The sequence below is a fragment of the Nuphar pumila genome, chromosome 3, assembly GCF_984573655.1.
Source record: "Nuphar pumila chromosome 3, dmNupPumi1.hap1.1, whole genome shotgun sequence".
NCBI classification, from domain to species: Eukaryota; Viridiplantae; Streptophyta; class Magnoliopsida; order Nymphaeales; family Nymphaeaceae; genus Nuphar; species Nuphar pumila.
In genome coordinates this window covers 131,909,011-131,981,099 of record NC_143251.1, presented here as the reverse complement: position 1 = coordinate 131,981,099, position 72,089 = coordinate 131,909,011, and the positions used below count along the sequence as shown (strand labels likewise).

Genomic DNA, 72,089 nt, shown 5'->3' with positions numbered 1-72,089 from the left:
TAGTTTGTGAAATTTTATACCAGACTCGGGTCTGACCCGAGTTCCGATTAAGACCCATCATTTTTCAATATAAAAATGATAAACAATATTATTTTATGTGTCTGAGTATAGTTTCTCTTATAGTAGACCTGATTAGACCTGGGTCTGAATCCGATAACATACCTAAAAATCTGATCCAAGTCTGGTTCCACCTGGGTCTGAACCAAACCCGAGCCGTTGACATCCCTAATCTATCCCCCCATGATCACTGAAATGCATCCCCTCTTGCATTTTCGCATACGCCTTGAGCACAAACAGTGCCACCACTGCCCTTTGGATCTCCCGATGTTTGCAGCCGATCAGCTTTGTGATGGTAACTCCTCACATTTTGCTTTGGAACCATGAGATGTGTGAGAGTTGCTCCACTCACACCTCCCTCCCCTCAAATGTTCAGTTGTGATGCAATATAACGTCATATATATACAATATGATTCTCTCTCTCTTCCTTAATCAGCACCGATTTGATCCCCCAATGGGACCTCGGCTTATTTGGTAGGAGCGGCTAGTGTTGGTCAACTTGTGTTGGGACGTTGCAAGTTCAAAACCCAATGGTATAGTTGTATAATTAGCATGGGTTTGCTTAACCCTAGCTTGCTTTTAAAAAAAATAAAATTAAAATAAGACCGTTTTGAGATGAATGTAGCGTTACTATACTTTTCTATGGGGTGGTCCTCACTATTACTGGGTCCTTCTGAATGAAAGACCCCTTTTTTTTTATGGCTACTGACCATTTACCATTTACCATATAAACCAAGCCCACATGCCACTAATTAATCTAATTCAAAATTCACCCTAGATTTACCAATGGAGGCTCTGCTTGTCTGGCAGGAGACCTTGTATTGGCAGGAGCCTAATCCTAGTATTCAAAAAAAGACTCGATCCAACCCGGCTTATACCCAACCTGACAAAATTTTGGGTCCTGTGAACTCTCTCTCTCCCCTTTTATATATATATATATATATATATATATATATATATAAAGAGAGAGAGAGAGAGAGAGAGAGAGAGGGTCAAGTATGTGATTAAAAATGAATCTATCATAGATCCCTTATGTTCTTTTGCATTTTTAAAATTTTAGTTAAAAGAACTTATGAATTCAAGAGAACGAATGAAAAATATTGTTAATTTACCATTACTTGTAAGCTGGCGCGATCCGGTCCAAATCCCAATGAGCCTAACGACCAGGCTGTGAGATTTGTAGTAGGCCCAGGTCCGATGCAGTTGATCGACTGGTCAAGCTTGACCAGGCCCGGCCGTCAATGGTGGCCCATCCACTAAATGGGCCGGGCCAGCTTGGCTCGCCCATTGTCCAGCCCTAATTGGTCCCATACACTGCTAATACCAAGAAAGATCCATGCGTTCATTTGAAAAGAAAAAAAAAATCATTTTTTTCCTTTTTTTTAATATTTTGGGAAGAGAAAGAGCCCACATCACCTACCATACGTTGGAAGACTTTCAGATGGTAAAAACCCTTAAGGTCCCTCTTGCCTAGGGCTGGCAATACCTGACCCGACCGGCCTACCCGACCCGCCAACCCGACCGGCCAACCCGCCTCTTAGGCGGGTTCGGGTTGGGCTTAAGCCAACCCATTTAATAAACAGGTCAACCCGCCTAACCCGTTTATTAAACGGGTCGGGTTCGGGTTGGGGGTATGCCAACCCGCCAACCCGTTTAATAAACGGGTTAGGCGGGCGGGTCAACCCACCAACTCGTTGACCCGCCAACCCGCCTCTTAGGCGGGTTCGGGTTGGGCTTAAGCCAACCCATTTAATAAACAGGTCAACCCGCCTAACCCGTTTATTAAACGGGTCGGGTTCGGGTTGGGGGTATGACAACCCGCCAACCCATTTAATAAACAGGTCAACCCGCCTATAACCCGTTTATTAAACGGGTCGGGTTCGGGTTGGGGGTATGACAACCCGCCAACCCGTCTGACCCGTTTAATAAACGGGTTAGGCGGGCGGGTCAACCCACCAACTCGTTGACCCGCCAACCCGACCCGCCAACCTGATGAGAACCCGTTTACCCGACCCAACCCATTTATTAAATGGGTTGGCGGGTCGTGTCGGGTTACCCGTTTATTAAACGGGCCGGGTTCGTGTTTGCCACAGCCGACCCGTTTAATAAACTGGTCGGGTTCGGGTTGAGGTATGCTGACCCACCAACCCGACACGATTGCCACCCCTACTCTTGCCCACCGGGGTGATCTAGCTTAGCTACAAGGAACTGTGTTTTTAACTGCGACTCTTTAAAGGCGACCCAAAAGGTCGGCTTTAAAAACAAGGCAATAACGCGTTACAAGTGTCGTGGTTATAGATATGCCCGTTATAGACGCAAGTCTTTAACAGCGATTATAAATATCGCCATTATTGCTAAGTCTATAAGGGCGACGACAAGTCCAGAGTCGTCGTTATAGATTTTATTTATAAATTTTATAATTTCCCAGTCCCGATTTTTAAATTCTATGGGTTTTTCTCCCTTTTCGCACTCTCTCCCTCCCTCTCCTCTCCGTGTCATCTCCAGTGAGTCTCTCGGCGATTCAGCGAGCAAGAAAACCCATCGAGCAGGCAAGTCCTTTGGTGATCCGACAGAGGGAAACGCGGGAATAAAGAAATCGGGGAGAAAAGGGCGAGAGAGAAAGAGAGAGGAAAACACTGAAAAAAAAATTCAGGTGTATACCCTCCGTCTCTATAAATCGGAGGCCAGCGGCTCTCACCAAGCATCGCTCTCCAGGCAGATCGCTCGGCAATGCCGCATGCCTAGCGACCGTTTTCCGTCGACCTTCTTCTTCGAACATTTTCTTCGCTTACGGTGAGGTCCGTGCCTACAGCCTCGCTCTTACGGCCAGTTATCTTCTAGGGTTTAGGGTTTTTCTCTTCTCTGGTTACTGGTTAGTTTTTTTCAATCTGGCCTTATTTTTGGATATCTCTCTGCTTTTGATGTTCGCTCTTGGCTCAGAGGCCAGGGTTTTGTGTTTTTCTCTTCTCTGGTTGGTTTTTATTTGAAAACACTGGCATGTCGTTTCGATGAGAAAGAAAAAGCGGCATTTTTTAGTGTTTCCTTTTGAATCGGGGCTCATTTTAGATTTCTCTCTGCTTTTGAGGTTTCTTCTCGTTTGATATGACAAATGCGGGTAAAAAAAATAAGTTTTCGACAGTTAAAAAAAAAAACTGCTTTCTGTGGACCTTTTTCGGCGACTGGTCTATTCTCAAGAAAATCCGTGTTTCTCTCTACGGGAACAGTTTTTTTGTGTTATTTTAAAGTATCTTTCTTGGATCTAGTCCGTTTGAGGGAATCTTTGTGCATTTGAGCTTCGTGTTCGCTTCCTTTGAGAACGTCAGTGAAAATCAGAGTTCTTTTCTTTTGAATCTCAGTGTTTTTGCCTTCCATGCAGGTGAATATGGATTTTCAGCACTATTTCTAGTGTCTCATTTCTGGATCGACTCTGCTTTTGGAAATCTGTGTCTTTCATGTGGAGAATGTTAAAAGTTTTTTGCGTTTTGCTTGTATTTTAGCACTTTGCCTTCCAATTTGGGGTTGTTGTTTCTTGCTTGCGGATTCCCAAGGGTTTCATTTGCGTTTCATGACGACCTTAACGTGGATGACGTTCTTAGTCATTCTTCCTTTTTATGGAATTTATGATTCCTATTTCTCGGTCGATCCAGAGAATGGTGTTTCACTGTGTGAAATATGAATCTTCATGTTTGGCTTGAAGTCTGGAGTTTTATATTTTCGATCTGTCCATTTTCACTATATTTTGCATGTTTCCTTCTGCGAGTTGACCTTCTTCCTCAGTTGTTTCTCTGTTTTTCTCTTGTTAATGGTTAATTTTCAATTTCTGGGACAATGTAGCTCAAGATATTGTCCTCTGCTCGAGTTTTAGGTTCTATAGTTTTGTGGTTTTTGGTTTCCTGGTTTTTAGGTGACGAGATCTCAGCGGTGGTAAGTCCCATTCCTTGTGCCAATTCTTGATCTTATCTGTTTATGTTGAGTCTTGATTACTGGTTTGAGGAATACTTGATATTGTTCAAATTCAATAATTTTTGTTCTTTTTAACTATTTTTTCAGAGCTTTGGGAGCGAAACCCACAAATTGAATGTAGTTCAACAGGTATTTCTTTTACAGATTCTTTTCACTAAACCCTGTTTAAATTGCAAACCCATTTGTTGAAATCGTACATTTTTGGCTTAATTTCTTTTTTATTGTGACGCAGAAGTCCCAAAAAAAGGTGAAAGATTCAATTGGAATTGTTTATCTGGAGGAGTCTATTGATTCCTTATTGAGTTTTAAGGAGAACTCGGTGGAAAATGGTATATTTTGCAGGCATTTGTTATTGGTTTATGATGATTTAGAACATTTACTTATTGGTTTCTGTAAATTAGTTATCATAATAGAGATTTCCTTCTTACTGCTTTGTGTTAATATGTTCTTAAATTTTCAGATTCTGCTTTAAATTCAAGAGAGCACAAAACTAAGGTTTTGTCTGCTGCTGATGATGGTGTTCAATCAGGCATGCCCACTAATGGTGGTGAAAATCATAGTGAGCAAGTAACACACAAAATTGAGGAGAACACATATCGAAGAAGTAACGGATTGAGTTCATAGTGAACAAGATGAGGGTGTACAAGAATTTGATGCAGATGCAGAAATTGAGGAAGAAAGTAAAGAACCATTTGGTAGTTGAGGTTCTTCCAAGCACACAGAAAGCGAAACTAACAGCTAAAATCACGCCTACAAAAATGGTAAAGTTTATCATTTCTAGCCTCTCCATGTAGTTGAGTTCGTTGGTCATACTGCAGTTTCTGTTGGGGGTGTAAAGTATGTTGAATCCTCAAAACTAGGATATTGACAACATACCATGGGTGTTCTCAACAAAACCATGTGCAATTTGTGATTACAAAAATGTCGAATTAAATCAAATAAATTTTAGCGATGAATTTTTACTTCATCTTATAATCTATTGTCTATCCCAAAATAAACTGTTCTCAACTCAAAAGGGAGTGACACTGCATAACTAGGGATGGCAGTGGACCTGGGCGGGGGACAAGGTCTCCACCCCCACCCCGTCTCAAAATCTGGACCTCCATCCCTGCCTCCATCCCCTGTCCAAAAGGGGTGAGGCAGGGTGTAATGTCTAAAAAAAAAATCGAGTCTGACACGTGTCGGACACGCGCCAGGCACGTGTGAGACACGTGTCTTGGTCGACTGACGATCCCGGATCCGAACCAGACCCGAATCTGAGCCCAGCCCGGATCCGGTTTCTCAAATTTTCGAGAAGCTGGTACACCCCCTTTTTAAAAGGGTTAGGATGCCTCGGGCGAGGGAATTCGCCCTCGCTCGATTCTCTTTTCTCTCTCTCTCTCTCTCTCGTTCCCGGCTCAGCTTCGGCGACGCACCGATCGGCGACCGCTCGATCGGCCATCCGGCAGCCACCTTGGTGGTGGTCGGCTCCCCTCCTTCGCGCTCGCGTCGACCGCCACCTTCTCCTTCTCCAGCGAGTTGCCGCCGGACTGCTGCAGGTAGGCGTCCTCCCCCTTCCCGAAGTTCGGGTTCGTCGGCAGGGGGCTTCGCCCCCTGCTGTTGTCCGTTTGTCGGCAGGGGGTCTGGCCCCTTGCCATCGTCGGTGTGTCGGGGGGAGGCTTGGCCCCTTGACACCGACGATGGGTCGGCAGGGGGTTTAGCCCCCTGCTGCTGGCGGTTCGTCGACAGGGGGCTTCGCCCCCTGCTATTTTCTGTTTATCGGCAGAGGGTCTGCCCCCTGCTATCGTTGGTGTGTCGGGGGGAGGCTTGGCCCCCTGACACCGACGATGGGTCGGCAGGGGGTTTACCCCTTGTCGACGACGATTTTGTCGGTAGGGGGCTTGGCCCCCTGCCATTGTCAGTTTGGCGGCAGGGGGCCTGGCCCCCTGCCTTTGTTTGTGTGCTGGCAGAAGGCGGAGCCCCTTGTCGCCTCTGTGAGCCGGCAGGGGGCGGAGCCCCCTGTCTTTGCTTCTGTTTGGCGGCAGGGGCTTCGCCCCCTGTCGCTGTTCAGTCTGTTGGCAGGGGGCTTGGCCCTCTGTCACCTTTGGGTTGCCGACCGGGGGCTTGGTCCTCTGTCGTCGTTCTGTTTAACCGACAAGGGGCTTGGCCCCCTGTCGTTGTTCGGCCTGTCGGCAGGGGGCTTCGCCCCCTGTCACTGCTCAGTTTGCCGGCACGGGGCAAGCTCCCCTGTGATCTTTTCTATTTTCTGACAGGGGGCGGCCCCCCTGTCTTCGTTTCTGTTTGCCGGCAGGGGGCAAGGCCCCCTGTGATCTTTTCTGACAGGGGGCGGGGCCCCCTGTCATCGTTTCTGTTTGTCGGCAGGGGGTGGGGCCCCCTGTCATCTTTTCTGTTTGTCGGTAGGGCTCAGCCCCTTGTCGTCGTTGGTGGCCGCCTGCCGCTCAGGTTGTTCGTCGAGGGCCTTGCCTGCCTATCTCTGCTTGGCAGCTAGGCCCTTGTTTCGCTTTTGACTTATGCTAACCTCTTTAGCGTGTGCAGGTTGCACGACGGAGCGCCCGTGTGTCTCGTGGCCTGAGACCCTTCGAACTTACGCCCGCAGAAACCGCGACTCCCCAAGGTAGGGGAAAGTTGCGTGAAAGGACTTTGAATGAACTAAACTGAATTAAAGAAAAGATAATTGAACAGTTTGCTTATATACGTATATGTACGTACTTTTAATTCAAGGACGCGATTTCGCGATCCTTGTCCTATTTACTTTCTGATGCTGCTGCGCTATATGTGCCCAGGCTTTCTTTTCTGTCTTTTAATTCAAGGACGCGGTTTCGCGATCCTTGTCCTGTTTACCTTTCAGTACTTTACTTTCTGCTGCCGCCGCGCTATATGTGCCGAGGCTTTCTTTTCTGTCTTTTAACTTAAGGACGCGATTTCGTGATCCTTGTCCTATTTACTTTACAACACTTTACTTTCTGTTGCCCCGCGCTTTATGCGCCCTGGCAATTATGTTTTCGCACCTTACTTATTGGCTCCTTACTTATGCTGACTCATTTCTTGCTTGTGCCATATAGACTTCGATTATGCTATTGTTCTGCCTTGCAGGTGCCTTTAGAAATTGCTGTCAGCGCTTGAGCTCCTTTAAGTATTCTTGGTAACTTGTGGCTATAAACTTAGCTACATCTCTTGGCAGTGCTGTGCGATGCTATGATGCGTAGCACAAAGTGAATGGGCCTCATGTTCCGCTTTGTTTGAACATCTCACTAAATGATAAACATGCGCCTTCACAGGCAAGATGCTCGAGAGGGTCGAATAGACCAGGGCATATAGAGCAAGGCGATGATGATGAATAACCCTTCATCGTGCTTATTCGGGCTGGTTCATCAAGAGAGAGAATGGATGGTACAAACCCTCCGGTGGACAAGCCATTCATGGCCATTTCGGGCAAAGACTCGACTTCCCCAGTCATCGGAGGTAGGGGAGATGGCGTCACCATAAGTTATCCTAGGTGGTAGTCGCCCGGCACTTCTGTAGAAGTTGGATGCATTCGTGGGCCCTTTCTAGCCTTTGGGGACTTGCTCTCTCGACCACAGGTCGTTCCCTTAGGAGCGGACTCAGTCAGTCCTTTAGGGTATAATAAAATACATGGCATAATGAACCCCCGAAAGGATCTCGGTTGTTTCTACGTTTATACATTGTGCGTACCCACAATGTTCAGATAATAATCATATCACAGTATGGCATGCTCACAATTATTTATTCTCGTACGGCTTGTTTCCACCTTACTATCCGTTTGTTGTTCGCGATAGTTGGAGGGTATGCGTGATAAGCCTGATTATGATTGCTTACAGTTACATTGATATCACTGTACCACTACTTTGCTTGAGTTTATGGTATATCGGTTAGCTTTGGTGTTCAGTTGCGTAGATTGTATTTGTTTCTGCTTGCTTCTGTTCAAGCATGCTTTAGATTTGTTCATTTTATTCCTTTTGCGTACCTACCAGTTTTCAGGAACTGACCCCATTCTTTATGGGTGTAGGTGATAGGTAGCTCTTCTTATTGGTGGTGGTGCAGAAGCTACGTGGTCAAAGCTTTGCCTCTCTCGTCGACATGCTGGCTATTTGGGTTTTGTACTTTTTGTTGTTTTGGGGTGGACACCCTTCTGCCTTGTATAAATTAAACCCTTTCTTTTATGAATGTACTTTTTCTATCCTCTATTCACTATTTTGGTTTAGAAAATGAGCTTGTATTTGCGCTGAGTCTTTTTGCTAACGTACCCATAAGAATTGACTTGTGTTTTAAAAATCTTTTGGTATCTTTAAAAATCTTTGCTGCAAACTCTGATTTTCGAAGGTATTTCTATGCAAACCTTTTTCTCTCAAGTTGAACTTCTGGGGCGTTACAACTTTTGGTATCAGAGCCAGGACGAGAATGGTTGAGCCTTGATTATCGAGCTTTCCACCACACTGTAAGTAGACATTTAATTTTCTTGCTTTGATAAAATTAATGCATTGCTTTTACTTTGATCAGTACTTCTGTGTGTGATGGATCCGTCAGCTGGTCCGAGTGGCCACCACGGCAGGGGTGGTCGTAGAATGCATGCTCATTCCGTTAGATGTAGGGGTCTCTTTGTTGAGAGAGGAGGACGTAGGATGTCTTGGGAAGAGTGTTGGGCTAATCGCCCACCCCCGCTGACCTTCACGGATGAGACGGATAGCCCACTACCCCCAGAATTTTAGGTACCGTTGGCAGCAACCTGGTCCTCGGTATATGTTCGAATGGGAGGACATCTACCCTCGCAAATCCAGGCAGATCGGCAAGCTACGCCAGAATTCTCAGATGGTAGTGGTCCCATCCTAGTACCACTTGAGTGCGTCTTTTGCGGTGAGTCCGGACACACCTTAGAGTTTTGTCTCCTTAAAGAGGAGCATGATAGGGCAACTGCCGTCCAGGATGCTGCTGAAGCCGCCATCCCTGGCCTTAATGTGTCAGATCTACCTTTGGAGGCCCTCGAACAACCTTTGCCCCCAGTGATCTCAGAGGACCCTGCTCTCCCAATTCCTAGTGTTGATTTTCCAATCAACATTTCAGATTCGTCCACAAGCAGTTCGGTTTCACTGGATTACACACCTTTGACTCTGATGTATGATGTGGAGGTTCCCCCAGATGAGCCACTCCCTTTTGTCCCTCGACGCAGGTTTAGGCGTACGGGGAATAAGAGAGAGTACTTGCGACAGTTTGAACGTCCCTAGAAGGGAGTGTTTGTAAATTTTTGTTCAATTTTTGTAAGAGAAGCTGCGAACTCTCATGCGGATAAGTTCTTTCTTTTGGCTTATATACCAGCATTGCTGGGATTTTGTATGTGCGGTGACTTGAAGATATATATAAAATATCATTTGTTTCTTAATTGTCTTGGTGTATTCTGACGTACTTTATGGTTATTTTTAAGGATGGCTCGTCGACCAGATGAGGATTTGTCAGAGGACGGACTTGAACGCAGGGGATTCATTATGGATTCTCTGAATGCGTTAGCCGAAGCGATCCGGAATCAAGGGACTGCGCAAAGAAGTCAGGCTCCTGAGCAGGGGGTCTCTTTCGAGAAATTCCTAAAATTGGATCCTCCTGTTTTTTCCAGTGGAGCAGACCCGGATGCGGCAAAATATTGGATCAGTGAGGTCGAACGAGTCTTCGACGTCCTCATAGTTCCTGAGGAGGAAAAGACTTTATTTGGGTCCTTTCGTATAAAGGACGAGGCTTGTATTTGGTGGGATACCACACGGAGGATTCGATTCTCGAGCCTTGACACTGTGTCTTGGGAAACTTTTAAAAAAGCATTTCTTGACAATTATTTTCCCCCTCATGCAAGGGAGAAAAAGAAGATCAAGTTTTTGGAGCTGTGTCAGGGCAACTTGACTTTGAATGAATATGCGGTCAAGTTTCAGCAATTGGAGAGGCATTGCCCCAACCTCTTCGAAGATGAGCGTGAGCAGGCAAGGAAATTTATTTGAGGCCTGAAGGAAGGACTCAAACACCGAGTCCTTACTAGTATGCCTGCAACCTTAGCAGCGGCTGTCGAGACAGCTGCTTTCCTCAATGATGACTGGGAGCGTTCGAAGAGCATCCAAACCCGGAAGCCGCCTTCGACGGGTGGTGATCGAAGGAGGATGCAGCCAAGCAACCGTTGTTACCGGTCAAAATCGAAGAAGATAAGCAGTCAGTTCTGCCGGTGAAGATTGAAGGAGCAAAACTGTCAAGTCCCCCAGCAAAAAGGCAGCGGAACCAGTACCGTCTGCCACGACGACCTCCTAGTGGAGCTTACGGTAAATGCGGGAGATTTCATGCAGGCCAGCCTTGTCCCCGCGAGACAGGCGGTTGTTTGTATTGTGGCAAGATGGGCCATTACATCCGTGATTGCAGCAAAAAGGCGACAAACGAATTTAGGCAGGCCAGTGGTGCGTCCCAGCCTCCCCTGCAGCTGCAGGCACCGCCGCCGACCCAGCCAAAACAACCACAGACCAGCGGTGTGAAGAAAGCTCCTGCACGAGTCTACACAGCTATGGCCGAGCAGTTGACTAGAGGAGATCTCGTGCAAGGTACGATTTTAGTTGCAGATCGTGCAACTTTTGTTCTTTTCGATTATGGTGCCACTCACACGTTTGTTTCTGCAAGTTTTGCTGCACAATTGAAATTGCTTGTATCTCGGTTAGACTCTACTTTAGATGTTTATAATCTGATTGGGAAGAATACAGTTTGCGTCACCTACTTGCCAGAATTAGACGTGGTCGTGGCTGAGCAGCATATGCCAGCCTGTGCCATTTTGGCTCGAGGAAGTGATGTTTCTTGGGCACGTCATCTCGAAGGATGGGGTGTCCGTGGATCCTACGAAGGTTGAGACCGTGCTGAACTGGCAACAACCAAGAAATGTGCGTGACATTCGAAGCTTTCTGGGATTAGCTGGATACTACCGCCGGTTTATCCAGGACTTCTCCAAGATTGCTCAACCTATGACCAAGCTGCTGAAGAAAGAGACTAAGTTTGTATGGGACGATAGTTGCGAAGCAAGTTTTCGGTCCCTGAAAGAGCGACTTACCTCTGCTCTTATCCTGGCCTTGCCGTCTGGCCAGGAAGGATTCATGATTTATACCGATGCCTCAGGCACGGGCCTGGGCGGGGTTCTTATGCAGAACGGTCGGGTGATAGCATATGCCTCTCGTCAGCTCAAACCGCACGAAAAAAATTATCCTACGCATGATCTTGAGTTAGCCGCGATAGTCTTCGCATTAAAGGTATGGCGACATTACTTATATGGTGTGCAGTTCGAAGCTTTCACTGACCATCAGAGTCTCAAATACCTCTTTTCTCAAAAGGATCAAAATATGCGTCAGCGACGATGGCTCGAGTTTCTTAAGGATTACGATTTTTCGCTTTCCTACCATCTAGGAAAGGCGAATGTTGTAGCGGACGCCCTTAGCCGCAAATCCTCTGGAGTTTTGGTTAGCACGTTGGCTGCTGAGTGGAAGATGATCGAGGATTTCGTCTCGTGGAAACCTTTCTTTTCTTCAACAGGCTTGTTGCACTTATCAAACCTCATAGTCTTTCCGGAGTTGTCTGCCCGGATTATTACTGGGCAGAGGATTGATCCACGCTATAAAGTGTTTAAGGCGAGTGCGGCTCAGGACAGTTCTTCGTTTCGTCTGAAGGAGGACGGTAGTGTTTGGTTTAAAGATCGCCTTTGGGTCCCTAGTGACCTGGTCCTAAAGAAGGAAATTTTGACCGAAGCGCACGGATCGAAGTATACCATCCATCCCGGGGGCACAAAAATGTTTAAGGATCTGCAGAGGAATTTTTGGTGGAGCGGCATGAAGCGTGAGGTAGCAGAGTTCGTGTCTAGATGTTTGACTTGCCAACAGGTTAAGATCGAACACCAGCGACCGGGTGGAGTCATGCAGCAAATGGAGATCCCGCTATGGAAGTGGGAGGATATCGTTATGGATTTCGTTGTCGGGTTGCCTCGAACGAAGAGAAAGCACGACGCAATATGGGTAATAGTTGATCGATTCACTAAATCAGCGCACTTCTTGCCTTTTCGTCTCGGCCAGTCGCTCGACAGCCTTGCGGATATGTATATTCGAGAGATCGTTCGTTTGCACGGGGTGCCAATTTCTATTATATCCGACCGTGATCCAAGGTTCACTTCGAGATTTTGGGAGCAGCTCCAACAAGCTTTGGGAACAAGACTAAAGTTTAGCACAACTTTCCACCCTCAGACTGATGGGCAGTCGGAACGCACTATTCAGACCCTGGAAGATATGCTACGTGCTTATATGATTGATTGACATGGAGAGTGGGATTCTCACGTATGCTTGGCCGAATTTGCCTACAACAATAGCTACCACGCAAGTATCGTCATGGCCCCTTACAAAGCTTTATATGGGAGACCGTGTCGAGCACCGGTTTATTGGAAGGAGGTAGGTGAGCGAAGGCTTGAGTCACCCATTGTGCTCCAGCACTATACCCAACAAGTGCAGCGTATTTGGGAGTGTCTTCGTACTGCTCTGAGCCGACAAAAGAGTTATGTCGATCGTCGTCGTAGAGAGCTTTCCTTTAAAGTTGGAGATATGGTGTTTGTTAAAATATCTCCGACAAAAGGTGTCTTCCGTTTCGGAAAGAAAGGGAAATTGAGTCCCAGATATATTGGACCTTTCGAGATTTTGGAGCAGATAGGTGCAACGGCCTATCGGGTGGTGTTACCTCCACAATATGCTCAAATTCACAACATCTTTCATGTGTCTATGTTACGGAAGTACGTCCACGATCCTTCCCATGTTATTTGCTTTGGCGACGTGGATGTTCGCGATAACCTAACATTCGAGGAAAAACCAGTGGAGATTGTTGATCGTTGCGAGCGAGTAACGAGATCCAGGACGATACCTTTTGTTAAGGTTCGATGGCGGCACCATGGCTTCGATGAGTGTACTTGGGAGCCAGAGGCTGATGCAAGGGATAAATACCCTGAATTATATGCTTGAGTCTTATCGCAATAAAATTTCGCGGACGAAATTCTTTTAAGGAGGGAAGGATGTAATGTCTGAAAAAAACCCCCGAGTCTGACACGTGTCGGACACGCGCCAGGAACGTGTCTTGGTCGGCTGACGATCCCGGATCCAAACCAGACCCGGATCTGAGCCCAACCCGGATCCGGCTTCTCGAATTTTCGAGAAGCTGGTACACCCCCCTTTTTAAAAGGGTTAGGGTGCCTCGGGCGAGGGCACTTGCCCTCGCTTGATTCTCTCTTTTCTCTCTCTCTCTCTCTCTCTCTCTCTCTCTCTCTCTCTCTCTCTCTCTCTCTCTCTCTCTCCCGGCTCAGCTTCGACGACGCGCCGACCGGCGACCGCTCGATCGGCCATCCGGCAGCCACCTTGGTGGTGGTCGGATCCCCTCCTTCGCGCTCGCGTCGACCGCCGCCTTCTCCTTCTCCGACGACTTGTCGCCGGACTGCTGCAGGTAGGCGTCCTCCCCCTTTCTAAAGCTCGGGTTTCGTCGGCAGGGGGCTTCGCCACCTGCTGTTGTCCGTTTGCCGGCAGGGGGTCTGGCCCCCTGACACCGACGATGGGTCGGCAGGGGTTTAGCCCACTGTCGCCAGCGGTTCGTTGGCAGGGGGCTTCGCCCCCTGCTGTTGTCTGTTTATCGGCAGGGGGTCTGGCACCCTGCTATAGTCGGTGTGTCGGGGGGGAGGCTTGGCCCCTTGACACCAACGATGGGTCGGTAGGGGGTTTAGCCCCCTGTCGCTGGCGGTTCGTCGGCAGGGGGCTTCGCCCCCTGCTATTTTCTGTTTATCGGCGGGGGGTCTGGCCCCCTGCTATCGTCGGTGTGTCGGGGGGAGGCTTGGCCCCCTGAGACAGACGATGGGTTTGTAGGGGGTTTAGCCCCCTGTCGCCGGCGATTTCGTCGGCAGGGGGCTTGGCCCCCTGCCTTTGTTTGTGTGCTGGCAGGGGGCGGAGCCCCCTGTCGCCTCTGTGTGCTGGCAGGGGGCGGACTTTGTCGTTGTTCAATCTGTTGGCAATGGGCTTGGCCCTCTGTCACCTTTGGGTTGTCGACTGGGGGCTTGGCCCTCTGTCGTCGTTCTGTTTGACCGACAGGGCGCTTGGCCCTCTGTCGTCGTTCTGTTTGACCGACAGGGGGCTTGGCTCCCTGTCGTTGTTCGGCCTGTCGGCAGGGGGCTTCGCCCCCTGTCACTGCTTGCAGGGCCCCCTGTCGTCTTTTCTGTTTGTCGGCAGGGCTCAGCCCCTTGTCGCCGTTGGTGGCCACCTATCACTCAGGTTGTTCGTCGAGGGCCCTGCCTGCCTATCTATGCTTGGCAGCTAGGCCCTTGTTTCGCTTTTGACTTATGCTAACCTCTTTAGCGTGTGCAGGTTGCACGACGGAGCGCCCGTGTGTCTCGTGGCCTGAGACCCTTCGAACTTACGCCCGCAGAAACCGCGACTCCCCAAGGTACGGGAAAGTTGCGTGAAAGGACTTTGAATGAACTAAACTGAATTAAAGAAAAGATAATTGAACAATCTGCTTATATACGTATATGTACGTACTTTTAATTCAAGGACGCGGTTTCGCGATCCTTGTCCTATTTACTTTCCAGCACTTTACTTTCTGATGCTGCTGCGCTATATGTGCCCAGACTTTCTTTTCTGTCTTTTAATTCAAGGACGCGGTTTCGCGATCCTTGTCCTGTTTACCTTTCAATACTTTACTTTCTACTGCCGCCGCGCTATATGTGCCCAGGCTTTCTTTTCTGTCTTTTAACTCAAGGACGCGGTTTCGTGATCCTTGTCCTATTTACTTTACAACACTTTATTTTCTGTTGCCCCACGCTTTATGCGCCCTGGCTATTATGTTTTCACACCTTACTTATTGTCTCCTTACTTATGCTGACTCATTTCTTGCTTATGCCATATAGACTTCGATTATGCTATTGTTCTGCCTTGCAGGTGTCTTTAGAAATTGCTGTCAGCGCTTGAGCTCCTTTAAGTATTCTTGGTAACTTGTGGCTATAAACTTAGCTACATCTCTTGACAGTGCTGTGTGATGCTATGATGCGTAGCACAAAGTGAATGGGCCTCATGTTCCGCTTTGTTTGAACATCTCACTAAATGATAAACATGCGCCTTCACAGGCAAGATGCTCGAGAGGGTCGAATAGACCAGGGCATATAGAGCAAGGCGATGATGAAGAATAACCCTTGATCGTGCTTGTTCGGGCTGGTTCATCAAGAGAGAGGATGGATGGTACAAACCCTCCGGTGGACAAGCCATTCATGGCCATTTCGGGCAAAGACTCGGCTTCCCCAGTCATCGAAGGTAGGGGAAATGGCGTCACCATAAGTTATCCTAGGTGGTAGTCGCCCGGCACTTCTGTAGAAGTTGGATGCATTCGTGAGCCCTTTCTAGCCTTTGGGGACTTGCTCTCTCGACCACAGGTCGTTCCCTTAGGAGCGGACTCAGTCAGTCCTTTAGGGTATAATAAAATACATGGTATAATGAACCCCCGAAAGGATCTCGGTTGTTTCTACGTTTATACATTGTGCGTACCCACAATGTTCAGATAATAATCATATCACAGTATGGCATGCTCACAATTATTTATTCTCGTACGGCTTGTTTTCACCTTACTATCCGTTTGTTGTTCGCGATAGTTGGAGGGTATGCGTGATAAGCCTGATTATGATTGCTTACAGTTACATTGATATCATTGTACCACTACTTTGCTTGAGTTTATGGTATATCGATTAGCTTTGCTGTTCAGTTGCGTAGATTGTATCTGTTTCTGCTTGCTTCTGTTCAAACATGCTTTAGATTAGTTCATTTTATTCCTTTTGCGTATCTACCAGTTTTCAGGAACTGACCCCATTCTTTATGGGTGTAGGTGATAGGTAGCTCTTCTTATTGGCGGTGGTGCAGAAGCTACGTGGTCAAAGCTTCGCCTCTCTCGTCAACGTGCTGACTATTTGGGTTTTGTACTTTTTGTTGTTTTGGGGTGGACACCCTTCTGCCTTGTATAAATTAAACCATTTTTTTTATGAATGTACTTTTTCTATCCTCTGTTCACTATTTTGGTTTAGAAAATGAGCTTGTATTTGCGCTGAGTCTTTTTGCTAACGTACCCAGAAGAATTGACTTGTGTTTTAAAAATCTTTTGGTATCTTTAAAAATCGTTGCTGCAAACTCTAATTTTCGAAGGTATTTCTATGCAAACCTTTTTCTCTCAAGTCGAACTTCTGGGGCATTACACGGGGTGGGGCCCTGTTTCCTCTCGGTCCATTGCCATCCTTAGAAGGATTGGGGACGGGGCAAGGCGGAGATCGGGTCGGAGGAAAGCGTAAGTCCATCCCTGCACGGGTTTTGATTTTAATCTTCATCCCCACCTCCATCCCTATTTCATGTTCTCCATCCGTAGTCCAAATGGGGCGAAGCCGGGAGAGACCAGTTCCCCCCAAGTCCACTGCCATCCCTATGCACAACATAGACATGTTGTCCTCCCCTTGTTGGAAATGGACCATGAATTGGAGGGCACATTGATTTTCAACAAGGAAAATAAGGGCTTAACATAGTAAGAAACATGTCGATATCAAGTTACGATAAATGTCAATTGTCTTCACTGATGCTGTTGTCAAATCTTTTCTTTCATGTTAGCATGGGTTTTCTGTGTTGATTTTGGTTCAGTTTGTTTGATGCTTTGGTTTTGCCTTGTTTCTCACTTGGATATCGAATGGATATTCTTTTTGTGATTTTGATTTTCCAACTTTATTTGTAAACATGAACTTGGGCTTTGTTTTTCTTTATCTATTTCATCTCCACGTACACGTGTATATATTTAAGCTTATGTGTTTCTGTGTTGATTTTCCAAGTTTATTTATACATTTTTTCGGCTGCTACAGCCTATGGCGGCGACATTTTTTTAGCTTCTACAGCCTATAGTGGTAATAAAATGTCACCACTATAGGCCAATAATGGTGACAAATAAGTCGCCACTATAGGCCAATAACAGTGACTTAATATCATCTATAACGGCAACTTAATCGTTACTGTTATAGGTTAGTCGCCATTATAGGAGAGTCACCGCTATTGGGGTGTACCCGTCGTTATTACTCAACAAAGGACAAAACTAGACGGTCACTTTTGTCACCGTTATAGACTTGTAACAGCGGCAAAGAGAGCAATAGCGATGACTTTTGTCGCCGCTATTGACCCATATTCTTGTAGTACTTTGATCTTACGGTAGGGATGTCAACGAGTCCCATGCGTAACCCAACATCCAACATAAATCCAAATCTGATTAGTTGGATTTGGTAGCCAAATTTGGATCTGATTAATAACAGGGTTGGGGTTTGATATTGAGTTTTGCATTCTAACCCAAATCCGAATCTGACTAAGATCTGAATCCAACTAAAACCCAAATCTGATTAAGTGTAAATAAAGGGTTTTAAGCGAGTTGGATTCAGACTTGGTTTTGTCTAATTCCATCTTACTTAATCTGATTAAGTAAAATCCGATTACATCATGGGATGCTTCGCAGTCATGAGAGCAATTACCATTATATTGAATATGACATTATATTCCATCACCACCGGGCATCACACTCGACGGAGGTGTGCATAGGGCCCGCTCTCACACATCTCATTGCTCCAAAGTGAAATGTGTGGCGCTGATTGAATATGACCAACCATCGGTTATAATTTATAACCACTTTGATTCAGAATAAGGAGCAATTACCAACATATTGTATATGACCGTTCACCACCGCACATCTCACTTGATGGAGGTGTGCCATTGTTCACATATGATTTTTTAAAAGCATGAAGTAGGAAGCTCACAAGGGTTATGCACATCTGGTTAAGTGGGTCGGCTAAAGTCGAACAGAAGCTATCTACGGTTATGAAGCTTCTACACTATGGATACCAATTCAGTTCCACAGTCAACATGATGGGTCTCGGCTGATAATGGGACATCCAAACCATAGCGGTGATTTTTTCCCTTATTTGGGGAGGGAGGGGTGTGTGAAAGTGCAAACTGGAAGCACCATGCTTCTTCCAAAAGGGAGAAACGTGGGTAAACTAGCTTCCCATTTATGGGAAGTGTACTCATTTGTATGAAACATGCTTCCCAATCTATTGTTTGTTGTATTTTTCATGTTAATATTTTTTTTCACTTTTCCCTCGCTTCCCCCTCGCATCCCACTTGTTTCATTTTTTGCTTCTCACACGCTTCCGTAATCGCTTCCAAAACGAATCCCACTTTCCACTTCACACTATTTTTTAACACTTGTTTCTCTTCTTCCGCCTCAAGCATCGTTTTTCATATCCATTTTGCTTCCTAGTAACTATGTTTCACACTAAATAGAAAAACAGAAAGCTACGACCGCCATGCATTCAAAATAAAGATACCTTCAAAAACCAAAAGTTTAGGTTCAGCAACTCCACTTTTAACTACAAATGACGAACCTTTTTTCTTATATTACTGAGGATACCAACTGGCTAGGATCCCTCTGTGGTATGCCATGGAAGGGCAGTAGGTGCTGCTGCTGCTGGCTCAGGTCAATACCTTTCTTAAGAGAGCCAAATTCTAGTAGTGGAGTTGAATTACTGTCCAAGACATGCAGCATGGCCACCATGCAAATTGAGCACACAAACATGGGAATTGGACCAAAGATCCAAAAGAGCAATATGGTAGCAAAATAGAGAGCTCTGAGGCCTAGAGACCAAAAATTGATATCTCTGATCACAGCTTGCTGCACATATCCGGCCGGTATTTTGCAATTGGGAGTGCTGATGAGGAAGTTGGCGTGGACGAAGTGTCGCACAGACTGAATGAAGAAGTTGAAAGAAGGCAAGGAGAGTCACAGACTTAACACTTGCAGTGGATGGAGATGAATCTCCATAGATGACATTGCCTCTGAATATCTTTGAAGAGGAGGATTAGCGATGGACATTTGCGGTGAATTTTTTTCATCGCAAATGTGCGATGGATTAGCAAGAGAAAACTATCTGTCGCTAACATTCAAAATATTTGCAAAATTAACGACGGAAATATCTCCCTCGTAATTTTGTCGCTAATGAGCGATGAATTAGCAACAGAATTTTTCCATCGCCAAACACTACAAGAAAAAATGGTAATTAGCGATGGGATTAGCGAGAAAATTATTCTGTAGCTAATTTGTCGCTAATTAGCGAGAGAATTTTTCCGTCGATAATCCATCGCTAATTAGCAACATAAAAATTTTCTCGCTAATTTTTGATTTAAACCGTCCCATCTGAAGCGTGGAATTTTCCCTCTCTCCTCGTTCAAAATTTTTTGATTTAAACTGTCTTCCACCACTCTCCCTGCGAGGTCCTCCGCTTCTTCAAGGAGCTCCACCGGCTCTGCATCGAGCTCCCCCACAAAGCAAGATCGACATCGACGGCGTCGATGACGACGCCCTCCTCAAGTGGAAGGCCGAGTTCGGGAGCTCACTCAAGAGTTGCGCCATCCTCGTCGCCCCCTCCTTCCGCCGGTGGCCCACTGCTGGCTACGATCTCCTCCATTGATCCCGCCATTGAAGCCGAGAGGGACCCCAATTACGGCCCTGAGGACCAAGGAGGCATGCCATAGTCATTTTACATGAACGACGGACTGAAGCTGCGCGTCGTCTGGACGATCACCTCGCTGATCGTCGCCTCTGCCGGAGAGCACGTCAGAGAGCATGCCGATTCTGTGCAAAAGACCCCGCAGTGGTGGGTCGGGCCGCTCGGGTGCAATGCATGTGTGGTGCGGTACAAGTCCGGCCTAACAGAGAGTAATTTTTTTAATTTTTTTTAAAAAATTTAGCGACGGATATTATTCATCGCTAATTTAAAATAGCGACGGATAATGTCCATCGCTAATCCACATTTTTCTTGTAGTGGAACTGCTTCCTATCCAAGTGCCTATGAGGGAGCTATGTGCAATACGTAGGGATGTCAAGTATGTTGCTGCTGATAGGTTGCTTGAGATCACATCCAAACCAGTGTTGCTTGCACCTTGGGCCCTCTGCAACTAACAACATGAGAGGAAGAAACATTTCTTAGGTAACAAGAAAGTTAGAGGCTATGTCACAAATTTCGCCGATATTACTAAAATATACATCGATTTTAACGTTGATATCTTGAGAGGCTGGTGTGATACCCCAAAAAATGATATTTTCAAGAACAATGCCTATTTTGAAAATATCTTGTTTTTATCATGATACTAACATGATAAAAAAATCATATTTTTTGTTTCTCATTCCTATTTTTATGTTTTCGCAAGAATTTTCCAAGAAAAACGGATCAACAGTGTGCACACATCCTAAACTCTTTGCGGGAGTGGGGCATAGGGAACCACAGTTTAGTTAATAATTATCCCCTATGTCATCCTCATCATCATACCCCATACATGACCTCATTGATACAAGTTGTTTTGATCAAATCTGACCAGATAGACGGATTCAGCCTGATCAATTTGGTAGGAGTAAAATTGTTTTTTTAATTATGATTTTTAAATCAACAAATTTTAGCATGTTTAGATTTTTGGATTACCATAAATCCTGTCTAAAGTTGAATTTTAGCGATTCAAATGTTGATACTCATTAAATGAACCATGTAGACCATATCTATAAGGCCAGATTTAATAAAAAAACAACTTGCATCAATGAGATCCCAAGATGGGGTATGAAGGATAAGAATGCCATAGGAGATGAGTAGAACTGAATTTTAGGGAACCATTCCCTTGCATGTATAAGCAGCTCTAGCTAGAATAAGAAACGGATATGAACTTTTTTTTTTTGATATTTACACCGAGAAACCGTCCCCAGAATCAGAGAGACCTAGCCGTGCTGGCTTTGCCTGCCATAATTACAGTCACTGTCTTGGCAGCATAAAATTCTGTGGGCTTACCCTTTGCCCCAAGGGAGCCGCCATGCTTAGGCTTGCGCAAGGGGTGACACCCATAAGATTTAAAACTAGACCACCTGCCTAGCAACCTAGGCGCCATCCACTAGGCCAAACCCCTTTGGGGCAACAGACATGAACTTGGTTGATTGAAACCCTAATCCGTATCCAAAGATAAAATTTGTCCCTGGACCAGTTTTGACAGGTCTCAGAGAGAGAGAGAGAGAGAGAGATCAAAACAGCATTTTTCCGATTGAATCTTACTAGGGTTAAAAGCCAAGTCGGACTAGGTCAGACCCAGACAGGCCCGTTGGAGCTTGATGGGCCAAGAAAAAGGCTTAACTGGCCAACAGCAACCCAACTCTGATAGGGCTTGGTCCCAGGGTCTGGGTAACCTGGCACAGCTCGCACTGGGTCCCATCAAAATCTTTTTGGACAGGGAACCCAGAGCCTGATGTCCACGTGTAAGCCGTGAGAAAGGATGCCATCATTAGAGATAGGATGGGTTCCATCTTACATTCAACCTTAGCCATCCAATCAAGGGCTACACTTGGTCCACATTTTCACCGGGATGTGGACTGATGCTAGCAGTCCAAATGCTTTAGATGGATGGCTAGGATCGAGAACACATCGTATGTCAAAGGAGGAGATCCTTTTTGGCAGGGAATCCGGGGTGTAGTTCTGGTTACTGAAATGGGATTTAAAGTCCAGATAAAATCAATTTCGTCCCGGTTGACAGCCTTCGAAGGTAAGAATGAAACGATTGGTTGTGAAGCTTAACATTTTTATCAATTGGGTATGACAGAAATCAACAATGTGAGGAGAAAAGTAGGTCAATCTTCCATGATGGAAGTTCCATTAGATCAGAATGCACAAAATTTTGTTGCAATACAGTAAAGAAAAGAACAAGAAGGTAGAAAGAGTACTCCTAAGTCCCAAGTCCCTAACACTGTACGCAGCATGCTATCCCTTGAGCCAGGTTAACTTTTGTCAAAAAGCGCGCGCGCACACACACACACACACACACACACACACACACACACACAGAGAGAGAGAGAGAGAGAGAGAGACCAAAAAAAGACACCAATGGAGTTAAAGAGATTAATTTTGAGAGTAGAGAGAGAGGTTTGTTAGAAAACTTCCCACTTATGTCAAGAAAAGAATTAGATATTCAAAGACCAAAAAAAAAAGCAAAACAATGGAGTTAAAGAGATTAATTGGAGAGAGAGATAAACTTTAAACTTGGGTCAAGAAAAGACCAAAAAAAGACAACAATGGAGTTAAAGAGTTAATTTTGAGAGAGAGAGAGAGAGAGGTTTGTTAGAAAACTTCCCACTTGCGTCAAGAAAAGAATTAGATAATCAAATACCAGAAAAAAAGCACAACAATGGAGTTAAAGAGATTAATTGGAGAGAGAGAGAGTTTTGAGAATTTTTGTGGTTACCTGCATCATCCTCTCCACCCAGGCCATCTTGTTGTGATTCTCGTACCCTATCACAGTGGTATCAGGGTGCCTCACCACCATGTACAGGAAGAAAAGATGGTTATCCAAACATCAAAGCCAGGCTCGACGGCACCAATATCACATCTAACAACGCCCTCTCCATCACCAGCTTCACTCCACATGGCTTGCCTCCCCATAACATGAATCCTGCCTCATAGTTTAATCAAGAAAAGAATTTGACCCAAGGGGTTTGGCATAGTGGGATGGAGCCTAGACCGTTTGATGGGCAGTCTAGGTTCAAATCTCATGGGCATCACCCCTCTACGTAAGCTGAAGCTTGACGATTTCCTGGGGTTGAGGGATAAGCTCTTGGAGTTTTATGCTGACATGGACAGAGATTGTAAGTATGGCAGACTGAGCCAGCGTGGCTAAGTCTCAGCGCCTGGAGTGGTTTCTCTTGAGTAAAAAAAAAAAATACAGAACCAGACTTCTTCCAGCAATCCTTCTCCTGTTCATCACTATTGTACTTGGGATTTATTTTGCATCGTGCAACTCAAGCAAGTTGGCAGCTGTTGTACTTCACCCTGGATAATTGATCATATATGTCTCCCTTAGATAGTGTTTGAATGGCGGGATGCATTCGTTCGTGGGTCACGACCGCTATGGGCCCCCATGTCCCACATCAAATGAGGGACATGGGCATCCCCGTTAAAGCGGGCAAAATGGTAAGACACTAACCTGCCTTGAATCATTGCATTTAGGGTGTTACGCACCCTTAAGGGGTATTTGAAACATGAGATAAAACCGCCCAGAGACACTCCAGCCCGGCAGCGGGGTTGTCCTGTGTCTGCGATGCCCTTCCCCACCCCAGGGACAAAATAGCCAGACCCTGATGGGGCTGTTTTGTCCCAAAAAAGTGGGGATGCCAGTGCCAAGAAGCTTTTATCCTGGGTAAATGACACTGTTTGAATGGCAGGATGCTGCCATCCTGCCTGTCAGCATCCATGCCAAAACAGGAAGCAGGGACACCCGTGCCCTACTTTGGCCAGGGTGCCCACGTCCAGCGTTTGGTGCTTGGTGCGGAACGTGGGGATGGTAAGCAGGATGCAGTTGTTCCAACAAAAGAGTATGTCCTGCCATTCAGACAGCCCGCAGGAATGCATGGGGGCCATGCATTCCCACAAGGACGCAACTACACAAACATACCCTTAATCGTTGATACATATAAATGTATTGTATAAACAAATACTAATGTTTCATTTATTCATATACAGACAATAGACTGCACCCTGCTTATACAGAAAACGAACACAGATGATGCATGGATGCCCATTGCTTCTGTTAATTTATCCTTTGCATAATAGTAAAACCAAGATAGCACAGCTTTTTCCTGTTAATCTCAATTGACAAAATCCATTCATAAGCACAACAACAATCAGATTAATACACAAAAGATCGAAAAAGTTTTGGTCCTGGCATGTCAATGCCACTAAACTGATAGCATGGACTAGACAAGTTAATTGCAGTCTCACAGGCATGTTAATGGCAATGAGTTCAGTTGTAGATCAGAAACCACGCAACCATGAGATTATGGAGTCTAGGATTGAGATATTCTTGATGCCTTAAATAGAAGGCCAATACAGATTTGGAAATTGCAGCAAATGATCAGATGCTTTCATTCATTATAAACCAACATTACAGCAGAGTTGGTGGACAAAAAACCTTTCGGAAAAGTCAATTGCTAACAAGCAGTTTAAAAGGCATTCAAGTCTTGCCCAAAAAAAAAAAGGCTGGAAATATTGGTTTGAGCAGAATAGCAAAGAACCAATTTAGTCCAACGCAACGTGTCATCAGTTATCACTGGCAGGCAGAATGAAGGCTCAGCAAGAATGTTCTTTCCTATGAAATGAAGATATCACTACTACTCGTTGAGCTGCTATAGCAAGACAGAATATATAATGTTTTCCCAGTATATCTCATTCTTTCCCAGATGTGGCCTAGTGTATAACAGAAAACATCCAACAGAATAGACGATACAACCTTCTCAAAATGGAAAATAAAGTGCACAGAAACCTGAATGGTTGGCTAAGTCTTCGTTACCGTCAACAAAGAATCCATGTGATCTGAAGATGATTTGGATACATCAATGGTTGCAGGGGCATCCGAGCAACTATTAGCCTCGTAGCTTTTCATTCGAGGAGCCATCATTAACACCTCCTCATGCGTGAATATATGAATTTTGGAAACAATGTCACAGAATTCCCTGAAAAAGTATTGGAACAAATAAGATGTAAATTATAACATGGGATGAGTATCCCATCAAACAACAAGAGATTGACAAAGCAACTTACTGCCATGGATCATCGCCCACGATCATCATATCATTCTCGCTATCGGTATAGACTACTTGCCACCCCTTCTCAGGGTCATGCAACAGCCCTTCCATATCAAAGAGTCGCTCTAACTCTGAGATCAAATCATCATATCCATTGAATTTTGAAAGATCAACGGCCCTTCCCACCAAGCTTCCTTGCTTGTGGACCTGCAACAACTTAAAATCGATAGCTTTCAGCTAGGATAGGGAGCATAAACCCGAACCAAAAACAGGTGAAATATCAAAGGTAAAAGAATTCTTACTTTTGTACAACTGCGACCCGATGATTTCGAAGACCGCTGAATGTTAAGGCGTAAATGCTTTTCACCTCTTTTTGAACCAGTTGTCAGAAAAGGCCGATGAGGCGTCTTCCTTCCATGTAAGGCATCTACCAAAGCCAAGGGTGCAAGTACTGGGTCTTCTACACTCGATGTAGATTCATCCATATTTAAGGAAAAGCCAAAGAGCCTACAACTGCTTTTACCATGTTTTTTGACAATTTGGCATTCATTACCATCTTTTTCATAAGCAAGACAAGCAACACGTTCATCCTCATGCTGGTTATGCAATCTCAAGGAATCCAATGAGCACATGCTTCCAAGTACCGCTTGAGAACAACCCAAGCCATACACAGGAGAACCATGTCTCCTGTTTGATATTTCAGAATAATCACACCAACCACCATAGTTGCCCTGCTCCATGGTTTTATGTATGGTGTCAACCCCATATGATGCATAAGGATACAAGGCCTGATTACTTGCTTGTTGGAACATGAAAACGGATGATGGTGAAGAAACCTTTGTTGATGTCCTCTGCTGCAACTGAGAAGTATATTCCTGTTTCTGCCAGGACTGTCTGTTTCCAGCATTTGGTATCTGAAGCCCTTCTACAACTCCAAACCCTACCTTTTCTAATGGTAGGGCATCAACATGAGCAGGTGGTTTTGACCGAAAATTTTCTTGACCTTGCAAGACCTTTAGGAATCTATTAGACTCTCCAAAGCCTATGCACTTCTCGTGACTGCCTGAAGCTCCAGATGGAGGCTTCGTGATTCCTACAATTCCGGCTAAGATGGAAGATTTAGCCAGGGCATTATGCCTCTGGTTACCAGGTGACTGATCCCTTGTTGAATGAATGTTACCATAAGGTGCACCAAAGGCTGAAATTTCTTGACCTTGCAAGACCTTTTGGAATCTTGTAGATTCATTGAAGTCTGGCAACCCACTTCCATCTGCAGGAAAAGAAAAGAGACAAATCTCCTTATCAAAATACAAATAAGGATCGTCCAGAACTATGCCGCTTCCGAAAATGAAAAACATACCAGGAAATGGGAATTCCACTCTGATGGATGGGGGAGTTATCTTCGGTCTCTTTGACCCAGCTGTTAATGGCAAGCTGAAACCTGAAACTGAACTCGATGGCTCAATCTCCCATGGTGAAACTCTATCATGAAGATCAATTCCTGAATCGTCATCCCATCTGACCTGTAAGAATGTGATCAAAGACAAATACTTTGAATCAACATTTTAGAATCATGTGCACAATGCAATTACACTCATGAAATCAAACTAAAATATGATTACAGCATATGTGAGGGCAACAAATGACTTGATAACTAGATAGAACTGAGAGAAACAAAGAATCAAGTCAAATAAAAAACTTCTACTTCCATGTCATTTGCTCTTTGGCACAATAACTGAGCTTAATGAAGAAAAACATGTTTCTCACAATCAAGTTCATCACACAGCAGCGTATAGAGGTTTATGTATTAAATAACTTTAATGTCAAATAAGAGAATAAAGTAGCACTAGGTATCGGTATCAGTCTCTCCAAATGCTCAAATTCATTAATACATCATCCTCAACAAAGAAAAGAAATATAAAAGCATGACTAGCAGCTGTGTGCACGGGCACGTTGCATGTGCAAGAATTAAGTTATTAATGAACTCCACAAATTTCTGTTCAGCATCTTAATTTGAGTGCTAAAAAAATATGTTATTTCATAAACAGATCAATTATCAAAATATAAGATATGAAGTACAGATTCTATTATTTATGGTCACTGCCCAAACGTCCCTCATGCTGTGAACATATGTCGGAAAACAATGAATAATTGAATACTCCAAGTTAACCATATCAACCACATCAAGAATGAATTTCACAAACTGAACACATTGAATATGATATCAGAGTCAGCAGCATGTACCACCAAGCATCTCCATTTTGAGCCAGGCCATCTAATTGGATCAATATCACCAGTACCAGTTATCTGCCCAGCGTATCTGCAATTATCCATGCTTTCATCAGTCCATACTCCATACGGATAGCAATGATATCTACTGAGCTTTAGCAAGTAGAAACAGATAACAAACCTCCTCTCGACTGCATCTTCAGTTTCAACTCTCATTTTGAAACTCATCCCAATAGACAATGGACGGTTACAGCTCTTAAAATACTTCCAGTAAGGTATGATAAATTCAGCTGGGCTGGCCCTAAATTTTTAGAGGTTATGCAAGAACATCAAATATAAAAAGAAAAAATGTCAGAACTCCTGCAAGTACCAACAGATGAATATCAGAAAACCAAATTATGATTACCAACAATAACCCTCCATCCAAAACTTAAAATGATTACAACATCTGATCTATAAGTGTTCTAGCACTGAGGATACAGCATGAAGATTATCTTCCTTATGTTCATATTATTGGTGTATTTCAAGATGCTCATGGGAGCTGCAATCATTCATATCCCATCATTTAACTATTTTGTAGAAGATATTTTTCAACAAGAAGATATAGGTTCCTAAAAAAGAGAATCAATGAGCAAAAGTTACCAAATAACAAGAACCAAAGATACCTTCTGAAAAAAAAGGCAGAACTAACATTGTCTGAATATGTAAACTTGAGAAAGAAAAAGGAAAAGTGAGGTACCATCATCATCACATCCAAAGTACTTGATGATAAAAGTCACATGGCTATATATTTTCAGTCCCTTGGAAAGATATTAGGATGACAACATGGGCCTGTTGTCCAGCTTGATTATCATTTGAAAAAAGAATGCTAACACATGAAATCCCTGTTCCACTACATACACCTCCACCTAAAAGGAAAAACAACCATGTAACATTCAGATATACCTTGGACTGTAGTAGACATGAAATACGCTCTTGGTGGACAATGCATTAGCAACCATGGAAAGCACGTTCACATTTGAAAGCTGGCCGAGAACAGCAGAGTAAGGAACACAATATTGTGGCCTGTCTGCTCTTCTAATTCCTAGACGCAATTCTCCATTTTCATCCCTGTGGAAACAACATTTGAAAAAAGATGTTCAACAATGAATACATGGATGCAGGGAGAGAAATTATCATACGTCAAATGATAGAACTTAGAAGCAACAATCATAGTCACGAATACCATACCTAAGAAACAACACAGCATCACCAGACATCAACTTCTTCTTATTGACAAAGGAACTCCATCCCGTAGTAAGCAAATGTCGTCGTGGCTGACCTACAAGAGCCACATTACACCATCAATCTCTAATGACATAATCTAAAGCAGGCTTCCCTAAATCAAGTACCTTCAACAAAATGCAGAAGAATTTGTGAGTGGTACTTATTTGGCAACGCCATAAAGAGTGTTTTGAGAAAACCTTAAGAATCCAATCATGTAAATCATTGAAACATCCAGCATTACAAAAAACAAACCAGAAGATAATTGCACAAGAAAGTAAAAGAAAAAACTTGATAAAAATTCAGTTCCACCAGAACTACCTCGGTAGATATGACGAAACCTCCACACCATGCCATGTAAGTCTTTCGCAATAAGCTCTTGAGAAGGCCGCTGCTGACTATAGTCCTTCAAGAGACATGCACAGGGGAAAACAAGAATGAACATGAAGAAACACCAAGAATCTCGAAAAAGAAGAAAAGCCAAGCCTCTCATTACCAAGGGGGGGAAGCAGTCCTCAGCAGCTCGCCGTGGGACGGAGAACCCACCGTGTGTGCTCGTGTCCGACGCAGTCAATGTCTTACAGAACATATGAGGGATTGTCCTCCTTCTCAGCCCCTCCATTTCTTCATTCTCCTCTTCCCCACCATCAAAATTCTTCACAGGCGGCTACATACAATTGGAGAAGAAAACCCACTTTAGAAATTAGAAAAGAGAAATCCTAAATTCTTCCTCTTTTGGAAAAGAAAAACCCACTAACATTCAGCAGAAGAAATCCTCAAATTTCAAAATTTCCAAAGAAAACTCACCTCGTCTTCAACCAAAAGCGAAACTTGGGCATACACTTCATCATTCAATTTCTCAGCCTGGAAACGACAAAAAAGCAAGAATTGATCGATCGTCAGCATAGAAACTCAGGAAAGAAAAAAGGAAACCAACGTTGGAATACCAAGGAATAAATAAATCTCTCGGCCTAAAAAACAGAGAAAAGGAGAAAAACCAACATTTGAACATCAACCAATGAATCAATGCATGAACAAAAGAATGGAATTAGAGAGGTGGATATCCTCTTACATGAAGGTTAACGTCCATAACTCTGCAGAAGATTTGAGGAGGGAGGTCGTAAGTTCGAGTGTGGAACTGTTGTGCTTGCTGTTCCAGATGACCTTGTGGGAAATACACCACTGCACTACTTTTCCTAGGCAGAGAGATAAGAGGGCCAGCACAAGCGTACCACAGCTCCAAGCACACAGAAGAAGAGCTAGACGAAGAGAACGAAGAAGAAGAAGAAGAAGAGGATGTGGGAGGGCAAACCAAGCCCAGATCACCACCACCACCATCATTCTCCACACACCCCTCCTCCACCTTGTTTAGATCGATCTCCATAACGCACCACCACTAACTTCCACCCTTCTCATGAAATGGCCATCGTTGCTTTCAACACTTCTCCCCTCCCCTTTTCCTCCCTTCCCCATCAATTCAATTTAACCACTTCCCCATCCCCATCTCTCTCTCTCTCTCTCTCTCTCTGACCTCTCCACTTAATGGCAACAATTATAGCAATTTTACCAAAAAGATATGGGTCAAAAGAGACAGCCCACACATTGTGTACAAAATCTGCACCCCCTTCCTCCCCTCTACTTTATTTTTTAATCTTTTCTGTGAATTTATTTTCTCGTTTGCAGAGTGAAAAGACGCAGAGATGGAAGCCTGTGCCTGCTCTTATAAATCAAATCAGAATCTCAAAGTAAGTTCTTCTGCACCTATCAGCCTGCACATACTGAATTACTACTGCTGTTGGTGCTGTCCTGCTTTACCCTCCTCAGTCTACTACCCTACTATATACATACACCCTAGGCAGTAGATAGTAGATACTACCACCACTAACTAGTTGTACTACTATTACTAGTATAACAAACTATACGTATACTACAGTAGGCCTTATCTTTACTATCATTGTATACGTTGGTAATAGCAACAGTTACCATTAGATTAATGATGCAACCAAATCTCTCATTGTCAGCTTCGTTCACTCATTCATTCATTTGTTTTGTTTTGTTTTTGTTGGTGTTTTGTATTTTGATTATTTTATTGGTTTTTTGTTGTGTGTGTGTGTGTGTGTGTGTGAATGCACTGTGCAGAGTGAGGCAGGCTGTGACATACCAGTAACCGACAAAAGACTCGCTTGCTTTTGGTAGAGGGACCCGGACAAAACGGGTTATCATTCAATGCCTCCCTCGGCCTTTTCGGCTTTATCCTCCTTTCACTCTGACCCTTGTGGTTACGGTGGTCGGTTTTTGTTTTTAATCTTTAGATTTTTTTTTTGCTTGGTTTTGCCTGGAAGGAATTTACTAAAGTGCCCCTCTTTTGGGGTTAGCCTAGCGCGGGGCCCACTGACACCCATGAGGTGGAATTGCAACTCCCGCCAGAGGAGGGGGGGTTCTCCATTTTCTGCCATTCTGTGTGTTTTTAATTTCTTGGTGCTGGAAGATTGGTGAGATTTCAAAGCAATTGGAGTTTTGGTGATCAAATGAAATCCATATTTTTTTTTTTTGAAATGCCACTGTTTTTTTAGTGGTAGGCAGAGTGACAAATACCCTATTTTGAAAACATTGTGAAAAAAAATGAGTTTATTATAATATTTTAGACAAAAATATCGTGATTTTATTGCGACGTTTGCGTTTACACCAGCATATTTTCATATTATTTAATTTGTTTGTTTTGGTCCATATGAAAATATATTCTTTCTAAAGTTTATTTTTAAGATTCTGATGATAAATGCAAGAAAAAAACCCAAATATCATGATATTTTCAGGTTGATAAATTAGTTGCAATTTAAATATTTGTCACTTAAGGGTTGACATCAGGCTCGGTATTCCATATATACCAGTTGGGTCGATCTGCATATTGCATACCGGCTAGACCATAAATCAAAAGGCTGGTTAAATGCCAAAAAAGCTTCACACAATTCTCAATATATAGTATTGTTAGAATAGTCGGGACTAGGCTGACCTGAGTACTAATTGGGCCCAGTCCAACCAGATTCAACAAGAACTGGATAGCTCCAACTGAGCTTGAGCTTGGCTTGAATCCAATAATAATACTATCCAAACTTACCAAAATGTAAGACAGACATCCCATGAAAATGCTTTACCATACTTGCATAAAAAAAAATATTCCATGGTTGGTTCAAGAGAATTGGGGCAACCATAACCTTTAAACAAGGTTATGGATATTGTGGTTCATCTGTTTCAAGAGTACGAAACAATGGTGGTGATCGTCAAATCAAGAAATGATTGGGGAGTTTTTATGAAGATTTTGTAAGTAACTGTGGCTCTTTTAGGATATCCCTGGCTGAAAACATGGAAGCTTTGGTACTGTCTTTATTATGTCACAAGACTCACAACATAGAAGACATAATAAAATATTTATAAATTTCTTTTTGTGGGTGTGCTTCTGGCCATTTCTTTATAGTTGGTCTGCCAAGATGAGGCACGTACAGATTACTATTTTTTTATATATGATTTTTTACTGCTAAGCAAAGTTGACGTGTGTCCCTTGCTTTTTTAGAATGTTTCCTTATCATCTGCTTACAGTTTAATAATAGAGTTGCAGTTCTTCCTTTTAAAAAAAAAAAAAGAATAGGGTGGCAGTTCTTCTAACTATGGTAATCTAGAACCACTTCTTAAATACTGTTGTCTTCTTCTCTTTAATTTCTGCTCCTTTTTCCATTTTCTTGCATCTGATTATGTATTTATTATGGTAGACTCTCACTCTCGAATTTTGCATTGATGGAAACAAGGAAATTTTCAAAGCTTTTACTGTCTGTAGAATCACTTTTCACTGTATTTTACTTCTGTCGAAATTCCTTTGCTCTTTCCATTTTCTTGTTTATTGATGGCTGTTAAGAAAGGTTTTAGTTTGCAAAAGTTTTAGAGAATGCTGTTTATTGTGTGAAAAAACACTTTCATTCATTTTTTATCCCTTGACCTCTACATATTTTCTTTCTATAATTTTCTTGAATTGAATTACTTTTGGGATTGAACAAACAACCAAAAGTGTAAGGAGAATTACTATGGTAGTCCACCTCAAAGTCTAGGGATTGCAAGACTTTGACTTTGAAAAAAACATGAGTCAAAAAAAAAAAAAATTGGTAGGCCCGCCACATTCTGGTTGGTAAAACGCTTGAGTAGAGGTGTCAATGGGTTGGGTTTACCAAGACTCGACCCGGACCAAACCCTATAGGGTTTGGGTATGGTGACAAATAAGAAGACCCGATTGAGACCTGGGTCTGGACCCGAAGGTTCGATTAATACATGGACCTAGGTATAGTTTGTGAAATTTTATACCAGACTCGGGCCCAACCTGAGTTCCGATTAAGACCCATCATTTTTTAATATAAAAATGATAAATAATATTATTTTACTGAGTGTGGTCTGGGTCTGGTTTATGTAGTTCTTATAGAGTCCGGGTACGGTTTCTCTTGTGGTAGACCTGGGTTCAGACCCAATACCATTCCCAAAAATCTGGTCCAAGTCTGGTTTCACCTGGGTCCGAACCAAACTCTATCCATTGACACCCCTACCCTTGAGGTCTCCTATGCACAAACCAACTTTGACTTTGCAAGAAAAGTCTTGAACTGTGGTCCTCTCATCTCAAGTGACAAACTATTGTTGCCACTAGCCAGGAAGGCGGGGCCCTTGTGAGAAATGAACCAAGTTTCTTTTGCTATATTTGAGCTTAAGCTCATCATCATCATCATCATCACCATGAAGCCTTGGCCCATCTAGCTAGTTAAGTCTTAAAGTCATCTTAGATATAGAGAAGTCACAAAGGTTGTGGTTAAGCTTGGCTCGTTTACAGCAAGTCATTGCTCAGCTCGGCTCCTTTAGCTCGTGCAAGCCGAGTCAAGCTCGAGCTCATACAATCTTGACCCAAACAAATTAACTGAGTTATAAGCTGGCTCATGAAATAAAAAAAATATATTTTTTATAGGGTCCATAGTGAAAATGGAAACCCTGACCTCTTGGTCGCCTACAAACCCAACTAGTTGAGCTAGCTTCCTTATATTTTTTTAACATGCATCACACATAAATCCAATATAAGCTCATCTCAACACGCCTAAATGAGCTGAGTCGAGAATGAACAGGAACAATAGTTCATTCTCGACTCAGTTACACTATATGATCAGCTCATGGCTCGTCTCACAAGCCAACCTGACGATCACTAACAAGCTTTAGGAGAGCAGAGCTACGAGCTGCTCGGTTCATTTACAAGCCTTAGTTGTGCATGGATTGGAAAAGGCAATACATAACAATGGCATCTTCATTTCCATGTTTCTGTTAGATATATATGGAATAGGTGATGGCATTCCTAGACCCATCGATCAATTCCTCTTTTTCAAATGTTAGAATAAAATGATGCCCTCCTTCCACATTAGATCTGACTGGCAGAAGGACTCTTGATTCCATAATAAATGAGAGGGCATCAACCCTTGACATCAAGGCACTGTGTGAACACTGTGCTCCCATAAGTGAAGTCAGTCATGTCTCCTAGGTATCATATTACCTAGTGCAATTCCATGTAAGGATGTGTAGCCATAAGACAGCCGGTTGGAAGGGTTGGACGTCCCCAGGGTTGATTGGTTGGGGCTCTTGGGGTCGGTTCTAGATCTAGATCGGATCAGATCTATGATGATTTATAACAATCCACCCTTATGAAACTCGCCTTACCTTCAAGGCGAGAACTTTGAGTACTATTATAGCAATTCATCCTCAACCTTTAAATACACGTACGTAATAGCTAGACTTTATTGCTCCTCTTCAAATTTAATGCTTAGCTTAACCTCGCGCGCGCATGGTTCGGTTTTATTTCTTCCAGTTTCACTTGACTTCTAAGTGCTACGAGAGAACATAATCCTCAATGGATGTGAATCAATCGAACATTGATTAAGAGAAACTGGCAGTGGAAGGACGCAGTTTATTGATGATCCAAATAGAAAGAGTAATCGGTGCAAAACAACTCTAAAAAGATCTACTTGTAATTCATGATCAAAAGTAGAAAGATTCAACTGTAACAACTTTTGAGTTATGCTGGGACGTATGAAGGGAGATTATCAATCCTTCAAACTGAAAACCAAGATCAAGAATAAAAAATAGAAAAACTCTTAATAAATTTTAATCAAAATAAAAAATACATATTTATAAAACCCAACCAAGAAGTCTAAAGAATTCAGGAGTCTTAAACCAAGAAAGGCAAGCGTCCTAATTCAAAAAAGCTAAGAAAATCAAAGAACCTAAAAAAGTAACAATCCTAATTAAAGAACTTCAAGAAACCAAAAATCTAGAAGCTGGATAAGGTTGGACGTCCCCCAAGGCTGGCCAACTGGGCTTCTTAGGGTCGGCTCTAGATCCGGATCAGGTCGAATATAGGGTGGAACATAACATTTTGCAAATTTTGGCTGTCCCGGATACGAACTGAAGTTGACTCCCTAATGTATATGAAATCCCAACTGATTGCAAACTAAACATGTCACCAAATATTTCACAACAAAAGAAATAAGCCTTATTTCATGACCAAAAAATCCTAGACCATTTTTATGTCTAGGGCCAAGTTGGCGCAAATGGTCAAACCATTCAAGTCAAGCAGCTGATCGTGCTGGTGTCTTGAGCAAACCTAGTCCTCTGGTCCTAATCAAGTCATAGGCCATAACCTCATGGGTAAAACTGCACTTTCTCACACACAAACCATAGTGACAAATATAGCGAGATTTATGAAAATCTCGTGAGAAATTGCCTGAAAGTTGAAAACAGCAATTTCTTGCGAGATTTTTAAAATATCATGAGAATTACTAAGAAAACATAAATACCACAATTTAAATGTGATATTTACATTTTAAATGGCTATTTATTGTGAAAAACTGTGCTTTTATTTTTAAATATTTTTTAGTAATATTTTCTTAAAAAATACTTTTTATATTTTTAATTAAGTTTCTATTTCCAAGATTTGCCAAAACTGCGAGATTTATGAAAAAATTCAAATCCTCACAAAGTTTTTGAAAAAACATATTTTGCCGTTTTTAACTTTTGTCACTATACACAACAAGGCTACATGTTTTGACTAATGTCACAAATCTTGATCTCTAGAAAATCTAGATGAGGCCAGGTAAATCATAGGATATTTTGAAAAATATGTTTACTTAAAAACAATTCAAATAATATAAAAAATATTAAAGTTTAATTTACCATGTTAAGCATGATACTCAAAATCGATGGTATTTTGAAAAAAAGGGGCATCATATCAGCTTTTGAAATTATCATGATTGTCGATGTTGTATAGATTTTGACCAACCATCTAGACCGACAATCCTGGCCTCATAGTGACAAAAAAGGTGTTTTGTTTCCGGAAAACATGAGAAAATGTGAGAAATTTTCTAACCACTAAAAACTTAAATATCAGAAGATACTTATTTTTATTTTAAAAAAATTCTTTGTAAATATTAGTTTTTAAATTTCTAATTATTTTTGTAAAAAAATGAGAAATATGGAAAATTTCATTTTCTCACGAGAATTTGGTTATTGCTTTTAACGTCTTGTCGCTATGCCAGCCTAGTGGTACGAATCAAACACATTTGTAATTTGTAAAGCATGGTTGGCTCTACAAAAGACTGCATATTTCTTGACCCGCTACCCGGACCAACAACATGCCTAGCCTAGTTTCACGAAGCAAGAAAGTTGCAAACCATATGTAAAACCTCAACGTTGTCAAAGGGCAGAGATAAAGAGGGGGGGGGGGGTCATTGACTCATGAGAGAGAAAGAGAAGGGTAGAGAGGGAGGGGTCATTGGATCGTGAGGGAGAAAGAGAACGGTCGAAAGAGAGAGGAGGGGGGGTCATTAACTCATGAGAGAAAGAGAAGGGTATAAGAGAGAGAGAGAGAGAGAGAGAGAGAGAGAGAGAGAGAAGGGCTCACGACTCATGAGAGAGAATGAAAAGGGTCTCGTAGGAGACAAGGGGTCATGACTCATGAGAGAGAAAAAAAAAAGGTCTCATGAGAGGGAAAGAAGGGTCTCATTAGTCATTTCATAAACATGAGAAGGTGGTCGTAGTTAGGGATGACAGCGAACCCAGGTGGGTGCAGGGGACAAGGTCCCCATCTCCGTCCTATCTCAAAATAGTGACCTTCATCCCTATAACAAGGGAAACAGATCAGGTCATGCTGAAAATGAGCGTTTTTGCTCATGCTGACATCGTGGCCATCCGATTTGCATTTTAAAAAGCTCAAAAGCCAACAAAACCACGTGGCATTCATCCAAAATGCAAACAGACGGCCAAGATGCCCGCATGAGCAAAAACGCTCATTTTCAGCATGACCTGATCTGCTCCCTATAACGAGGGGACTTTGAACTTCCATCTTCACCCCGTCTCAAATTTATGATTTTTGTCTTCGTCCCCACTCCAACCCCTGTCCTGTCCTGTCCCGTCCCAGTGCTCATTCTCATTCTTGCAGCTCACTAAATTTATTGTCATCGTCTTTTATCACAGTCTTTGTTAGGAGGAGAAGGAGAGACCGAACCGCCGAGAGAGTCGAGTTGTCACGCGGTGCGAGAGAGCCTTAAGAGGAAGCCGAAAGAGTTAACTACAAGCCCACCCCAAACTAGACAGGTTCGAACTGGTCCCCTCTTCCACTGCCATCCCCGTGGTAATTTTGGCTGCATGTTTAAAAGCTGCCTGCCCCATCAGTGATAACAACAACAACAGCAGCTACACCTTATTGCTCCTCTTAACTCGTACCGTCCACGGCTTTTGGTCGTTTTCTTTTATCTTTTCATTAAATTCCCCCTACTTTTAATCTTACCAACCTCACTGCCCATGTCCCTCTTCCATGAAAAGACTGTCATGCACCGATCATCTCCAAGGGTATTTTAGTAAATTTATAAGTAGCGTTTTCCATCTTGCTTGCTCCTTGTGGAAATGAATGCGTTCTCGTGTAGCTTTGGATTTAAAAATTTGACATTTTTTGGAATTAAAGGACTTATCTGCCCCCGGATAGTAGACATGATGTGAATGGATTGAGAAAAAGAGGGTAAGCATATCTCATTGTTCCAATTTTAGGAAGCACATGCATTTTTTGATGGTGTTTTTTTTTCGAAGTTGGCGTTTGAGTTGTCCTCATGAAAAGATGGGAGACAGTACAGCACATATCCACAAGACATGTCCCCTTTTTTTTGCTTTTTCTTTATTTTTTTAATTAATGGAGAAATACTCAATTCAAAAATTATTGTTATTATTTAATTATTTCAGAGATACCAATCTCAAACAAAAAAAAAAAGACATTTCTTTTGGCATCATGCCAAAAGAAAGTTATCTAACTATTTAAGAGATGCCACCCAGGATAGCGACCATAAGTACTGCAGGCAGAGCCAGCCGGGTTAGGGCTCTGATCTTGGGGATGGTTTTTCACTGTAAATATTTAAAAAAAAAATTTATTTAAGAGATGCCACCCTCCTAAAAATAAAAAAAAGGGAAATTTTCTTTTGGCATCGTACCCATTTTGGAAAAAATCACTCTAAAAAAGGTTATTTAACTATTTAAGAGATTGCCGACATAAAAAATAGCTGAGAACGAAATATTTCTTTGGGCATCATATACTACCATTCTAAAAAAAAAAAGTTACTTAACTATTTAAGAGATGCCACTCTAAGAAAAATATGAAAGAAAAAGAAATATTCCTTTTGTCATCATATCCATGTTACATAGAAAAGCCATGTTGGCTTTGTTCTCTCTCTTTTTCTTTTTTGCTTTTTTGTGGATTTTTAGTGAAGTACGCTAACGGTCAAAATAAATGCTTGATGGCAAGAGAAAAAAAAAAAGAAAATCAATTTTTGGAAAGGTGTGATAAGGATACATCATAACATAAAGAGGAAGCATGTTTTCCATGAAACAAACATCACAAGAACACCACAAGTGGCTAGCAAGGTGCGCTGTTTCTTATCCACTCGTTATTCATAACCTTTTCTAATCTCCCACAAATTTATGAACTAAATTTTATTGGTGTAGAGATGAAGCAACCATGTCTGTTATGTGTATGTCTTCTTTTATATGTTTCCTTGCACAATATAACATCTTTTTGTTCTTATTTCTTGATTCTATATAAACTAACCTGTCATCTCAATACTTTATTTATGATATTTAATAGTTTATTAAATTATGCTCACTTTGCACGAGTTTGTATAAACTTGGTTCCAACTTTATAATAGTTTTGTAGCTGTAGTCAATGCAATCATATATTCTATAAAAATAAATTTATTAATTCTTACTATTTATCAAAATATTAATAAAAAGTAAATTTTATGCAAATTTATAATCTTGTTATGCATATTGTCAATATTTGCACTTTTGTTGAACACACATATATCGCGTTTTTTGTTTCACAAAACTTTAAATGTCTCATTTCCCGTTTAGGTTTCTTTTTCGATCAGACCCCTACTGAAATGGTGGTCCAAACCTAGATCCGACTAAGTGATACGGGTGCCGGATCTGGGTTGGGGTCCGACCAGATTTTTCATAAGAAAAAACATACCCGGATCTGATAAGAATTACATGAATCAGATCCCGTTCATACCCGGTAAAATAATATTTTTAAGTTTTTTACATTGAAAAATTGTGAATCTTATTTGGGACTAGGGTTGAACTCGGGTTTGGTATAAAATTTCATAAATCATATATACCCGATACCCGAACCATTTAATAATCAGACTTCATGAGTCCGACCCCGATACTTAATCGGACACCTTTCATTGTAACCAAACCCTGACCTTATAGGATTTAGTACGGGTAGGGAATTCATTTGCTGCTGCAAATGAGAGTCGTTCTTGACTCCAATCTTTCACATTTGCTTTTATGTGAGGGGATAGAGCTGATGAGAATCATTCTCTCATTTGGATGAGAGAATGATTCTAATAGGAAAAAAACAAATGCCCTCCAAATGTTGTCATAAAAGTTGAGCATTTTTTGTTGAGTTATTTTGATGCAAAGCATGTTCACGAGCCGGATCTTGTTAGATCCAAGTCTGAATCTGAAAAGGTCATTATAAAATCAAATTTGAATCCAGATCTGAATCACACTACAAGAAATTTGTGGATTAGCGACGACCTCAATCCGTCGCTAAATAGTTTAACGACGGATTAGCGTCGGCTTAGTGACAGATAGCTTTCATCGCAAAATTATAGTCGCTAATTAGCGACGAAAACTATTTGTCGCACATTTCGTCGCTAATTTGCGATGAATTAGTGAATGCCATGATTCGTCGCAAGGCCGTCGTTAATATACAGAGATTTTGGTTTTGTGATGAATTAGAATTCGTCGTTAATTCCGTCGCTATTGTAGCGACGGACTTAGCGACGAATTAAAATCCGTCGCAAAAACATTGGCCGATTCACATTTACGATGGATTAATATTTGTTCCTAATCCATCGCTAAATTAGACGCCGGTAGTAAATAGCGACAGAAAATATTCGTCGCTAATCTGTTGCAAACAAGAAAAGAATTTAAAAAAAATGTTTAAACCATAAATATCGAGAAAAAATTCTCGTGATACAATTTATATTTCATGTACAATTTATATTTTCTGTGTATAAAAAACAAAGTACACATAAAAAATACATATAAAAAGCAACTAAAACAATTTATCGATCCAATATAATTTTCACCAAGTTTTAATTATTTACAAGTGAACATTTACATTTTTGAAACAACAATAAGGTACAACAAATTCAACACATGAATCTAATCATCGCCAAGATTCTGTGTGTCATCTTCTTCATTGTCTTGATCTGCCCCTTCAGCTCCTCTACGTTGATTATCTCCAACAACCTACAAGAGAAAAGAAAGGTTAGTATTGATAAACAAAATATAATGAAATAAATTATATGCAATGCACCTAAGTTAAGGCAATCAAAGTAACATGAAATCTAACAACATGTAATACATCACATGAAACTTTCATATCTGAGAGGCACCTGCAGACGAAGTTTCGCTGTCCCGAAAAAAACTGCACAACTCATTACAAACAACATTGAAAATTGCTTCATGTAAATAGTCACACATTGTGTCCTTAACGAGCTGGCGTACACCATCCCAAGAATTAAGTGGGTCAGTCGGATGCTTGGAGCTTATGCTAACGGAAGAACGCTGTGAGCCGTGACTGGAAGAAGCAATGACTGGTGAGGTATTCATATTACTCCCAAATCTGAACACATGACCCTTTTTGGGTTCACCTGTTGCAGTCACCCATACTGCAGGATCAAAAGGTGAATGCTTAGTGGACTCATCGCCATATCGCTCTACCATATGTTGCTCATATGACTCCTACAAAATAATGATTATAATGTGGATTAATAATTAAGAATTATAATGTTTATGATAACTTGTATATTACAATGTTTATTAATATAATAAATACATACCGTTGTCGTTCTCGCCTTCTCTGATACGAACTCTCTCATGGTCTTACGTTTATGTATTTCAACAAATACATTTTTATATGACACAATGCCTCTTTTTTCTGCTTCCTGCAAAGTTAAATAATAAAAAATTTATTTAACAGGTATGCAACAATACTTATAAAATTGACAATATATAGATTGATGAGTTACCATTTTCTTTAGGTGGCTCTCAAAAGTCCTAGATCCACCTGTGTGTAGATGGTAATCGAGCATTTTCGCTCAGTTTTGTACAGCCTTCGTTGAGCAGTTTCAAAATTCATGCCCCTCCCACTTGTCGCACATTGCATCCCAAACATCTGACCTGATACTAGGTCCATAGCCCTTCCACTGCAGTGGATCATCTATCCCGCCAGGTATTTCTCTTACTGCAGTCTTCATATTGTGCAACATGTCTGCAAATCGATTGACAGCCACCTTCTGCCACACCTTCCTCGCATCTTGCTTCTTCATCGTAGTCGCGAAGTGATTCGAAGCCTATAAATATTTTCAGAAAGTTAGTAGACATGACTATAACAAAAAATTAAATATGAAACACATTAATTATGAGAAACGATTGTATACCATGAACGAGGACCACAATCTGTCCAACACCTCCTTCGGGTACTCTTTCCATTGAGCGACCAGTCATGGTAGATGTTAAACTAGTGAATTTCTAATCTCTCATATTACTTCTTGTGGCTCGAACCTCGCACTGCACATGAATTCGTACACATTAACTATCAATATATAATATTTATAAGATAAGTATAGGATAAGTAAAAATGAAATACTTACGGTCGATTATCAAAATACATTATTTGAATGAGTCTTCTTGTGTCAGACCGAGAAGACCCTGCATCCAACGTTATCTCGTGACTTGTATGAACAGCTGTTGTAGGTGCGTCATGTACATGCAAAACATTATCTGTAGAAAAATAAGTTTAAAATTCACACAACGTGTATTTAAACTAATCAAGTATACAATTAGTTAAATGATATGCCCATCGAAGCAGCCCGTGAAGATGAAGGTTAAGACTGGTTATCACTGGGTGATCGACCACTGTAACCTCTACAAACCATATTCTAACAAATAAAAAATGTCATGCAATATATTCAAACATTGCAATACCTTCAAATCATTCAAGTCATTGCAATACATTCAAATAATTCAAATCATTTACATCAAATATTGCAATACATTTAAATCATTCAAACATGTTACAATACATTCAAATCATAACTCTATACGTATCGAAGATACATAATCAAAGAATAAAAAATGTCACACAATATATTCAAACATTGCAATACCTTCAAATCATTTAAATCATTGCAATACATTTTAATATATTCAAATCATTCACATCAAATATTGCAATACATTCAAATCATTCAAACACGTTACAATACATTCAAATCATAACTCTATACGTATCGAAGATACATTTTAACAAATAAAAAATGTCATGCAATATATTCAAACATTGCAATACCTTCAAATCATTCAAGTCATTGTAATACATTTCAATATATTCAAATAATTTAAATCATTCACATCAAATATTGCAATACATTCAAATCATTCAAACATGTTACAATACATTCAAATCATATCTCTATACGTATCGAAGATACATAATCAAAGAATAAAAAATGTCATGCAATACATTCAAATATTGCAATACCTTCAAATCATTGCAATACATTCCAATACATTCAAATAATTCAAATCATTTACATCAAATATTACAATACATTCAAATCATTCAAACACATTACAATATATTCAAATCATAACTCTATACGTATCGAAAATATATTCTAACAAATAAAAAATGTCATGCAATATATTCAAACCTTGCAATACCTTCAAATCATTGCAATACATTTCAATATATTCAAATAATTTAAATCATTCATATCAAATATTGAATACATTCAAATCATTCAAACACGTTACAATACATTCAAATCATAACTCTATACGTATCGAAGATACATAATCAAAGAATAAAGAATGTCATGCAATACATTTAAATATTGCAATACCTTCAAATCATTCAAATCATTGCAATACATTTTAATATATTCAAATAATTCAAACCATTCACATCAAATATTGCAATACATTCAAACACGTTACAATACATTCAAATCATAAGTCTATACGTATCGAAGATACATTCTAACAAATAAAAAATGTCATGCAATACATTCAAACATTGCAATACCTTCAAATCATTGCAATACATTTCAATATATTCAAATAATTTAAATCATTCACATTAAATATTGCAATACATTTAAATCATTCAAACATGTTACAATACATTCAAATCATAACTCTATACGTATCGAAGATACATAACCAAAGAATAAAAAATGTCATGCAATATATTCAAACATTGTAATACCTTCAAATCATTTAAATCATTGCAATACATTTCAATACATTCAAATCATTCACATCAAATATTGCAATACATTCAAACACGTTACAATACATTTAAATCATAACTCTATATATATCAAAGATACATAATCAAAGAATAAAAAATGTCATGCAATACATTCAAACATTGCAATACCTTCAAATCATTCAAATCATTGCAATACATTCAAATAATTCAAATCATTCACATCAAATATAGGTTTGTATTACAAGATTTATTTTACTAGCTCAAGAATTCTTCCTCATCACTTGTTTGACTTTCATATTATTCTTCTTCCTCCTCCTATTCTTCATCTTCTTTTTTGTTCGCCCATCCATTTGGTATATCATTTGGATCACATTCTTCCATGAATGTTCCATCGACCAATAAAGATATGACATGCATACCATGGCGACATCGTGACCATAAGAGAAGTCATACATATCATTTGATTAATAGTAATCACTCTCTTTAGTTAACTTGTCTTCTTGTAACTGATCATACTCGGGGTATAGTTTGGACTTCACCTTGCAAACTGTCCTCCATTCATTTTTATCTGACTTCTTTGTACTCAGATATGAAGTATAGTAAATTTGTTGAGCTTGTGAGACTAATATGAATGGTTCATATGTTCCAAACCTTGATTTATGATTCACCTCCACAATGTCTAAGGTTTTATCGACTCTTGTTGCAGTGGGATTAAACCAATGACACTTGAATAAAGTTACCTTATTATTTATGCCTAAGTAAGTTAACTCCATTACTTCTTCTATAACACCATAGTAATCATGTTCATTTTCACCGTAGCTGCTACCATTGACACACATGCCACTATTCATCATTGATTTGTTTACACCATAGTCTTTTGTATAGAATCGATAACCATTTATGATGTACCCGTTGTAACATTGCACAACTTTGGTCGGACTATTTTGTAAATCACATATTCCTTAATCTTTAACATCACCATGGCAGACCTACAAACATAAACAATGATTATGATCACGACCAATTAAGTAACTTATTGTTTTTACACGGAGACAATTTATGTCATCGTTCTTATCAACTCTTTCAACCATGCCACAAACTTAGTTTCATGTTCTTTTTGTACTTCTGCATCAATGAGATGTGAAAGTTCTCTTTGCAACTCCAGATCAAATCGTCTGCACTTATCAAATACTTATATTACCGAACCATGTATGCACATATAGAACATAAAAGGATATAGATTTGTGTTGCGTCTATATATACTTACTTGATGTATGGATCGATCGCTGAGCAATTAAAAAGGATATAGATTTATGCTGCATCTTTCTCTCGATCTTCCAAGCGTCTTGACCGGCAACTGCCAAAGGCATGCCCAAGTGGTTGAAATATCGACAGTTTGTCAGCTACAGTAAATTATTCTCTATCATTGTTACGAGGTGGGCATGTGTAACGTGTTGGAATGTGAGGTTCAAAGTATATAGATGAGAAATTTGAAATCTCTTCTAAAGTGTACGCCTTACAAATAGAGCCCTCTACTCTTGCTTTATTCCGAACCTTTTTTTTTAGGTCAAACATGCATCTGTCAAAAATATATATCTCATATTACGATAAATTTTTCAATAGCATTGAAGAGACAAATATAAAAAAAAATATCTTTCAAATGGGTACATCCACCGATATTACACAGGACCACCAACCCTTAGTTCATATGGTAAATCTATGATCAAATGTTCCATAACATCAAAAAATGTTGGCATAAATATCTTCTCTAGCTGACAAATAATAGTGACAACAAAATCCTTGAGATTCTTTACCTCAGATACTACGACTTTTGATGCACACAATGTTCTAAAAAATCTACTCAACTCAGATAATACCCCCATATAGGTTTGCCTAACATATCATGGAATGCTAGGGGCATCAATCGTTGCATAAAGACATGACAATCATGGCTCTTCAACCCATATAATTGTCCCTCGTCTATCTTCATAGCCCGAGCAATGTTAGAGACGTATCCATATGGAAATCTCAACTGTCTCAACCATTGACATATCTGCTTTATTTGATCTGGTCTAAGCATATACCTTGCCTTTGGTTTCAGTATTTTGCCATTGTACTCTTTGAGTTCCAATTTTTATCTTTTACATATTACTTTTAAATCCATACAGGCCTTTGGACTATCCTTTATTTTCTCTTTAACATTCATTACTGTATTGAACACATTATCAAACACATTTTTCTTCACATGTATGACATCCAAATTATATCGTATCAATAAGGTCGGCCAATATGGTAGTTCCCAAAATATAGATTTCTTTGTCCAATTGTGATCCTTTCTAAATCCAAGGAAGGGTGTGGGGCTACGGGCATCTGTCAATCTATATGGAAAGTATCACAATCTTCTTAAAATCTCTATGCCAGAAAATCTTGTGGGTGAACCTTCCATTTCAGTTATGCCTGCTTGAAACACATTCCTTTGTCATCAAAACGGATGGTCCTTGGGTAGAAATCGATGATGACACTTAAACCAGCACGACTTTCTTTCATGCGTTAATCTAAATGATTTTGTATCCTCCATGCAGTACAGACATGCCAACCTCCCATGTGTGCCCCAACCAGATAACATACCATATGCAGAGAAGTCACTGATTGTCCATAGAACAACTTTTATATTAAAATTTTGTTTTTTATGGGCATCGTATGTGAGAACACTGTCATCCCACAGTACTTTTAGTTCAATAATCAATGACCTTAAATATACATCAATATTTTGGCCCGGAGAGGTCAGACCAGAGATCAATAGAGACAAGAAAAGATTTAAACGCTTCATACACAAGCTTGGAGGAAGGTTGTATAGAGTTATAAATACTGGCCAACACGAGTATGAAGTTTATCTACCCCGAAATGGATTAAATCCATCTGTACATAAACCGAGCCTAACATTTTTCACTTCTATTGCGAAGTTCTGATGAGTACGATCAAAGTGCTTCCAAGCTTTCGTGTCAACAGAATGCATGATCTTGTCTTCATCATGTAAAACTTTATTTGCATGCCATCTCATGTGTTTAGCTGTCCTTAAATACATATACAATCGTTGCAATCTAGGGGTGAGACGGAAGTAGCAGAGTGACTTGTATAACACTTCTTTTGACCTCGTGTTACCATTGCCTCTTATCTTTGGCTTGAACCGAGGATGCTCACATGACAGGCATGATATGCTATTTTCCCGATCTTTGAAATACATGCAGTGATTTGAACAAGCATCAATCTTTTGATACACCATACCTAGAGCGTTGACTATAACCTTCGCATGATAGAAATTTTGTGATAATTTCTCATCTTTGGGCAACATACTCTTCACAATAGAGCACAAACAATCAAAACATGATTGACTCAAATTAAACTCGGACTTCAAATTCAATAGTTGAAGAACTGCAGACAAGATAGTATGACTCTCGCAACCATTTCAAAGTAGCTCATCAGCATCATTAAGTAAATCATAAAATCTGATAGCTGCATCATTTTGTGCTTCTTCCTCTACTACAGTTGTTACATCACTAGGACCCATAACAGAACCCAGTTCTGGTCCTACGACATCAAATATCAAATCCATATAAGAATTATCGTGCACCACATCCACCCGTGCATCAAAATTGTTCTTAAATTCTTCACCATGAAATGTCCAATTCTGATAATCACTCACAAAACCCTTTCTGTATAGGTGATGTCTAACACCGTGAGGTTCTACAAATCGATTGTTCTTACAAATTTCGCAGGGACACCTAATCCGACCTGTGGGATCCACTTTACTGACACTTGTTGTTGCAAATTCAATAAAACTTTCAACACCATCCATATATTCAAGCGATACCTCATTGTCAACTATCCTACAATACATCCATTCACAGTTTGCAGTCATTTTGTCGTATGATGTTACAAATATTATCCTAACCAGTTAAAAGAGAATCATTAGAATGCTATGTTGAAGAAAATATCAAATTTATCATACATTCGTGGTAGATGTAATGATTTGATATATCACACACACACACACACACACATATATATATATATATATATATATATATATATATATATATATATATATATATATATATATATATATATATATATATTATAAAGCTCACGATATTTCTGAGATAATGAAATATGATGTGTTTCAGTTAATGAATTTCTTGGTATGATTACGACAAATTTTTAAAAACTACATACATATGGATAAACGAGGTCTGATATCACGTAAGTAAGATATACATAGCAATTGAAGGCACTCCATGACGAATTAACTTATGAGAACTCTAAGGTAAATTGTAACTTCAATGTTAGGTACAACTTGAAGCTCTCTGTGTCATTCTTTCTGTAGGAGTAGGCTATAAGCCTTGCTTACTATTGGCATATGGTCCATGATTAAGTATTTAACTTTGAACTGCAGTATAGAAATCATTTAACCCCCATCAAGAATTGTATAAACTTTTCTTGTTGACATAATTCTAAGAGGGCTTTGGAAGCTCCACACGTGCATATAGGAAGAACAATACGAGTTGCCAACTTATCCCATAACACCATTTTCATATAATAGGTAGCGATTGAAAAGTTTTCTTGATGAAGAGCCACAATGGCATGCTTAATCTGAAAAATGTGTGGTCCATTGGATTGAGAAAACCGTTCCTTCAAGTCATTCCATACTTTCGCCGATTGTAGAGATTCAAAATAAAAATAGGTTACAACGCTCTTTGATTTATGGCTTTACATAGTTGTCTAAGATAGGCATGATAACTTACTAATCTACATTTCCTTTTCAGCAGCTGTTATATTTGGATAGCTGGCTTCATCCATTTGGATATGTGTGATCCACAGGATTTGCATGATCTTCAACACACATGGTTAAGAAGATGTGACAAGAAAAAAAATGGGTTCAACCCAAGACATTGAAACCCATTGGTTATGAGGGTGATGTTCGAAATTAAACCACCCAAAAAGGAAATTCATACTCACAAAATAGATGGATTCAATTTAGATGCAACAAGATCAATATAAGCAAAAAAATACCACTATGCTTCTGAATAAATTCATAAGAAGTAATTTTTGCTTCAAGATTTAGCAAGAAATCAAGAAATAGAAAAAAAAGTTCCAAAGTGCTAGAAGTTTCAACATATGTAGCACAAAAAATGTCAAAATTTTGGTTCAATAACTGCATTACTTACTAGGCCTTTAGATGCAACCCAACATCAAAGAGGGGGAAGGGGGGGGGGGGGGGGAGCATGTTGAAGATTATATGAATCACACATATCCAGTAGAGGATGAGAAAGATGCTAGCTACAAAATAGGTAATAAAGGTTGTCATGAATAACAAAATAAGGAAATGTAAGTCAAGAAGATCAACATGTATCAGTTACTTGTGATCACGATCCTAACCAACTAGAGAAGGAATCAAATCAAAGATGTTGTAATAATTCTATTTTTAAATCCCTACAATCAACGAAGCAATTTTTTCTTGCTTTTGTATATTTCTATTTAATCTTAGTGTAATATGAATAGAATATACAAGTTACCATATTCATTTTACCTTATCACGACTTTGGGTTCTCACGTTTTATGTCTCTCTCATCTTAATATGGTATCAGAGTAGTGAAGTCCATTGAAGTTATTGTGACTCTCACAGCAAGTCTGATCTTGCGTGTTGTCATCTTCATCCTAATCAATTTCAATGGCGGAAGCAAACGAGAATGTGACGTCCATCAATGGTGAATAGAGTGAAAACCCATATTTCCTTCATTACTCTGATAACCCAAGTCAGGTTCTTGTCGCAACTCCTCTCACAAGTGAGAATTATGCTTCTTGGAGTCATGCTGTTACAGTAGCATTATCGGCTAAAAACAAGATGGGGTTTATCGATGAATCTATGATCAAACCAAATGCATCATCCCCCAAGCTTGTCGGATGGATGAGATGTAATAATATGATCATTTCATGGTTGTTGAACTCTCTTTCAAGAGAGTTATCAAAAAGTGTAATCTTCGGTGAAAAGGCAGCGGAGGTATGAAATGATTTAAAAAAATGATTTTCTCAATCTAATGGACCATGCATTTTTTAAATCAAGCATGTCATTATGACCCTTCATCAAGAAAACCAATCCATTGCATCATATTATACGAAGATGAAGGTGTTATGTGACGAGTTGGTGGCCCATATTGTGCTTCCGACATGCACGTGTGGGGCTTCCAAAGCTCTCTCAGAGTTTGTACCAACAAGAAAAGTTGAGAGTTTTTTTATGGGATTAAATGATTCATATGCGGCAATTCGAAGTCAGGTCCTCATCATAGATCTCATGCCAACTATAAGCAAGGCTTATAGCCTACTCCTGCGGGAAGAACGACAAAAAGAACTTCAAGTGGTACCTAGCCTTGAAACAAATGTTTTTGTAGTTGTTGATGGTCATATGAATCAACCTACTAGAGAGGGTCATGGAAGAGGGAGAGACTTCAAAAAAAGGCCAAAATGTGATCATTGCGGAAAATTGGGTCATATAAAAGATAAATGTTACGAGTTGTATAAATATCCTCCAAGAGCAAATGTCGTCCAAAAGAAAGAAGCTTCAACGCCCAATCTTGTACCTCAGCAGACCATTGAGCAATACACACAACTTATAAAACATCTATAATGGCAAATGTGGTAGGTAATCCTTTTGTCATCTTCGTCTTTTCTCAACCATAATTTTGGATTCTTGATACGGGAGCAACCAACCACATATGTGAATCCCCTGCATGTTTCCTTCTTTTGATAATCATTCTTTTTCAAAACATGTCAAATTTCTTGATGGATCATATAGTCCGATCACCCACATTGAAAATATGTCCTTGACTCCCAAAATAAAACTTGATCATGTGTTGTGTTCCTTCTTTCAAATTCAACTTGATATTTGTTTGTAAGCTCATTAATTCCTTGAAATGCATAATAACCTTTTATCATTTTCATTGTCATATTCAGGACTCTCGATTGATGGAGACGATTGGAGTGAGTAGAATACATGGAGGACTCTATTATTTAGATTTGGATGAAAATAAGGTAACAATAACTACCATCACTAGATCAAACAATTTTGATTTATGGCATTGGCGTTTGCACCACATTTCTTTTGATCGTTTGAAAATTTGATCATTGCTTGTGTGAAATTTGTTCACTAGCAAAACATACTCGACTTCCTTTTTCTACTAGTGAAAGTTATTCTCACCATCCATTTGATTTAGTGCATTTTGACATTTGAGGTGGATACTCTATTCCCTTAATTGTGGGTGCCCACTATTTTCTAACGATAGTCGATGATTATAGCTAGGCCACATGGATTTTTTTAATGAGGTTCAAATCTCAAACCAAAGAGATGATGCAATCCTTCATCGCAATGGTGCAAACTCATTTAAATGCTCAAGTTAAAAGCATTAGATCTTACATGGATTAGAGTTTTTCTCAAATGATGTTCAAATTTTTTTCCAAGAAAAAATCATTTCTCATCAACACAGTTGCGTTGCCACACCCCAACAAAATCGAATTGTGAAACCAAAACATAGGCATTTACTTGAGATTACAAGAGCATTAATATTCAAAGCAAATTTGCCACATCATTTTTGGGGAGAATGCATTCTCACAATTGCCTACATTATAATTTGAGTTCCAACATCCTCATTAGAAAGCAATTTTAAAATAACACCTCATGAGGTCTTACATAACATGAAACCAAAATATTTTCATTTAAGAGTCTTTGGTTGCCTTTGTTTTGCACATAATGTACATTATAAACACAAATTTGATCCCCATGCTCGTAAATGTATATTTGTTGGATATCCCTTAGGACAAAAAACTATAAAGTGCTTGACGTTGACAAACAAAAAATTTTCATTAGTAGGAATGTCACTTTCCATGAGGACGTGTTCCCATTCAAATATGAAACGATTTCTCAAAATATCAATTTTGCTTTACCTATTCTTATTTTGAGTGAATCATTTTAAGAAACCATGCTTTTTCAAGCAAATCATGACCAAATAGGAGAAATACCCCATGAAACCCAAGATCCACCCTAAACCACCCAAGAGGCCCAAATGACCCAACCCACATTCGATCAAAGTGACATCCAATTTAGATGTTCAAATCGGTTCCAATCACGACCCGCATATTTGGATGATTATCAATATGAGAATGTGGCACTTTATGCCCACACATCGTTTTCATCAATAGGGATGCCCTTCCCTCTCTCTCATTTCTTATTTTTTCTCAATTTTCTAAGAAACACAATTTTTCTTGTTTCTATTTCCTCTCATGAAGAGCCACAAGACTACCAAATGGAATTAAGAGATGAGAAGTGGTGAGTAGCCATGGCAACTGTGATCCAAGCTCTTGAACAAAACAAAACTTGGACTTTAGTTGACTTGCCACTATGAAAGAAACCTATCGGGTCCAAATGGGTGTTTAAGATCAAGTTTAGATCTGATAGAACCATTGAGCTATACAAGGCACGACTTGTGGCAAAAGGGTACACCTAATAAGAAGGGATTGATTATCATGACACATTTGCCCATGTTGCAAAGTTGGTCACCATGAGATGTCTAAAAGTGTTGTAGGATCGATGCAACAAGCACTAGAGGGGGGTGAATAGTGCTTTTAATATTCGTCTTTGAAATTTGAAGGAATTTGAATACTGCAAAGCAATGACACATAAAGAACACAAGAATTTTATCATGGTTCGGTCTTTCAGACCTACATCCAGTCCCCCAAGCAAAACCCGCTTGAGATTTCCACTATCACACTTGTGTCACCATAAGATCAAACAGACCAAAATCGGTCCCACTTTCAACAACAGCCCTGCTGAAAGCAAACTTCTCCTTTAAACCAAGGAGACTTTGTCTTTTTACAGAAAAATTGAAATAACCAACTTACAATCAACCTACGAGTTTCTTATGAATGCAAATGGAGTGATATACTTCTAAGGCTGCTGAAATACTCAACTCACAATTTCACTAACTCATAGAAAGAATTGGAGTAAAAAACTAGAATGAAAATACTCAGTGAGTGAGAAAATGAATACTTGAATGAATAAGAATAAAAAACAAAGAATTTGATCTTTCAAATCAATATAATTCGATTCAATTCAATCATTTTAAGTGTAGATCACACTCTTATCTATAGTTGAGAAATTTTATACGTTGGTGGTACGAAAGGGTGTCAAAATAGTTAGTTTTGAACAATCAAATCGTTTGAAAAACTGAAAAGATGCATATTTTAAAAGTTTTAGAAAATGACTATATTAGTCTACTGGAATAATTATTAGTCGACTAAAATTAAATTTTAGCAGACTCACATTTAAAGGCAGTTGACTACTGTGTCTAGTCGAACAAACTTAAATTTTAGTTTTTGAAACTTAGTCGATTATAGAAAAGTTAGTTGACTGATGAAAATCATCAGTAGACTGAAAAAAAAAACTTTTAGTTGAATCCTGCTAAATTTTTTAAAAATCGAACATTCTGGCCGATCGACTAATAAAAAAGTTGACGTTTTGCTTTGAAAAATTGGCGCAAAAAATCAATCAACTAATGAGCCTATTGGTCAACTGATAAACCTAAAAATGTGGGTAAAGAGCTTTTTAAAATGATTTTTGCCAAGGGTTCTTTTAAAAAAGTTTTTCTTAAGTATTTTTAGGTGAATGCAAGTAAGATATGCAATCAAAGTGGAGCTCTTACAAGAATATAAGACTTTTAAAGAAATTTACATTTGCACACTTGTCTTCGCAGATTCTTCAATGAATTCTTCAATTCTTTTCATCTCTCTTCATTGCTTTAGCTGAAATTCAGTTGTTCATCATCAAAATCTTGTACTTGAATTGTCGTGTACAATTTTCTTGTCTTAACAATGTCTACTTTTAGTTGCAACAAAATCCAACTGGCCATTACATCAATTAGATGTCAATAACGCCTTACGATGATACAAATATTTATATGAAATTGCCACCCAACTTCTCGCGTGAGAGGGAGACTCGAGTTTGTTGTTTAAATAAGTCTCTATATGGATTGAAGCAAGCATCAAGGCGACAGTTTGCTAAATTTTCAAATGCTTTAAACAAAGCAAACTTTAAGCAGTCTCTTGCAGATTATTCTTTATTTTTGCTAATATCATGACATAAGCGAATATATGTTTTTATACATTGATGATGTGATCATCACAACCAATGATACATAAATGGGACAAGGACAAGGCTCAAAGCATTCTTAGATAGATCTTTTCACATCTAAGATCTTGAAAAATTAAAATTCTTTTTTGGAATTGAAGTAGCTTGATTTAAGAAAGGTATTTTCTTGAATCAAAGGAAATCTACTCTTGAGTTGTTGAAAGAAGTTGAGCTACTGGGATCAAAATCGAGTGATACGCCTATGGAACCAAATCACAAATTGGATCACTCTGAGGAAGTTATCAAAGATCCAACACCTTATAGAAGACCTATTAGGAAACTCATATACTTCACCATAAATAATATATGCAGTCCACATTTTGAGCCAATTAATGCAAAAACCAAGGCAATCACAGTGAGAGGCGGCAATGAAACTCGTAAGGTACATAAAATTGACATCGGGGCAAGGAATTTTGCTAGAGTCATAAGGAGATTTCAATTGGTCTTGCTACGTGGATTCAGACCGGGCAAGTTGTCCTTCCAACTACAGGATATAGAACCTTCCTTGGGGCATCATCAATTTCTTGAAACACTAAGAAACAAAGCACAGTGTCGCGTTGAAGATATCGGGCCTTGGCAGCAGGTAAGTGTGAAGTAACATGGCTAAGGTAACGATTTGGAAATTTCACGAAATAAGCTTTCTAGAGATATTTTATGACAATCAATCAGTGATGAACATAGCAGTCAACCCAGTTTTTCATGAACAGATAAAGCATATTATCACTTTGTGAGAAAAAAATTACGGCAAAGAGTTATCTGCACTAAGTTTGTTCCCAGTAAAAAATCAGAAAGCAGATATATTTACCAGAGTTGTGGGTATGTTCATCCACAAGATGAGCATAATTAATCCTAAAGCATAAGGATTAAGCACGTAGAGAGAGAGAGAGAGAGAGGTAGCTGCTTAACACCCTGAGGCTAATCAAAATGCATTTTCTTTTTACGGTTGGATCTAAATTAGATGTAAGGGCTAGGATAAGGGGTATTTAAACCCCTCATTTACTCCCCTTTCTCATTTACGCATGCCACTCCCTCTCCCGCTCTATCTCGCCGTAGTCCACATTACCGTCGTTGGAGCCCCTCATCGGAGTACGCCTTGCCGTCGCCGGAGACCCCTGTCAGTTCACGCCTTGCCGTCGCCGGAGCCAGGTATCGCCACCTCTCTCTCAATCTTGACATCGAGCATCAGGTGAGGATGGTATGATGCCTCGCCTGAAACGATGCTCGCTCAAGGCGACTCCTCGCCTGAGACGATGCTCGCTCAAAGTGATGCCTATCTCACCTCCCTCTCTCTCGAGCATCAGGCGAGGGAGGCCGGAGCCTCCCTTGGCTTAAACGAACGGCCTAAGGTGATGCATCTCCTCAGCCAGGCTCAATCGAGCGTCCTCTGTGGGGAGCTTGCGGAGGCGATGCGCCTCTCTCTCTCTCTCTATATATATATATATATATATATATATATATATATAGTGTGTGTGTGTGTGTGTGTGGCGCTAAACTCCTCTCGGTACGTCAAACTAACTGTCTCCTTTCGGTACTTCCTGCAAGAAACCCTAATTTGTGCCTTCATATATAAAGCCTATTGCTTGATGATGGTTCTATTTTGGATTATAATTTTAAGGAGTTATTTTTTTTTCTCATTTTTGCCTTTTTTTCGTATTTTTTTGTTGGTTTGATCGATGGGTACTTGGCAATCGTCGAACGGGTAAGATTTATGGTCAGATTTTGCTAATTTGCACCGTCATTTTTGTTGGTGGATGCTTAATTCTGATTCTTCATGAATCATGGAGATCTTGTTTATGTTTTTTTTGCTGTTTTGTGCAGTTGTGATTGTGCTTGCATGGAAATCTCTTGTGGGTATGCGCTAGACAACTGCCATTGGTCGTGTTTCTATCTTGCTCCTCTGCAATTTGCTGTGTACCGATTTTTTTGGGGGGGTTCTAGTTGAATTGGTGGGTAAGTGAAAAGAAACTTGGCGAAAGCTTTCTTTAGTTTGTTTTGTGATCCTATGACTACATTTTACATGTAGACAGGAATTGGTAAAGAACCGCCACTAGATCTGCAAGAGCTTGTTTCTCTTGGGCAATGTGGTGGCCCAATGTGCGTGCACCAAGCATCTCTTGATGGTTTATGAGCTTACTTGATCAACTGAAGGTTTTCCCAATTAAAAGGTATTGGGTTGTTAACTATTGGTCATTTGAAGAATCTTCGTGACAAGCTTACTTGATCAAATGAAGGTTTTCCCAATTAAAAGGTATTGGATTTTACACTGAATAGGCACAATGACCCAATTGTAAGGGCATAGCTCCACCAACCCAGCTATATCTCCTGATCCAAATGAGAAATTGGATAAAGGAGCGAGAAGTTTTTTTCACATTTTCCCAACATGCTTGTGAAGTAAATTATTGCATCTAAGATCGAACCAATTGAAAGAAAATCAGCAGATTTTCCAAATGCATGTGGCGAGATCCAATCATCAGCAATTGTTATAAGCAATATCCTAATGCACCATTGTTGGTGCTCTCTCTCATTGGCTTTCTGGGAAATAATTCCTCTGTTTCTTCTCTCTTTCTTTGCTTGCTGAACCGAATTGAGTCCAAATTTTCATGTGGGTGTCAGACTTGGGCCTTCTGGAGTCTAGAAAATGTCCTTCGCCTTTCTTTCTGAATCGAACTGGGTTTAAAACTTTCATGTGGGTATTGGATATTAGGGCCTTCTGAGGCAAAGAGTATACTCCTTTCCTCTTTTTGATCTTTCTGGACTGAACTGAATTGAAACTTTCATGTGGGTATCAGAGATTGAGGCCTTCCGAGGCTAAGAATTTGAAGGAAGAGGCTCTGGAGAGCCTGAAGGCCATGGGGACGGCTACATTGAGGGATACACCACATTGACGGAAGAGACTATGCAAATTAACATTAGGTAGTTATTATCATGAGTGTCATTTCTATCGTGAGATAATATGATGGGATCCATACTGTATTCAGTGTTAGGCGTCTAACCAACAGCTAGGATTAGTCCACATTCTCAGATCTTAGCCTCCCAGATGCGCCAGTTGGATGGTTAGGATCAACACAAAATCCTCTGTGTGATATGTAGGGATAGGATCTTTTTCTATTATCATGCGTCCAAGGCAGTGGTGGTCAAAGCAGGTTATATGTTCCCCCCCCCCGATGATTCACTGAATCCCACGTCTTTGTTCGGGGCTTTGAATGAGCACCACGTATACAAGCACATGGGGCTCGTATTCCCGTTTATGTTGACATAACTTTGCATCAGACTCTGGTGTTGTTGCAAAGACTTAAGTACCCTTTATTGCTATTCTTCTCATAAAGTGATGGTTTGAGAAAATGACAAAAATGCCTTTCATTCAAAAAAGAAAAAACAAATAGTTCAAAAAAAGGACAAACATGTCCTCCATCCAGAAAGTCGAGGATGATGTTGACTCTTCAAAGTCTTCTTCTTTTTCTGTTCAAAAAAAGGACAAACATGTTTTCTTCTTCTTTATCCGTAAAACACTGTAAAACCCTTTCTCTCTCTAGAGAAGAAATCAAGGGAAACAAAGAGTTCTTCCTGAAGAAGGCCATGAACATCAACCCTCTCACTCTCTCTCTCTTCTCTCTCTACTTCTGTGCACTTCCAACAGACGATCCTACATTGCTGCATCGTCATCTTCTTCTTCTTCCTTCTTCGTAAAACACTGTAAAACCCTCTCTCTCTGTAGAGAAGAAATCAAGAGAGGTAAAGGGTTCCTCCTGGAGAAGGCCATGAACACCAACCCTCTCACTCTCTCTCCCTTCTCTCTCTACTTGTGTGCCTGATTTAGAGTTTTTGCCCTTACAGGAGGGGGGTCCGGGGGCTCCCCCCCGGCGCGGATCCCTATAGCGTTTCGCGATTTACGGAAGACACTACAAATGCTACAAATCGTTGTAGGAAAGCCCGATAACACTACAAATCGTTATTGGAAGGCCCAAAAAAATTTTGGTCCGGAGGGCGCTGCCCCCCGAGCCCCCGCCAGGGGCGGCCCCCCCTGGACCCCCGCCCGCTGACCGCGCATAGGGATCCGCGCCGGGGGGGGAGCCCCCGGACCCCCCTCCTGTTCTTCCTCCAAAAAAAGCAATTTATTGGTTTCAAATGAGTCTACAAAGTTAAACACATATTTGATGGTTCAATAGAGTGTTATAAGGCAAGCTTAGTATCTAAGGGTTACACTCAAGTTTAAGGACTCAACTATCATGAGACATTCACTCCTGTGACAAAACTAGTTATTATTTGGTGTCTTTTGGCCGTAGCTTTCATTAAAAATTGAGCTATTCACTAGTTTAAGGTTAACAATGTGTTCCTACATGAGGACCTTGATAAAGAAATTCACACAAAGCAGGTTATATGTTCCCCCCCGATGATTCACTGAATCCCACGTCTGTGTTCGGGGCTTTGAATGAGCACCACGTATACAAGCACATGGGGCTCGTATTCTCGTGTATGTTGACATAACTTTGCATCGGACTCTGGTGTTGTTGCAAAGACTTAAGTACCCTTTATTGCTATTCTTCTCATAAAGTGATGGTTTGAGAAAATGACAAAAATGCCTTTCATTCAAAAAAGAAAAAATAAATAGTTCAAAAAAAGGACAAACATGTCCTCCATCCAGAAAGTCGAGGATGATGTTGACTCTTCAAAGTCTTCTTCTTTTTCTGTTCAAAAAAAGGACAAACATGTTTTCTTCTTCTTTATCCGTAAAACACTGTAAAACCCTTTCTCTCTCTAGAGAAGAAATCAAGGGAAACAAAGAGTTCTTCCTGAAGAAGGCCATGAACATCAACCCTCTCACTCTCTCTCTCTTCTCTCTCTACTTCTGTGCACTTCCAACAGACGATCCTACATTGCTGCATCGTCATCTTCTTCTTCTTCCTTCTTCGTAAAACACTGTAAAACCCTCTCTCTCTGTAGAGAAGAAATCAAGAGAGGTAAAGGGTTCCTCCTGGAGAAGGCCATGAACACCAACCCTCTCACTCTCTCTCCCTTCTCTCTCTACTTGTGTGCCTGATTTAGAGTTTTTGCCCTTACAGGAGGGGGTCCGGGGGCTCCCCCCCGGCGCGGATCCCTATAGCGTTTCGCGATTTACGGAAGACACTACAAATGCTACAAATCGTTGTAGGAAAGCCCGATAACACTACAAATCGTTATTGGAAGGCCCAAAAAAATTTTGGTCCGGAGGGCGCTGGACCCCCGCCCGCTGACCGCGCATAGGGATCCGCGCCGGGGGGGAGCCCCCGGACCCCCCTCCTGTTCTTCCTCCAAAAAAAGCAATTTATTGGTTTCGAATGAGTCTACAAAGTTAAACACATATTTGATGGTTCAATAGAGTGTTATAAGGCAAGCTTAGTATCTAAGGGTTACACTCAAGTTTAAGGACTCAACTATCATGAGACATTCACTCCTGTGACAAAACTAGTTATTATTTGGTGTCTTTTGGCCGTAGCTTTCATTAAAAATTGAGCTATTCACTAGTTTAAGGTTAACAATGTGTTCCTACATGAGGACCTTGATAAAGAAATTCACACAAAGCAGGTTATATGTTCCCCCCCGATGATTCACTGAATCCCACGTCTGTGTTCGGGGCTTTGAATGAGCACCACGTATACAAGCACATGGGGCTCGTATTCTCGTGTATGTTGACATAACTTTGCATCGGACTCTGGTGTTGTTGCAAAGACTTAAGTACCCTTTATTGCTATTCTTCTCATAAAGTGATGGTTTGAGAAAATGGCAAAAATGCCTTTCATTCAAAAAAGAAAAAACAAATAGTTCAAAAAAAGGACAAACATGTCCTCCATCCAGAAAGTCGAGGATGATGTTGACTCTTCAAAGTCTTCTTCTTTTTCTGTTCAAAAAAAGGACAAACATGTTTTCTTCTTCTTTATCCGTAAAACACTGTAAAACCCTTTCTCTCTCTAGAGAAGAAATCAAGGGAAACAAAGAGTTCTTCCTGAAGAAGGCCATGAACATCAACCCTCTCACTCTCTCTCTCTTCTCTCTCTACTTCTGTGCACTTCCAACAGACGATCCTACATTGCTGCATCGTCATCTTCTTCTTCTTCCTTCTTCGTAAAACACTGTAAAACCCTCTCTCTCTGTAGAGAAGAAATCAAGAGAGGTAAAGGGTTCCTCCTGGAGAAGGCCATGAACACCAACCCTCTCACTCTCTCTCCCTTCTCTCTCTACTTGTGTGCCTGATTTAGAGTTTTTGCCCTTACAGGAGGGGGTCCGGGGGCTCCCCCCCGGCGCGGATCCCTATAGCGTTTCGCGATTTACGGAAGACACTACAAATGCTACAAATCGTTGTAGGAAAGCCCGATAACACTACAAATCGTTATTGGAAGGCCCAAAAAAATTTTGGTCCGGAGGGCGCTGGACCCCCGCCCGCTGACCGCGCATAGGGATCCGCGCCGGGGGGGAGCCCCCGGACCCCCCTCCTGTTCTTCCTCCAAAAAAAGCAATTTATTGGTTTCGAATGAGTCTACAAAGTTAAACACATATTTGATGGTTCAATAGAGTGTTATAAGGCAAGCTTAGTATCTAAGGGTTACACTCAAGTTTAAGGACTCAACTATCATGAGACATTCACTCCTGTGACAAAACTAGTTATTATTTGGTGTCTTTTGGCCGTAGCTTTCATTAAAAATTGAGCTATTCACTAGTTTAAGGTTAACAATGTGTTCCTACATGAGGACCTTGATAAAGAAATTCACACAAAGCAGGTTATATGTTCCCCCCCCGATGATTCACTGAATCCCACGTCTGTGTTCGGGGCTTTGAATGAGCACCACGTATACAAGCACATGGGGCTCGTATTCTCGTGTATGTTGACATAACTTTGCATCGGACTCTGGTGTTGTTGCAAAGACTTAAGTACCCTTTATTGCTATTCTTCTCATAAAGTGATGGTTTGAGAAAATGACAAAAATGCCTTTCATTCAAAAAAGAAAAAACAAATAGTTCAAAAAAAGGACAAACATGTCCTCCATCCAGAAAGTCGAGGATGATGTTGACTCTTCAAAGTCTTCTTCTTTTTCTGTTCAAAAAAAGGACAAACATGTTTTCTTCTTCTTTATCCGTAAAACACTGTAAAACCCTTTCTCTCTCTAGAGAAGAAATCAAGGGAAACAAAGAGTTCTTCCTGAAGAAGGCCATGAACATCAACCCTCTCACTCTCTCTCTCTTCTCTCTCTACTTCTGTGCACTTCCAACAGACGATCCTACATTGCTGCATCGTCATCTTCTTCTTCTTCCTTCTTCGTAAAACACTGTAAAACCCTCTCTCTCTGTAGAGAAGAAATCAAGAGAGGTAAAGGGTTCCTCCTGGAGAAGGCCATGAACACCAACCCTCTCACTCTCTCTCCCTTCTCTCTCTACTTGTGTGCCTGATTTAGAGTTTTTGCCCTTACAGGAGGGGGTCCGGGGGCTCCCCCCCGGCGCGGATCCCTATAGCGTTTCGCGATTTACGGAAGACACTACAAATGCTACAAATCGTTGTAGGAAAGCCCGATAACACTACAAATCGTTATTGGAAGGCCCAAAAAAATTTTGGTCCGGAGGGCGCTGGACCCCCGCCCGCTGACCGCGCATAGGGATCCGCGCCGGGGGGGAGCCCCCGGACCCCCCTCCTGTTCTTCCTCCAAAAAAAGCAATTTATTGGTTTCGAATGAGTCTACAAAGTTAAACACATATTTGATGGTTCAATAGAGTGTTATAAGGCAAGCTTAGTATCTAAGGGTTACACTCAAGTTTAAGGACTCAACTATCATGAGACATTCACTCCTGTGACAAAACTAGTTATTATTTGGTGTCTTTTGGCCGTAGCTTTCATTAAAAATTGAGCTATTCACTAGTTTAAGGTTAACAATGTGTTCCTACATGAGGACCTTGATAAAGAAATTCACACAAAGCAGGTTATATGTTCCCCCCCGATGATTCACTGAATCCCACGTCTGTGTTCGGGGCTTTGAATGAGCACCACGTATACAAGCACATGGGGCTCGTATTCTCGTGTATGTTGACATAACTTTGCATCGGACTCTGGTGTTGTTGCAAAGACTTAAGTACCCTTTATTGCTATTCTTCTCATAAAGTGATGGTTTGAGAAAATGACAAAAATGCCTTTCATTCAAAAAAGAAAAAACAAATAGTTCAAAAAAAGGACAAACATGTCCTCCATCCAGAAAGTCGAGGATGATGTTGACTCTTCAAAGTCTTCTTCTTTTTCTGTTCAAAAAAAGGACAAACATGTTTTCTTCTTCTTTATCCGTAAAACACTGTAAAACCCTTTCTCTCTCTAGAGAAGAAATCACTGGAAACAAAGAGTTCTTCCTGAAGAAGGCCATGAACATCAACCCTCTCACTCTCTCTCTCTTCTCTCTCTACTTCTGTGCACTTCCAACAGACGATCCTACATTGCTGCATCGTCATCTTCTTCTTCTTCCTTCTTCGTAAAACACTGTAAAACCCTCTCTCTCTGTAGAGAAGAAATCAAGAGAGGTAAAGGGTTCCTCCTGGAGAAGGCCATGAACACCAACCCTCTCACTCTCTCTCCCTTCTCTCTCTACTTGTGTGCCTGATTTAGAGTTTTTGCCCTTACAGGAGGGGGGTCCGGGGGCTCCCCCCCGGCGCGGATCCCTATAGCGTTTCGCGATTTACGGAAGACACTACAAATGCTACAAATCGTTGTAGGAAAGCCCGATAACACTACAAATCGTTATTGGAAGGCCCAAAAAATTTTTGGTCCGGAGGGCGCTGCCCCCCGAGCCCCCGCCAGGGGCGGCCCCCCCTGGACCCCCGCCCGCTGACCGCGCATAGGGATCCGCGCCGGGGGGGGAGCCCCCGGACCCCCCTCCTGTTCTTCCTCCAAAAAAAGCAATTTATTGGTTTCAAATGAGTCTACAAAGTTAAACACATATTTGATGGTTCAATAGAGTGTTATAAGGCAAGCTTAGTATCTAAGGGTTACACTCAAGTTTAAGGACTCAACTATCATGAGACATTCACTCCTGTGACAAAACTAGTTATTATTTGGTGTCTTTTGGCCGTAGCTTTCATTAAAAATTGAGCTATTCACTAGTTTAAGGTTAACAATGTGTTCCTACATGAGGACCTTGATAAAGAAATTCACACAAAGCAGGTTATATGTTCCCCCCCGATGATTCACTGAATCCCACGTCTGTGTTCGGGGCTTTGAATGAGCACCACGTATACAAGCACATGGGGCTCGTATTCTCGTGTATGTTGACATAACTTTGCATCGGACTCTGGTGTTGTTGCAAAGACTTAAGTACCCTTTATTGCTATTCTTCTCATAAAGTGATGGTTTGAGAAAATGACAAAAATGCCTTTCATTCAAAAAAGAAAAAACAAATAGTTCAAAAAAAGGACAAACATGTCCTCCATCCAGAAAGTCGAGGATGATGTTGACTCTTCAAAGTCTTCTTCTTTTTCTGTTCAAAAAAAGGACAAACATGTTTTCTTCTTCTTTATCCGTAAAACACTGTAAAACCCTTTCTCTCTCCAGAGAAGAAATCAAGGGAAACAAAGAGTTCTTCCTGAAGAAGGCCATGAACATCAACCCTCTCACTCTCTCTCTCTTCTCTCTCTACTTCTGTGCACATCCAACAGACGATCCTACATTGCTGCATCGTCATCTTCTTCTTCTTCTTTCTTCGTAAAACATTGTAAAACCCTCTCTCTTTGTAGAGAAGAAATCAAGAGAGGTAAAGGGTTCCTCTTGGAGAAGGCCATGAACACCAACCCTCTCACTCTTTCTCCCTTCTCTCTCTACTTGTGTGCCTGATTTAGAGTTTTTGCCCTTACAGGAGGGGGGTCCGGGGGCTCCCTCCGGCGCGGATCCCGCAAATCGCGATCCTACAACAATGATTTGTAGTATTATCGGGCTTTTTTTTGGCAGCGCCCTCCGGACCAAAATTTTTTTGGGCCTTCCAACAATGATTTGTAGTATTATCGGGCTTTCCTACAGCAATTTGTAGCATTTGTAGTGTCTTCCGTAAATCGCGAAACGCTATAGCGATTTGTAGTGTCTTTCGCAAATCGCTATAGCGATTTGTAGTGTCTTCCGCAAATCGCTATAGCGATTCACAAATCGCTATAGCGATTCACAAATCGCTATAGCGATTTGTAGTGTCTTCCGCAAATCGCTATAGCGATTTGTAGTGTCTTCTGCAAATTAGGACCAACTTGTCAGAGTCATATCTCCCTAACCGGAGGTCATATTCCAAATTCGCGATTTGTAGTGTCTTCCGCAAATCGCTATAGCGATTTGTAGTGTCTTCCGCAAATTAGGACCAACTTGTCAGAGTCATATCTCCATAACCGGAGGTCATATTCCAAATCCGTAAAAAGTGGTGTCTTCGTTATTGAGTCTAGTTTATTTCTGTAAATTTTCAGCAATTTCTATTGTCATTTCATTCCCCATTTTAACTTCAACGATACATTACAACCACAATCATCAAAAGAAAGATTGCCCAAGCTAAGAGTCACCGTTCTCGCCCTCCTCCTCGACAGCAACCCAGTCGGTGCAATCGCACTGAGGATGGCCAGCAGAAGCTCCACCACGTCGTCTTCTTCTCCCTAGCGAGGAGGTCTCAGCGGAGCCGTCGTTCCGGTGACAGGTGTTCATCTCGTTCCCTGGAGTTGAAGAGTTGTGAAGTCTGATTTAGAGTTTTTACCCTTACAGAAAGGGGGGTCTGAGAGCTCCTCCCAGTGTGGGTAGCATCATTCAACTTGAAGAGTTATGGAGTCTGATTCAGAGCTTTTACCCTTACAGAAGGGGGGTCTGAGGGCTCCTCCCAACGTGTTCATGGCATTTTGCCCTTACAGAAGGGGGGATTTACATTTCGTAGAACACCCGTCACCGGAACGAGATGAACATGTTTCTTCTCTAGAGAGAGAAAGGGTTTTACAGTGTTTTACGGAGAAAGAAGAAGAAAACATGTTTGTCCTTTTTTTGAACAGAAAAAGAAGAAGACTTTGAAGAGTCAACATCATCCTCGACTTTCTGGATGGAGGACATGTTTGTCCTTTTTTTGAACTATTTGTTTTTTCTTTTTTGAATGAAAGGCATTTTTGTCATTTTCTCAAACCATCACTTTATGAGAAGAATAGCAATAAAGGGTACTTAAGTCTTTGCAACAACACCAGAGTCCGATGCAAAGTTATGTCAACATACACGGGAATACGAGCCCCATGTGCTTGTATACGTGGTGCTCATTCAAAGCCCCGAACACAGACGTGGGATTCAGTGAATCATCGGGGGCGAACATACACCACCCTCTCTTTTTTGGGAGGTGGGTGAATGGTGAAAAATCATCATAGAGAAGGCTTTTCGGGAAGTGGGTGAATGATGAAAAATCATCGTAACATACACCACCCTCTCTTTTTTGGGAGGTGGGTGAATGGTGAAAAATCATCATAGAGAAGGCTTTTTGGGAAGTGGGTGAATGATGAAAAATCATCGTAGAAAAGGCTTTTTGGGAGGTGGGAAGTGGGATGGATGGTGAAAACTGTAAATCACCGTTGTTTTTTGGTAGGAAATATTTCACCATCTCTTTATTGAGGAATGTTTCCTATCAAAGCGGGAAGCGGGGTACGTGCCAAGCTGAAGGCCCAGGTTTAACCCCTCTGCTACATGGGGGCTTAAGTGATAACTGGTAGGGGTCTTTTTAACCAATGTTTTTTATAAAAAAAAATTGTTTTTTATAAAATGTACTTTTAAAAAAAAAATCTCTAGTTTAGAAAGATTGAAAAAACCACACTATTTTTCTAATCTCTTTTCCTACATCTTTGTCACTTCCGAACTTGCCTTAAGAAGGTACTTTTTAAAGACTCGTGGCAGTGAAAACTTCATTGAAGACACTAATTTGATCCATCAGCAGCATTACCTTGGTGGCAGTTATGATGAACCTGGGGAACAGGGACAGACATGGTGTTGGTGATTGGAGGCATTGATATAAAGAATTCTTAAGAATACGTAAATCAGTCAAATATGGATATTGGTTTGTGGAACCGTGTGCAACCCTAACCCACTCATTTTTTCTTCTTCTTTCCCTTTCTCCCTCCCACCACCTTTACCACCCTCCCACAACCTCCACCACCCACCCATCTCTGGCCACCAGCTGCTGCCATCCACCTGTCACCCTCCCTTTGCTGGTTTGAACAACCTCCCATTTCTCCTCCCTCTACCTCCCGCCGCCTCACCTGACAACCTCCTGCCGGACAACCTCTCGCTGCCCCTCTGCCCCACCAGACAGCTTGCCTCCCCACTGGCAGATGGCCTCCCGACGCCTCTCTCTCTCTCTCTCTCTTAGCATTGTCTGATGACATCCCCACTGCCCCACCGAACGGCATCCCTGCCGCACCACCGGACGGCCTCCCACCGTGGTGGTGGTAATGGTCCTCCGGTGTGGGTGAGAAAGAGAGAGAGAGAGAGAGAGAGAGAGAGAGAGAGAGAGAGAGAGAGAGAGAGAGAGAGAGAAAATGGGTGGGTTAGGGTTACACTGGTTCAGCCAGTATTTAGATACTCTCTCTCTCTCTCTCTATATATATATATATATATATATATATATATATATATATATATATATAGGGTAATCAAATATGCTTATTGGTATTATCCAAGATTTTCATAGGTTTTTTTACTTTGTTTTTGAAAATTTCACAGTAAGGGTGTGATTTAGAGGTGAAAACATACTCTTGGATCCAATTATGATGTATAAGAAGGATCTTTTAAGGGTTGAAAATCAATGGCTTAGAATTTTCATAAATTAAGCATAAAAAATCATATTTTTTTATCCGATTATAATCTAAGAGTTGATTATTAGCAAATGGATCATGCTGAATGCATATGCAGGGCTAGCTATGCAAAAAAACCAATGAAACTCTCAATTCATACCAGCAACAAGCAACCATATTTGATTTGTTAACCATATTCCAGTTTTCATATATATATATATATATATATATATATATATATATAGAGAGAGAGAGAGAGAGAGAGAGAGAGAGAGACGAATCAAAGATATCAACATTATGACAAGTTCAACAGACGTTGAAACTGGCAAACAAAACACACGGGACCCAAACCGACAAAGAACACATAAGCCAAAAAAGAGAGCATAAAATATAAATAAAAAACAGAGGCAATCAGTCCGGATCCGAGGGAGGCCTTAGCGGCAAGTGGCACTGAAGATCAGGAAGATAGATGTGTAACGAAGCGTATACATCCGCCAGAATATAATTTACTAACTTGTTGAAGTTAATCGGGATCTGCCTAAAAATAGCATTGTTGCGCGACATTCAAACAACCCACCAGGAAGAAAGCAACCAAGTTCTCCAAATGATCCGCCAACTTTTACATCTACAAACTGGTTGGGTTCCTCATAAGAGGTCCACAACGAAAGACTCTTGACGCACGCACACTACCGGCTTATTCCAAGTAACCTTAAAGATATTCTGAAAGACCTGACATTCCCAAAATAGGTGCAACGCAGATTCTTCAACCCCCTCACAGAGAGCACATTTACTCACAATACAGAAACCTATAGACTTGAGGAAGCTATCCGTCTGCACTCGATCTTGCAAAATAAGTCAAGCAAGGAAGCACTCTCTCTCGGAGGACCTTTGCCCCAGATAATCCTCGTATGGAACCGATTCACACCTGTCGGAAAGAAAGAAAGGTAGGTGTCTCTAGTGCGGAAGAAGTCGTTCTGGGTGATCGCTCTACAAAGGAACTGGCTTTGAGTGACGTCGTCGCCCTCACCACCCCACACAACAGACCAAGCTTGAATCCACGATCTACGCAGATGCGAGAGGGGCGACCTAATCGCACGCTGACCCCCAAACAAAGACTCCACTGATGCATACTTAGCCTGAAGGAGATTTGCACAAGGGGACCCCGGTTGATGCGCAAACCAACTTTGCTTAACAACCAGAACAATACTTCATAACCTAGAATCCGAAATCCCCAACTCCTCTCTATTCTGCGGCAGCCTTACAGTGTCCCAACCCACAAGGTGACACTTTTTATTGTTACCTTGCCCAGACCACAGAAACCTGGTCAATAACCTAGAGAGCTTCTTATTGATCCCCATAGGTATAAGGAACATAGACATAAGAAATTCTGGCATCGCATTTAAAACATGCTTGATGAGGGTAAGTCTGCCAGCAATCGAAAGGTAGGAGGCTTGCCAGGTTGAGATCTTAGTCTGAACCTTTTGTAGAGTGGCATTCCAAGCAACTGATGGAATCCGTGGGAGCTGAAGCGGCAGACCAAGGTAGGAGAAAAACTTATCCGAAGTGGCACACTGAAAGATCTTATCACTGATGGCCTGCATTTGTGGAGGAACATTGATCATGGACATGCATTACTTATCATTGTTTAGCGAGAGGCCCGACATCGATAGAAAAAAGAGGATGATGAGCTTGACTCTTAACATTTGTTGGATGGATCCAATGCCGAAAACAATCATGTCATCGGCGTAAGTAAGAATATTGCTCTGGAACCCCTGAACTCTGAGTGGCTTAATAAAACCACACCCTACGGCCCTCTTGACTAAGACCACAATGCCTTCAGAAACGACGTTAAAAAGCAGAGGAGACAAAGGGCATCCTTGCCGAATACCACGCCCAACCTTGAACTGCTTACCACAGGCCCCGTTAATCTGAACTTGGGATTGTGCATTAGTGACCAACTCACACACCCAATTAGAAAAGCGTCGACCAAATCCAAAGTTCTCCAACATGTGAAAGAGGAAAGGCCAGTGCATTGAGTCATACGCTTTGTGGAAGTCAAGTTTAAGAGTAAAGAAAGGCATCCCGCTGGACTTCAGAGAGTGAACCACCTCCGTGGCCAGAATAAATGAATGTTGCAGCCGTCTATGGGGAATGAAGGCAAATTGAGCATCTGAAAAAATCTGATTAGCGACAGAGCGCATCCTGGTAGCCAATACCTTAGCGATGATCTGGTAGATTCCCCCTAAGACAAAGATAGGACGATACCGCGTTATGTCCACCGACGTAACGTCTTTCGGAATAAGAGATACAATGGCCAGGTGATAGATAGACGGTAACCGACTGTTGCAGTGAAACTCAGTGAACATACTCAGAATATCACCCTTAACACATGTCCAAAAGGTGCGATAGAAGTCCACAAGATAACTATCAAAACCAGAGGCTTTCCACCCAAACAAAGTTGTTACTGTCGCAAAGATTTCCTCTTCAGAAAAGGACACCTGCAAAGACTTGGATAACGTGTGGTCGATGCAACGAATGAAGTTCGTACCCATCGACCCACCGACCGCGGGGTTTCCGGCATAAAGCTTGATGAAGAAATCAGTCACCGCTGGTAGGACCTGATCTCCTGAATGGTAGACACCTTCACTGTAGATGGAAGGAATGGCATGCCTTCGATGCCTATGAGAGGCAACAAAATGAAAAAAGCGAGTATTTTCGTCACCTGCTTTAAGCCAAATAGCACGAGACCACTGCCTCCAGCGAATCGCCTCTTTCATGCGCCACGACTGTAATAGCATAGTCAGCTTTGCAGATCTAGCATTTAGGCTGGCAATACCGGAGTTCGACAGGGAGTCCGAGTCTGAGAGAGACTGTTGGATCGACGACAACTCATGCTCCCAATCCTCCAGATGTTGAAATTTACTGATATGCCCGAGATAAGTCATGCTTTAATTGCTCGAGACAAGCGGTGACACTTAACCACACAACGAGTAGCCGCCCTAGCTGCGGTGCACGAGGCACACCAAGATAGACAGACTACAGACTCAAAGTCTGGCTCCATGATCCACCATTGCTCAAATCGAAATTTGATGTGGCGAGAAAATCCATGCCCCCATTGGATGACCAACTGACTATGGTTAGAGACAGACGGAGGGAGAAGACAAACAGAGAGGTCATTTAGCGAGGCCAGCAGATCCGAGGAGACAAGCACATGGTCAAGCAAGCGGTAGCACGGGCGAGATCGACGATTGGACCAAGAGAAAGCTTCACCACGATGCAGAACAGAATACAACTGGTTCAATTTAATGAAATTTTGGAACCCAAGCATAGAAGTCGAACATGAGATAGGATTACTCGAGTCAGAGGAGGACAACAGGCAATTGAAATCACCCATGATAAGGTGTTGGTCCCCGAAAGACTGAAGGATCCTATTCATGTCCTCCAAAAAATCCTCCCGACGGGTCGGGCGGTGCGGACCGTACACCATGGTGACCACTGCTGGCATCGGCTTAGCCGAAAGAGGAATGACGACGGATAGGGAAAACGTGCCTTCATCAAGCTGGTAGACTCCAAGAGACGACCTCCCAAGGACAAGGATACCGCCCGCAAAGAGCAATGATGGCTTAAAGAAAGAAACTGTGTCACGCCAGATCTCAGAGACTACCGATCGATGAACCTCTGCCGTCTTGGTTTCACAAATAGTGACAAGGTCAGGATTTTCCTGTCGGATCCAACTAGCAAGGAACAAGCGCTTTTGAGGGCAATTCAAGCCCCTAATATTCCAGCATAGAATCTTCATGTCAGGAAATCAGGAAAACCCCGCAGAGAGCGGATCCGCGTAAAACGCCTTAGAGATACCCCAAACTGAGATGCAGAGACCTTTGAAGACCGTCGCCTACCCCTAAGGGAGGCGCCCTCCCACCCCGACGGAGAACTCCCTCCGATCGCAGACGAGGACGGCGAGGAGACCGAGGGAGGACCAGAGGCACCAACGTCCACCAAAGGCAAATCCTCGACGATATCAGCGAACGACTCCCTCATCAGGATAGAGATGTTGTGCAACTGCGACTGAGAGAGCGAGAGATGAAGACACCGAGCTGCTACGTCCACTGAACAACCTAAGAAGGAAGATAGGTGGCTGCATTGGGAATACGGATCGACCACCGAAGACGGTGGCTGAACGGGAGGGACCTCTCGCCCAACGAAACCTGACTCCCCAAATGGATGTAGCGCGGTAGAAGATGAGTGGGGTCCGACAGCTGCGAAGAAAGGGGGTGGAAGGATGCAACTGCATGAAATCCAACATAACGAAGAGGTGCAACAACTAACACCGATAGCCGACACCACAAATGAGGCACCCTCTTCGAGCAAGCAGTGTATCCTAGGCGGCGCCAAATCATCAAGCAGACACAAATAAGATATCCCCGCAGATACTACACACGTCGAGAACTGAGTCGATGACGGAGGCAAGCACACCCGAACAGAGCAAACCTCGTGAGTAGGAGAGACGCCAAAGCCCATAGCCCTAGAAGCCACCGAGACGCCAAAGCCCAGAGCCCTCGACTCCACCAAGGTAGAGACCACCAAGACTAAAGGCAAGGATGCATCACACCAACCAAACAGTTTTCGATCCCCCAAATACCAGTGGGGGGGCGATCAAAGCATAACAGAGCTGATAACACCACCAGCCCCACCGCAATTGAGCCCGACGCCTCGAGAAAGGTCATCGAGAGGGGGGGGGGGACAAAAGGAAGAGAGCCGCAAACACCACCCCCCAGACGAGCCCCAGCTTCCCAAGCGACTCGGGGTGCCCTCTAAAGGCAACAATCGATACCGGCTATCGTGTCCACCAAATGGTAGGCGGTAGTAGGAGAAAGTCGCATGGGAACTGAAAGGGGCAGATAAAAGCTGCATGCAGGCCCCAAGATAGGTTGGATAATAAGCTGCAATAGATAAGCTGGCACACGAAGCTGAGGACCACCATGGAAAACAATACCCACGGGTGAAAAAACCTTGAAAGGTGAGCGGATCGTAGTCCGTGACCCCTCAGAGATCTTAACTTGGCATGAGAGCCTAGCAACGAGCGAAGACGACGCCACCAAGGCCAAAGACAACATCGAGCCTTGAGCAACGCTAAACCTACGCACCCTCCCAAGGCAAGAACAACGAGCACGAGGGCGAGGGAAAGCGAAGGGGCAGCCCACCATTCCCCTGGCCTCAAAGATGCCTCGGGTAGCAGAAAAAGGGTTAGGGAAGGATAAAAAACGCCTGCTAGGGGAAATCATAACACCCTCGAAACCCACCGAGCACCTGGGCGACCTCCTAGACTTGCAAAAAACACCGAAAGGAGACCCCGAACATCCGACAACATCACACGAGGGCGTTGGGACATGCAAGGTGTTGCATGAACTAGGAGGGGCGAATTGTGCTAGAAGATCACTGGGCCGGACACGACTCGACCCAAGCAGAAATCGCTTACCCGTGAACGACATCGGACACGACAGCGCCGAAAGCGTTGGCACCCAAAATGACCCGATCTTGATAGCCAGGGTGGAAGAGGAGGGATCCTGCAGTTCGACGATCCTCACCCAAGGCGAGAAAGAGGCCTTGCATCGCGAGCTCTTAACCTTGGATGAAACCCGATTGCAAGGAGGAGGGTGGTCGATAACACCAGAGCGCCTGCATACCGAGTGGCGCCTGGAACGAAAGGGTGAGGCACAATGAAGGCAGGTGCGACGCTTACGCAAATTGAGCACCAGACAAGTGGCACACCACCAGTCACCCGATCGAGCCTGGAGGAGACGTGAACCAGAGAAGCTCCTTAAGAAGGACCGCTGCCATGAAGGCGAAACCTCTTGCCAACCGTGGGAGCTGCCCGAAAGTGAAGAGTAGCGGTAGAAAAATGAGGCTCGGAGACGAGCACCAACAGAGCAAGCCTGAAGTGCTTCA

At 41.6% G+C, this 72,089-nt stretch overlaps 1 protein-coding gene across 2 annotated transcripts; it reads right to left on the bottom strand.

Annotated features, from left to right (window-relative positions):
* Positions 1–24,040: 24,040 nt before the first annotated feature.
* On the bottom strand, positions 24,041–29,765 carry LOC149843865 (auxin response factor 15-like). Of its 2 annotated transcripts, none has more exons than XM_090000101.1 (12): positions 29,288–29,765; positions 29,023–29,079; positions 28,712–28,882; positions 28,537–28,621; positions 28,183–28,273; positions 27,898–28,062; positions 27,134–27,253; positions 26,968–27,043; positions 26,084–26,246; positions 25,026–25,993; positions 24,740–24,939; positions 24,041–24,651 (listed from the first exon to the last, which is right to left on the bottom strand). In XM_090000101.1, the coding sequence occupies exons 1-12, from the start codon at positions 29,597–29,599 to the stop codon at positions 24,474–24,476; spliced, it is 2,586 nt and encodes an 861-aa protein (XP_089856227.1). In that variant the 5' UTR covers positions 29,600–29,765; the 3' UTR covers positions 24,041–24,473. The 2 variants fall into 2 exon arrangements, with proteins under 2 accessions (XP_089856227.1, XP_089856228.1); XM_090000102.1 differs by having other exon boundaries at positions 24,740–24,930.
* Between the last annotated feature and the right edge of the window lie 42,324 nt (positions 29,766–72,089).

Coding starts and splice junctions, on each gene's coding strand:
- LOC149843865 (XM_090000101.1), bottom strand. CDS start 29,599: ATGGAGATCGATCTAAACAAGGTGGAGGAGGGGTGTGTGGAGAATGAT. Junction 29,080..29,287: donor TTATGGACGTTAACCTTCAT/GTAAGAGGATAT, acceptor TGTCGTTTCCAG/GCTGAGAAATTGAATGATGA. Junction 24,652..24,739: donor GTGGGCGATGATCCATGGCA/GTAAGTTGCTTT, acceptor ATACTTTTTCAG/GGAATTCTGTGACATTGTTT.